Source organism: Aulonocara stuartgranti (genome assembly GCF_965226115.1).
Source record: "Aulonocara stuartgranti genome assembly, chromosome: 3".
NCBI lineage: Eukaryota > Metazoa > Chordata > Actinopteri > Cichliformes > Cichlidae > Aulonocara > Aulonocara stuartgranti.
In genome coordinates, this window is record NC_138941.1 from 54,565,140 (window position 1) to 54,636,976 (window position 71,837).

Sequence of the window (71,837 nt, forward strand, 5' to 3'; positions counted from 1 at the left end):
TTTTACAGTCTTTTTCCAGCTGATGAAGTATCCTATGTTTAGATTTGCCAGTATCTCGCAGTAGGAAAAGTCAATTTCCCAAAATCCAGACAAATTCTGAGTGCTTCAAAACCAAAGCAAACACAACGAGCCTTCATGTGTGGCTATCATAAATATCAAACTTCTAGGGACTTTAACTTGTAAGAGAAAGCAATTAACCAGCAGTGTAAACAGGCACAGTACTCAATCACCTCCCCAGTTTGCAGGTGCAAGTAGAAGAAATGAGAGACGTCCTTCGGGCCAGCAGAAGGAGGGCTGGAGGGCAAAGGCAGAAGAAATGCGACGTTTCCCGGAATAAATGGAAGACATCCTGGTTGCCTAGCAGCAGGGACTACAGAAACGATAACCTCTAAACCAGAGGGAGCATTTGAAAATGAGTCAGGTGTTCATATCTTAATGAAAGTGGTTGACGCCTTTTTACAGCCGTCCAATCAGTTTTTCCAGTGTCATTCAGATAAGAGGTAAGAGCCATTTACAAGAAATGGTAATACAGTCCAATCAGACTCTGGATCATAAAACAAGATGAGTTGAATAGCACCTTCATGGTGTCCCGACATCGATATAGTGTGCGTCCTTCAAGTAGCCGGGCATTGTGTCTCACAACAAAATGGGCATTTAATAGCATTCTAATAGAGCTCATCAGCAGCAGAGACGTGTCTTGTAAAAGTCTTCAGTAGTTTTAATGGCACAGACCAAAGGTGGGATGGTGTTCACAGGATAGACAAATAGTAGAGAAACTGGTTTGTGCAACAAACTCCCATTGTTGCAGACTTGTGCAGCTTCCAGTAGAAATAAAGAAGAAAAAACATACAAAAAAACCCCCAAACAGTACATCCATCCAACCAAGGGAAGCAAAATGACTCCAGAGTAAAAGTAAGGGAACACGACTGCTTCCAGCAAATCAAAATAGTGAACAACTGTTCTAGACACTAAACTAAGTTTGGGGACACTTACTTGGTTGGTTTGAGATGACACAGGTTGTATTCTAAATCATGTAAGAAGGGAAGTGTTGGGTTTTCACTTGATCTAAGGAAACTTATTATTTCCACTAACTTACATATTTGGTTTTCCAGATGGTATAGGATGGGCCACATTTGCTTGTTTTCCTGTCCTCCTCCTCCTCCTTTCCTTTCTTCAGTCAATTTATAGAAAACAATCTGCATTCTTGACTGGACTTTTTGGATTCCACTTGGTGAATAAAGAATGTCTCCATGACCCGATAGGGGATATGTTCTAGACCTGAGAGAACCTGTTTGTTGGTGATATGTTTGGGGTAGATTAGAAAGAATGTATTTTGATGACGAAGATTAAACTGAACATACTTTAAATCACATTCAATTTACTTTTTTCGGTTCTTGGCCAGGGGAGCCAGAGAGACCATATTTAAGGAACTTGTTGGGTTTCCAGACTAATGTTTGCTTTCTAATTAGCAAAGTAAAGTTTGTAAAGTAAAGCAAAGTAAAGATTCAATCACATTTCTGATTAAAGAATGTATAGTATCGTGTTCGATTCAAGCAGATGACGGGTGACTGACAGGACTTGCTGACTTGCACAGGGAGAAATTGGATTAATTCCACATCACAAGAGAGGGAAATTGTTTTATACCTCACAACCAAAATGGGAATATTTGTGGAAGAAAACTGAACCAAATCATTTTGTTTCACAAAGCATGTCAAGTAGATTGAACTAGATTGGTTTTAAATGGTGGGACCTCTTTTCGGTCTTTAGAAGAATGAACATGTCCAAGAGAAAGAGGTGTAGAAACTTCTTCAAGTCCGATATGTTCTGTTCAGTTTCCTGAAGATGAAATTAAATAAAAGCCAAGAGGAAGTGATTGGTTTGGTTTTAAATGGAAATGAGAGAAAGCTAGAATTCAAAGCAGAGTTGTTGGCTTCTAGAAGTTAAAACTCATTTAACTAAGGTGACATGATGTCATGTAACAGGTTCTAGACCAGATTAAAGGGAACCGATCTGGTCTGGGAATTAATGAGACGTTCAGATATAAAGAAACTTTCTGGGTTTCCAGTGGACCAAACAAAGACTGTTCTGTTCTTCCATTCAATAAGGGGGATGTGTTTTAGACCAGAGGTGAGGGAACTTGCTTGGTTTCAAGTATTGGGGATTCTTCTGGTTCCTCTGGTTCCTCTGTTTCCAATGTGTCTCCACTGTTCTGCTCTTCAGCGCTGCTCACAGTGTTGGATTCTATAGGAGCCTCATCCTAGACAAACACACCATATTTTACTATGAAAATGAAAATAAGCATTGAGTATCGATGACCACCAAGTTAATAATTACTGTATTATTGCAGTATTGATGAGATTACATGTCTGAGTGCCCTTACCGTCACCCAGGGGTGCGACAGGACCTCCTCGGCAGTGAAACGGGCATCCACATTCACTTGCAGCATCTGACTTATCAGCATCTGAGGACCAGATCATGCAACAGTTACCAGTCTGCAGTACACCGTACCAATGTGCTGCTTACTAGGTCACACTGCTGTATTTCATGCTATGTGCCTTTGCTTTATATGGTTTCTCTTTTCACTTTGTCCTGCTGAATAGCCTCTAATTTTGAGATGGTTAAAATTCAGTTTTGTGCTTCCTAAACCCACTAAATAAGAGATCAAACCACTGAAACTTCATAAAAACTGGAAAAACATTAACTCAAAAACCATCTTAGCAAAATGCAGGGCTTTAGTCAATGGTGAAGCCACAAGATAATCATGTTTGTTCTTGAGCTGATGTCGGATACCAAACAATGTATTTACTGTTTGCAAACTTCATGAATGGTACCTTTGCTGGAAGACTGATGGTGTCCCAGTCTGGAGACGGAAACTCCAGCTTCCCTCTGAGGATCTGATCAAACAGCTCCTCCTGAATATTATTCTCACTGAGGAAGAGCAAGAATCAGGAAAAGCTGTTTATTAACGTAACCAAAATGATGGTAGGTCACATGATACCAAAGCAATACAAAAGACAAGACTGCGTTAATACAACAAATGAAACAATTAACACATGCACGACTGGATAAACAACAACTTTATGCTAACTCACCTTCTGAAAGGAGGAAATCCACACAGCAGGATGTAGGTGATCACGCCTGCCGCCCAGATGTCCACCTTTAGACCATAACTGCACACATACACAAACAAAACAGTGTAATATAAGAGACGGTCAACTATAAATAAACGTTTATAAGAAAAGGTAAGAAGTTTTTTTCTTTACAAGCAAAAAATAAAAGAAATATATATTGATACATTTCTGACTTAAGTTATACTACATGTTGTAAACAATTTTTTTTTTTATAGCAACAGGATACAAAGCAATTATTCTGGAGGTCAATTTTTTTCAAAGACTTATTACATTAACTGTCACTAAATTTAAATATTTATATTTATTTAACATTCATATATATTTTAATAAAGTGAAATTTTGGTCTTTTCATTTGAATAATTCTTTTAAATTGAAGTTTTTTCATTCATTTAATTCATTCATTATCCATTTAAAATTAAAGCTTTAGAATCAGACAACAATGCATCATATGTAATGTACATATATATAAAACCACCAAATATATTACATTTATTCAGACCACCACCAAATGTAAGGTATATGTCACAGCTGCCCTAAATTCACAGTATTTGTAATTAATTTTTACATTTCTATAATGGTTACTCCACCAGTATGTTCAAACTCTTTAATCAAAGTGATTAATTGCTAAAAATAATGTTGTCACCCTGTGTATTTTCAAATTTACTGTTTTATAAAACAGTTGGAAAAAAAGTAATGCACAACTTTTGAATGAAGATGACAAATTAATGGGTTTTAGAGCTATTTATTTTAGTTTATTTTATTCTGCTAAGCAAAAAACATATTGCATTGTATCAAGAGCCAGCCTTTGACCAAGTCTGTACTGACAATTTTAAATTGGTTATTTATTATTTGGATCTGCTATTTTACATTTTTTATGAATGCAGCTGTAGAAATGAGACAGAAAACAGGTCTTTAAATGTGCTCTTCATGTGCACAGCTTAATTTGCAGTATTTTTCTGCAGACCTAACAATCTAATATTCCTGCTTTCAACCATCTGTCCCAATCGACTTCAGAAAAGGAGATTAGCATAAATTTGGGGTTTTGTGACCTCCCTTACCCGGTCTCAGCGATGATCTCCGGGGCGACGTATGTCGGCGTGCCACAAACAGTGTACAGTGGTCCTTCCACCACTGTCGCCAAACCAAAATCCCCCAGCTTCAATGACTTAGTGCCATCTGGATATTCACAAACCTGCGGGATACAAATACATGAAATCTTCCCAAGGTGTACACAAAGACTGCAATCAGAGGAGGTAAACAGCTCCACAGGCTTATTTTACGAACCTGATAATCATGTTTCCAAATAAATCAGGAAGTCAACAGAAGTAATAATTACTCAGCATAATATATAAGTATAAGATACCTTTATTAGTCCCACGAGTAGGAAAATCATCAACCTATAGTTAAAACAATACAGCTTTTTTAAAAGAATGACCTAAAAGAAGTATTGTAAATAAATTACTTACAAGGTATACACTATATATTACCTTCAATTTATGTTCAAAGTATTCAAAAAAGTAAAAAATTACTCATTAAAACGTGTCATGAACTTACACTGTTCTTAAGTTAAAGTTTGCCTTACTTACGTTAGGTAATCATTTTTAATGGTAAATGGCCTGTATTTATATAGCGCTTTACTAGTCCCTAAGGACCCCAAAGCACTTTACACATCCAGTCATCCACCCATTCACACACACATTCACACACTGGTGATGGCAAGCTACATTGTAGCCACAGCCGCCCTGGGGCGCACTGACAGAGGCTGCCGGACACTGGCGCCACGGGGCCCTCTGACCACCACCAGTAAGCAACGGGTGAAGTGTCTTGCCCAAGGACACAATGACTGAGACTGTCCAAGCCGGGGCTCGAACCGGCAACCTTCCGATTACAAGGTGAACTCCCAACTCTTGAGCCACGATCGCCCCAAAAACACATTAAAATTGTAAATGTAAAATAAACAATGAAGAGGTGCATAGTTTGTAGACTACAGTTTATATGATTTAAAATTCAAGAAACTGTTAAAATAAAAGCTTCACAATTGTTTTTTCATCTTTTCTGAATTTAAAAAACGTAACTGCAAAATAAAATTCAAGTATTGTGAACACAATGTGTGCATGTTCGTACCAGCAGGTTCTCTGGTTTGATGTCTCGGTGTACGATGTTCATTCGGTGCAGGTACTTGATGGCTCCGGCCAGGTTGAACACCATGGCGCTGGCGTCTCGCTCGCTGTACTTTGTAGAGGAAGTGATGGCGTCGAACAGATCTCCACCCTGAACAAACAAAGGCATGAAAATAATACATTTGTTGTGTTTCATAAAAAGAATAAGAGCACTGGAGTGTTAGCAACTTTTGTGGTGATTGAAAAGTTCTTCGGTTTCTTTATTTTTCTACATGAAAAACAGAGGCAGCAACAGAAGCTGAAACCTGAAAAACATTCAGTTCATAGTTTTTGCTTCAATAAGCAGCTGAAAGTTCCCAATGTAATAACACTTTCTGGAGAAAACAGGAAGAAGAGGCGAAACCTTGACGAGCTCCATGACCAGGAACAGCTGAGTGGGCGTTTCGTCCACCTCGATTAACTGGATGATGCTCGGATGTCGAACCCTCCTCAGGACCGCCACTTCATTTTCTATCAGGTGCTCCTGTTTACACACACAGAGGTTTGGTGTCTTCATCATTTCAGAGGACTTTACATAAACTCAGGATTAGTCAGAGATCAGTGAGTCTTACCTTCCCACAGCAACGAGCTTTGTCTATGATCTTCAGAGCATACTCCTGTCCTGTTGACCTGTCAGTCAAACAAAGATAAAATATTACAGATTCACACACCTCCTGAATCCCAGTGTTGAGCTACTGCACTCAGAGGGCCACACTGAGCCTGAGAATAATACACAAAATCTGTCTGTGTTTGTTTCTTTGACCACAAACTTCTCCAAGACCATCAGAAGTTCAGCAGCCAACCTTGGCACACAGGTATATCTTCGGTCCCTTGAGGTTCTTATGTATATCACATCATGTTGCCTAGCAAACATTTAGCATTTCTGGACCTATAACACCTTATACCTTATAAAAGCATTGCAACGTTTTAATAATAACATCTAATTTATATCTACAAAACTTGAATTATGCATGATATGTCGTAACAGCATCATGTTACCTGGCAACTATCTAGCAAAGGGCTAACATGAGGCATTTTTTGCATATAAACTTCCCCTACCCCTTCTAGTTTTTGACTTTTCTCAGTGTGATTAAGTATATCAGTTTACAAACAGCAGGTGCATTCACTGAGTTATGTGATGGTTATTTACCTCTCCACGCACTCCTTCACCACAGCAAAGTTTCCGTCTCCGATCACCTTTCCAACCTTGTACTTCTCGTTGATGGTTGAGGAAGAAACTGTTCGATTGCCGTTCACTGTGAAAAGAAGACTTTTCAAATGTCACTGACTTCCTAAAGTCTGAACACACAACCTCTGAGTTAACCTGAAAGTTTCAGAGTTTGACAACTTCCTTCAAAGCATCACCTCAGAAAATCTGCTTTCAAACCCACAGAGTCACAGATGTGCTGTCATCCTTACCCCCTCCTAAGCCACTGAGCCTTTTCTCTGGGTTTTTATTTGGTCTTTTGACTTTCAAGCACTTGTGCGACCCTCAGAGTGCAAGCCAGGGAGCATGCACTGATGCCAGAGGCTCAATGCTTTCAGCCTGGCACTGGGCACACAGTGAGGTTCTCAGCCACCATGTGTACTTTTATCAAGAAGCTGTTTTTAAATAATTCACTTTGATATTCAGCCTATAGCCTCTCAGGTCTTTCAAACAGCCATCAAACTCACTCAACTTCTGTGTCATGTAGGAGCTTTTTTTTGTAAAGTTGGATCTGTTACCAAGAAGTTCACATTTCACGGTCACTGACTTCAGATATTACACTCACAAACTGCAGACTTGATTAAAAGATAAACACACCTTCACCTTCACCTTCAGCAGTGTCATCTGGCTGTTCAGCCTCTCCGTTTACATCAGTGGAGGAAGCACGACGAGGTGAGATCTGAAGACAAATGTAAGGATGAACCATTAGACATTTTCATTGCAAACAACAATTACAAATAGAAACAATCCATCAATCATCTGATCATTGTGACCTTGAGGCTGCGTCGAGTCCCGGGGCTGGTGGGGGATGGGCTGGACCTGGATGATTTTCCAGAGGTCTCATTAGCTGAAAGCAAGAAGGAAGTGATCTGATTGGTCAAAATAATTGTATACACATACCTGCATGAGTTTGAAGACAGTGATGAAGAAGTATGTGGTGGAAGAAACAGATGGTTAAGTGTGCTAAGAAATTATTCATGTACTTCATTCTTACTTGAGTGCCCATTTTCTGCAATTTAAACCTGGTCCCTTGTGAAAAAATGCCCACAATTCTACTCAGAGAACACTGACAGATGTTCATTATTCCATGTAAACAGGGACAGCCGTTTATCAGTTTAACCAGTTTGTGAAAATATTATGAAACGATCTTGCTTTGTAGCCCTTGATGTAACTAACTGAACCTATTGCAATACTAATCTAAATCCCTTTAAACCAGGGATAGGCCATGTGAGTCTTCCAGTGATATCTCTTTGTGACTATCAACACTAAATAAGACTTTTACCTACCACAGATGCATTAAATCGCTTCACTAAAAAGCAGCAGAAATCAATTACCACACATGCTTTGCCCAATTGTGGGTGCTGACACTGCACCAAGAGCTGGCACACAGTCTGCTGTGCAAATTTCACCGCTAATTTATTTATATTTTGCTGAATATTTTGCACTGAAATATGAATTTACTGTTAATCAGATCTTTGCTTTTTTGTTACGTTTTTTTCCTTTGCTCCTCCATGGCATGTTACACAAAGCGCTATGAGTGGAAAAGTGCTTTTTGAGGACACGCTGTATTGCGAGATGACATATGGCAATAAGTTTTTTTGGCTAACAGCTCTTTAGAATCACTTTGTTGGTGCAAAAATGTTATTTAATTTCTTTTAAAGTGTCTGAGATTTTTCAGAGATTCGAGTAAAGAGGCAGGAACAAGTGATGTGTTTTGCGTTTGTGTTTTGTTGCAGCAAAGTGTCTAAAGATACATTATTTTTACTACGTAAGCTGTTACCATATGTGTAGAAAACACTGGCTGATTATATGAGTTGTTAAAAAAAAAAAAAAAAAAAAAGAATTTCGGTGCAAATTTTAATTTGAGTGAGAAAGCACTATGTGAATAAAGGGTTATAGTTCAGATGCCCAAGGCTGAGAAACAAGGACTTTTAGCAACACTTAGATGATAGAAGAACTGTGTATGTACTTTTTGTGACATCAACCTGACAAAAACTTCTTGTTATATCTTTCTACTGATAGTTATTAGCGGCGGTTTTCTTATTGCTTCATACCTGGACCAGGTGACTTTGTCCTGGGCGGACCTTTGGGTAGAGTCCTAGAGGAGGAGAAGCCGGAGCTGCTGGGGGTCTTGCTTGTTTTCTGAGGGGCAGATGAGCGAGAGACCTTGGTCCTGCACTCTGGAAAGAGAGAAAAGGGTCGTGTAAAACTGAGAGCTACACATTCTCTCAGTGGTTAACAGGATTGTGTTGTGAGCAGGCTTTTGATGTTTTTCATATTTGTATTTGCACATGTAAACATGTAAATACAACTGAATAAACCCTCCCCCAATTTTGTGAGTCTTTGTTTTTCTTTTTACGATTCAAATAATTTGTTGTTTGCTAACAAAAAACAGAAAAACACTCTACAAACAATACAAAGATGGGTGTGCGTCTGTGTTACCATTCACAAAGGCCGGTGTTTTGCTGCTGTGTGTGAGCACAAAGTCGTCCTGAGCGTAGCGAAACTTCTCTGGACCGCAGGCCATAAACACATCGTCATCCCCGAAAAAATCCTGCAAACAGGTCAGCTGCACACACAAAGAGAAGCACACGCTGTGATTCATCAGATTTTAGGAAAAGCTGCAGCGGCATATGTGTGTTCAGAGTGTGTGTGTGTGTGTAGCAACACCAGACATGTGTGCATGTGTGTGTCTGTGAGAGAGCAACAGAGCAGATGACAGATGGGAAATTTTGAATCATGTTTACAGCTGGCAACGCTTCAATGGGCTCTGACACACACACACACACACACACACACACACACAGGCACAATGTGCTGTCTAAGGAACTGTTTTGAGGATTAAATAGAAATTGCACATCAAACTGTCCGAGATTCAGAGAGAGGGAGGAGCAAGAGAACAAAGAGTGGGAGAGGAAAAGATGCAGAAATGAAGGATGAACAAAGGTATAGGAACAGGTATAAAAGATGAGAGGTTTACAGTTAAGGCTCAGTCATCAAAGTGAAATTCATCCCTGTTTCCTCACACAAACGCTGAGACTGCTCACAGGGCTGGTTGGAATATGAATATGAAAAGATCCTCTCACATCCCAGTTTTTGACGCAAGTGATTGCTAGATTTTAATCAACCCACAGAGCCTCTCAGAGTGACTACAAACAAATTTGATTTTAGCTAATTAGCTCTTTAAGTTGTCCCAGTTTATTCATTAGTCACATTAAATCATTAAGTCCCGACTCGGCACTGTGAAGGATTCCTCTGTGGTATAGACAAGTTATTTTCCTCCCACAGTGGAGCTTCCTCCATTTCAGACTCTGGTCCGTGCTCTCAAAATGGCTCGCTATTGACCGACTGCACATATGATTGATTTAGTGAAAAAGGCAAATAGTCAAGTATTGAGAATTAGCTTATACTCATGGTCTCCGGTCATAGCTTCTAATGCTGGTGTGAAGAGGACAAAAATCTAAAACACAAAACCTTGGTGTTTCTTCAGGTTCAACAACGCAAGTGACCAATTACACTGTTGTGTGATGTGGAAGAAAACTGCACATCTCTACTCTATTTGTGTTAGGCTGAGGTCAGGGACGGGGTTAGGGTTCTGGGGTCAGAGTTTCCACATCACAAAACTATGATATCACAACAGTGTCATTGGTCACTTGTAATGTTGAAGCTGGACCAATATTGATTATGATTACCATGAGACATCTACAAAAAGAGGATATCAGACGACACCTGCAATTACCAGGTTACCCTAGCAGCCAGTTTCTGTATCATATCAAGTATGGTGGACCACTCTCGAGCACGTGTCACGCATTTCATTCATTCATTAGTATTCCATGTTACTTTTTCCACTCATGACTTATTTGTATTTATTCTTATCAGTCACCAGTGTACACTGACAATATCCAGATGAAATAACTTAATATGAGCCAAACCAATACATTAGACTAATTTCTTCACTGTTAAGCTGCTTTCCACACTCAGACAGCAACTGATACAAAGTCATTTCAATGCTGTACGGTTGCCATGGGGACCACACTCCCCCTAACGGTTCCGGAACTGGACTGAACATTCTGTGTGTGTCTGTAGCAAGGGGCTGTTCCTAGATAGCTGGTTGCTACGGTAACCACACTGCAATGTCAAAGTATGTGAATGTGTGTATGTGAAACGGGATTTCTGTCCCACTCTTTAAAGAGGCTGTACAAACTGAAGGAACAGGGCAAGGACGCACGCACGCACGCACGCACACACACACACACACACACACGCACGCACGCACGCACGCACGCACGCACACACTCTCTCGCCTTGTTCCTGTGAGACTGACTAAATGAAATGAAGCAGTCTGAGGCAGAAAGAGAATAAAAGCCCTCATTACAATTCATGCCTTTCAAAATAAAAACATTCATTTACACAAAACTATTATTTGTTTTTTTTTTGTTTCTGTCTGTTGATGTTGAAGTCAGCTGCATTTATTTTCAGATATAAAATACAGTATAAATACAGCAGAAAACACCAGCATGTTACTCAAGAGGTTGAAGAATTGTGTAAATAAAAAGTTCCTGCTGCTACAAGTCAGGGTTGGGCATTTCCACTACCTTATATATTTTCTATTTTCTATTACTGACAAAAATCATCCTCATTATTTTATCCTCTTACAGACAGACGACCATTTACACTCACATCTATGAGCAATTTAAAATCACAAATGAACCTAACACCACTAACTGTCTGCCATTGGACTGTTGGAGGAAGCTATGAGAGAGCCCATGTGAATATGAGGTGAACATGTGAACTCGACAGTACCAACCAACGTGCTATGCTGGTGAAGAGTTGGAGGAGGTAGGTGGGGAGAGAGAAGTCCGAGTATGTATTCCTGTTTTGTGCCAGGGCACCAAAACAAATATGAATGATAAACAAAATACTCATTCCAAGTTTTTTTAGGGTTTCATTAAATTGGTAATGCTGATTGGTGAATCCTGTTTGTGGATAGGTTAATTTTCTCTTTAAGTCTTTTATAATCTTTTCGTACTATAACTTTTCAAGTGTGATATCAGATTAATTTTTTTTAGTTCTTCTTATGAACTTTTGAAAAGGGTCAATGTTCATATATAAACTTTGCCCGGGGGAATGCTTTTAAAGTAAAAACAATGAGACTGTTAAGGAGGCAGATGCAATGGATACTTTTATTTTGAAGGAAGCGTCTGCAGAATGTGTTTTTATTTTTCCCAAGGCAATGGTGCAGCTACATCTTAACAAACGGAGACAGTTTTGTGCCTTGTGTGTGTGTTTCTGAGGGTGAACTCAGTAGACTTATGTGTAAGTGTGTGTGTACAAGTCTGAGCTGCATTCACTACAACAAGCTTCTTTCAGTCACACCGGCGCCTCGACATGCTGTCTTTGCTTTTCTTCAGCTCTCCGTTATCAGCGTCACAGTTATCTGTAACTTCAAAGACAGAGCGCGTGCATGTGTGGGGTAAAAATAACCCTGCCGTGTGATGCGTTTAAATCCTTAACCCAATATGAGCTCACAAAAGCATTTTGAGGAGGATCAGCTCCTAGTCAGACTCTGTTCAAATTAACTTCAGCTGACTGCTGCAGTTCCAGGGCTTCAAACACATGTACTTATAAAGAGCAGAGAGTGCAGATTTAAACTTCAAGGAGACTACGCTAACCACCCGTACACTTTACACTGAAAATTGCACCTTAAATGAACTCTTTTATATATGATGAATCCCAAAATGAAACACATTCCTGGAGTAATTTTATAATGAAGTGCTGTAATTTGATTTCCGCAGTCAGCCCTCGTTCACTGGCCCTGTGAACAGGCTGTGAACATTACCCACAGTATGTCTAGTTCAACCCATTTGTTGCTGTCATTTTTTCTAATTAAACCGTAAATTGCTGCCAAAAAATAGAGAACTTCAGAAGAGAAGATATGACACTTAAAGAATGCTGAATAGAAATCAGTGGGAGAATTCTCCACTGCTAGAGACGACAGATGTCCTGCTCCTGAACTGGGAAATGCATGAGCCATGTGTTGTCACTCTAATGCAAGTTCATGGCAGTTCTAAGTAAAGATGATGGTAAGTGGCTTTCGGTATCTATAACCTGCATTAGCATATGATGAGTGCTTTAGTGGTAGGAAGCACAAATGTTGATGGATTCTAGCTTTAATAAGAGTTTTGTGATTGGTGGTTTCAGGATCTCATTCCTGCTTTTTGCAGATGATGCAGTTCTGTTGCCTTCAGCTCCCAAAGGGGAAGTTTTTAAGTGAGTGGGAACCGCAGATAAAAATCAGCACCTTAAAGTCTAAAGCCATGGTTCTCAGACAGAAAAGGGTGTGCCCAGAGGAGTGCCCACTCTGGGTGAAGAACAAGTTGTCGACCCAAGAGTTGGTGAATTCTGTGAGGTTGTCTGTTTATCAGACGATCTAAGCTCCTACATAGCCTAACGTGTAGCCATTAGGTCAGGGTGGATACCGCCAGTGGAAATAAGCTTTCTAGCAGCGTGTCTGGGCTCAGCCTTAGACACAGGGTGAAAAGTGTTTTCATGGAGGCAGCAGGCGACCATATGCTGCAAGTCTGAAATGTAGCAGCCCGAGTTTGAGTCAGAATCCTATCCCTTTGATGTGTGTCTTCACTCTCTCTCCCTGTACTCCCGTCCCCCCAAAAAATCATCTTCAGCTTTATTCTTCTAATTTCCATGAATAACTGGCTCTTATAAGGAAAAAATACAGTGGGCTAAATGAGTATAAATAGATGTCACTTTTGGTACATACACAAGATGAATCTGAAACACCTGCATTGACTCCATCAGACTAACATCGAACTGTAGAAGCACTTAATAGCTTAATAATTGATGGCACAGGATGCAGGAGTGAACTTTTCAGTCTAGAGGCAGGTGTAAATCATTACTTTGTGTTTCACTCATTAAGGATTTCCTCCTGAGCTTCCTCTAGGTGTAAGTGGGACTGAAAAGAAGTGAGCAGGCTCTCTTTAGTTCATGGATTTCTAAGTACGAGTACTTTATATGTCTATGATTATGCAGGACAGATGTGTTCTCCACTGAAGCTGCTAAAAGTCTGAACATACTGTGTAAGCGTCCATGTTTGCTGCTTTATCAATCCATGAAGTAGCTTCATGTTGCAGCTTTTTCAATGTTTGTGTCAAAGAACAAAACAGGAACACCAAAAGTTATCAAACCTGTTTCCCGTCCAGCGTGTAGAGCTTCTTTACTGCTCCAGAGTCCAGCTTGATGGCCTCGGTGATGTCCGCCAGCACCTGTTCGAAGGAGTGCGCCGTCTTCTTGTTCAGGAGAATCCTCACTGCCTTTCGAGGCTTCACGCCGCTGCGGATCACCGTCACCAACTTGGGTTTGATGAAGTCTTTGCTCTCTCTGCCCTCTCGACTTTCGGGGCGATCTTTGGGGACGGTCGTCGACACTCCTGTGGATGCCGTGGAGGCTCCACTTGACCTTGCTGTTCCAGGCCCAGTGCTGGCACCGGGCTTCCAGCTTGGGACGGAGATCTTGGTGTAGTCGACCTTCCGGTAAGGCTCGTTGGAGGCACAAATGTAGCACTCGCCTGAGCAGCAAGGCAGGGTGTGAGGAGGAAAAGTTACATTAAAAACAAATACTGCAAAGGTTTTACAGGAGAAACTTTTGACTAAAATTAACCAAAAACCATTAAAGCTCAATATCGTACACTGAAAAAAAAAGCATTAAATATCTCACATAGTTAACTTAAATATTAGGCTTTTATGAAATGTGTGTTCAAGGACACCAAATGCCACCAAAGACGGACGCTGTTTTAGCACGTTAATTGCAATTTCTATTTCTATTTTGTTGTGTGTTTTAACCGGGGTTAATAAAGCTATTAACTGTATCTTAATTTTCTAATGTATTTTTTATTTTAATTGTACATCAGTTTGCGACTTTGTGCCAATTAAAAGCACTTTACAAATGACCTTTACTTACATACAAAGTGTAGCAGTGGGCAATGGGCCCTGAAGTACACTTTGCAATATCAACAGCAGCATGGAGAAAGGCAGGCACGATTAATCAGCTGCCATGACTGCAGTCCTTAGGCTTTGAATTCACCACATTTAAATTATATTAAAAAATCCTTCTGCTACATTTTGTTCACCCGGAACGCAGCCCTGTTCTTCATCCTGTGCCCACTTTTTTATATCTGCAGTTCATTTCCGTGTGTCTCAGAAGTATTTTGCTGCCTTCTGTCTTTTCCTTACTTGGATTTTTATTGCATGTTCTTGGCAGTTTTTTGCATAGTACTAATCCTTTCAAGTAAAAATTAAGTTATCGGTTCTTTAATAGACCATCATCACAAAGATTGTGACCATAACAAAGCAACAATATTCAAGCAACAACTTCGATAGAAACATTAAGCAAAGTGAACTGGCTCTAAAAGGCAGCCTTGAATACAGGAAGCTATGCTGTGTCATCTGTACCTGCTGGCTGTTGTCATGGACGCAGTTAAAAGGTGAAATAAGTGAGTGATGTACAGGAGGGCGTTCAGGGTCACAGGCTTATTCGAGAGCGCGGTAATACAAGCTTTGTGTGTGACAGTGGATGAAGAGAAGGTGACAGCAGATGTCAGATTCACTCCTCTCACTCTGTCTGATCTGCTGGAAAACTGAACAGCTCGTCACTCGTCAGAGCGTTCAAGCACCCAGGCAGGAAATATGGAAATGATGAGCATGCAGTGTTTCATATCGCAGCGCAGCTCCAATTAATCTGACTGAGTATGATAATAAAATGTAAAGTCAGACTGATAATCCAGTTTAGTTTCCACATAAGCTGTTATTCAAAAACAGCTTGTTTCACTTAGTGGTCATATTAGAATTAGTTATACTACCTTAACAGATGTACTAGCTATGAATAGAGCCTTATTTACATAAAGTGTTCCCTACAAAATAAAGACGTTACATTGCTATAGTTTGCAACCCAAATTAAGTAAAAAGACAGTTTAATCTATTTCTTGCAATTTTTTTGGCTGGTGGGAGGGGCTAAGAGTAGAGCTGCTATTACTACACATCAGACTGAGCTGGATGAGGTGGTGGCATCTCACTACAATGCCTCCGGGATGCTTCCTGGGAGTCTTACTGGCAGGAGGCTTCAGGGCAGACCCAGGACATGCCAGAGAGATTATGTCTCTCATCTCAGCTGGCCTGGGAATGCTGCAGTGTCTCTCCCAAGAAGAGCCGAAGGTGGTGGCTGGTCTCTGCTTACACTGCTGCCTCTGAAACCCAGTCAGTAACCAGCAGGAAATAAGCAGTGGAAACCTAAGAACGCCACCATTCAAACCCTTTTAATTCAAGGGGTTCTTTTTTTGTATTGTGTTTTTTTTTTTTAAACTACAGCTTCAACATGCTGAGATCTCCAAAATCTGCCAGGAGTGGTTAGAAAATGATCATATTATTAGGGGCAAATTATGGCTGACCTATTATTTAAAGACACTTTTAAACACACTATAATTAAAAATTTTCTTCCACATCAATGATCTCATTGTCACATTAAAGGGGAAAAGAACCTGTTATCATTTGACATAGACCAAGGTTTCATTTTCAGATTATCAGTTGGGGGGGGTTGTTAGGCTAACTGATCATTTTAAAATTGACCATGCGTTTGAATGCGAGTCTCTGTGTTAGCCCTGCAACAGCCCGATGCACCCCGCCTCGAATTTCTCACCCCATCCCACAACCCAGAACTGGATAAGCAGAAGAAAATGGACAGATATACATCCATGATGTGGCCATCACTTCACTGCTTGTGCTTATAGTGCCTGCAAAACACATCACACCCTTCATGTCCAGGACTGCATGACAACTCTGAAGGTGTCCTGTAGAGCCTGGCACCAGGACATTAGTAGCAGATCGTTAAATTTGTGAGCTGGAGCCACCATAGATCATAGCTGCTGGTTTTGTTTTTAATGTTTTTCCTCATCAGCATCTGCATGAAAAGGAAATGCCTAAGATTCAAGAAACAAAAAATATTTGACATTTTGCTGATCAGAAACAATTAAACTATTAAAATAGATGTTCCCTTTGGCAATTTTAACTTTTATGGCACAGTTTTTGATGTATGTAAAGAAAGAAAAGGATGAACAATAAAGTTCTACCAATGATGACAAACAGTTTAATTCCTTTATTATCCTCTTACTTAGATTAGCGACTAATGTGCATGTGCCTAAATTTATTTGAGCTTTAAATCTGTCATCAGTTAAATCCATTGGGCTGTTTGTATAAAGAGTTTTTAAATATAAGATAAAATTATAAATTATACTAAGGCTCCAGCAGACTGCAGCTGATCACATGTACAACAGCCTCCAGCCACATATCCTGTTTTACCTTATATGGTTAAAAATGGCTCACCTAACACTCCCCTCTCTCTTCGTCTTTATCTCACTACCTTTCCAACGTGCACACCTTTCACTCTCTTTTAAAATCAGACACACGCTTATCTGTGCCAGCAAGCCTCTAGTAAAATGCCCCTTTTTTCCTCCCTTTGTTTCATCCCCATTACATGTTGACACACACACTCTTTCTCTGCAGGTATTGTGTGTGTGACCTTGTCTCTCCACATGCAGGCTTTCACTTTGCAATTCAAACCAGATGGACAGGATTGCTGCAGGTATTCATTCAAATACCTCAGTGACTAAACACAGAAGCACCGTCTGTGTGTCGATACGACATTAGAGCTGAGACACCGGCACAGTCTCTGTTCAGGAGCTGTTTAATGTAAAGACGCGACAAACGGGAAATTTAATGAAGGGTACTTTTAATATTTCAGCTTTTAAGGTTAAGAAATTATCGCATTGATTAATTAACAAACATTTGCAGCTTATTTGTGGAGTTTGTGACAATTTTTTAAGCATTAGTTTCAAAATAAAAACTTTTCTGAAGCTATTGTCTTTATTATTTTTATTGTGTCCATTAAATTCACTTGACTCAAGGTTTTTTTGTCTATAAAAAGCTACAGATTGCACCTTCGTGGCTTTTTATAGACAAAAAATAGACCTTCACCCAGGAGACTGAGGTTTGAGCCCCCTTTTCCCTATTATTTTTAGACTTTTTTTAAATTTGTTTCATTTTAATTAGGATTTAATAAAACAACGTGCTTTACAAAATCTTATAATTTAAAAGCAATGGAAAAGGATTCAAATAAGATTAAAATCAAGAAGGTTTAAACACTTAAAACCATTTTTGTGTGATTATATTGTTAAAAATAGGGGAAAATTTTAAAAGTTCAAAGAAACTTCCTAGTGATTCATTAATGATGAAGCAAACCAGACTTCCTCAAGCACTGAAATGGTTTAGTTGGGTTTTCTAAAACATGCTTTGGATTAAAAATAATAATAATTTTATTACAACCATAAAACATGATGTATATGAGCTGATTGTTATGGCTGCTGCCAAGCCTAGAAAAACCTGAAAGGTTATGATATTTGAAATCTCTGTCACAGTACTTTTGAAATGCTAAACCAATAATCTTGACATTCAGCAGGACACACTCAGATCAATCATCCCAGTGCATTAGCTGCTTTCCAGCACAGCTAATCAGATAATCCATGTTTCCCCCTCTGTTACAGCTCAAATACTCAGTTAAGTTGTGAGCGATGACTTTTCCACTTCACACTCGCAGCTTTGAGCCGCTGTGGTCTGTTTGTCGTTGTTAAGTGCTTAAGAGCGATGCATCTGTCTTTTAGTAGATCTCCGGCTGAACAGCTTCCTGGCACTAACGCTCATCAGAGGACATTAAACCAGTCACTCATCAATATTGATGATAAGTGATGTTACTCAGCCACTGGTCTGTTTCTCACTAAATGACTTTAGGGCAACAGGATGAGCAGAGTGAGTGGACCTCGGAGTTGCTGTTAAAATATCCAGGAATATTGTTCGTGCGTATAAATTTTAGATGTGGAAGACTTATGAGCATTTATGAGATACATGCTTCTTTAGAAGATAAAGTACACTTGAAGTTTACAAGAGGATATTGGAGACAGGATATAACACATAATGATGGGTCATTAGATGACTGTGCACTGAATATGTGAAGGCATTAGTGGAACTGCTCAGTTTGGTCTTCTAGATATTATCTTTATTACTGTAATTAAGTCACAATAATTTTGAGGGGTTAAAAAGTGCTTGAAAAATTCTGTCAAAAGTGGTAAAAACTTACATAGTTAAAAGGTTTTATACACAAGATGTTTCAAAATTGTTCTGTGTCTATAGCACCATTATAGCATATCAATAACATAGCCCGCACGAAACCCAAAAGGAAGTCCATTTTTACGGCATTTGCACTAAGCTGAAGTTTTGCCATTTCAAGGCATTATTCTTTAGAATAGTCATTTGTCAAACATTGGCAAAAAACTGCAATGTTAATCCCATTGAAGATTTTGAGCTAATTATTCACATAATATATGGGCAGTCCAATCTAAAAATCTAGGTGATGCTAAATGACGAAGCTGGTGGGCTTTCCCTGAACGGTCTGTTGGCAACAGCAAAAAACAAACAAACAAAAAAACCCACAACTGTAATTGTTGGATATTCTGTAATGTCACACGTTGGGCAAAACAATTGATGGATGTATGTGTGCAACAGCCAGTTATCCATCCTGGGCTTAAAATATCCACAGGAAGCAGGTAGACCTATCAAAGGTGTGTGATCCCAATCATCACTGCCGGCAGTTTCAATTAACTGGATATCAGTTTAAAAGAGAAAGGAGTGTGACTAGATGGTGGGAAGGTATCATTTTCAATAAAATGTTAAAAACACAATTTTCCTTTGGTTCAACTTTAATGAGCTATGCGTTTACTGGTGGGTTCAGTTATCCCACATACATACAGTGTCACCATGGACAAAATCTATGGTAGAGATGATGGGATACGTCCCTAAGATACCTAAGTACCTTAAATTGCTCCCACCAAAATTTAACCAACACATATGCACTTATTTATTAATCACAAGCTTTACTTGGAGTCTCCAGCTTAAAATCTTCAATAGGATTAACACTGCTGTAAATCTGCATGTGCATAAAAACTACACAGGGACAACTTCACCAAATTACAGGATATATAGTGTCAGGGGTCGATTCAGTAGTGGACAACATGATACTTTTTATACAGAAACAGCTGTACACCTCAGACAGGTCCTGGGTTATTTCCCCAATGAATATTAAAACCGATATACCCTTGAGTATTACTGTATTGATTATGTACTTATCAGTCTGCTGTTGATGTACACAGAAATAAATAATTCAAGCATGTTTGGATAACAAAAGCCATGAGGGAGCCGAGAGGAAGGAAACATGAGGAAGTTTAAACAAGACAGGCCACTTGATTGATCTGTGGTGAGAGTAATCAACTGAAGTCTGCACAAAATTATGACTCAGTGACAAATGACTACTGTATATTTATTTTAAGGATATGCAACATTTGCAGACAAAACAAAGATTCAATAGTCAGCAAGACCACTGCTAATATAAAGCACCTGACATCAAAAATCTAACAAAGGGAACAAATGTGTAGGTGGTCAACTAGGAATGGAAATGGCTGTAGACCAATTTTGACTAATTTTATGATGACAAATGATCCAGGAGATCAGATGCTTTCGACAAAGACATTATTGATGAGTATTGGCAGAGTAAATAGGGATCAAATTAAAAAATGCCCTAACCACAATCCAGATAATAGTCTTAAAATATTCGTACTAACCACAGTAAGTGTGCACCCATAGCCTACTAAAGCGTGACATTTTCTACCTCAGCTGGGCATTTTTGCTCATTGCCTAAAGGTTTGTGATTGACAAGTTGTTAGAAAATGAAAACCAAGCTGCCAGTCTTACCTTCCACCAGCTCATCCATACTGGTGATCTTCTTGCTGCCATCTATAGTGTAGATCACCCGCACTCCTTGAGGCAGATGCAGGTTATCCGCCAACGAGCGTGTGAGCTCCATTAGCAGAGCGTCGTACGATCTGAACCGGTCACTAGAAACAGCGTACACCAGGCCCTTAAAGTACCGGTCTCCGTTGCGATAAAACCGGACCTTTTTGGCTCGTTTCTCCGAGGTGAGCGCCTGCAGGGTGCGGGTCCGGTAGTAGCTGCAGTTGGCGCTGTGAGCAGGACTAGGGACCAGGCTGCTGCCCCTGGAGCTCGGGCCAGACCCTCCACCACCAGCACTGCTGGTGGAATCATCTCTCTTGGCCCGGGTGGAGCGTCCTCGCCGAACCTTGTCACGTTCGTCAAAATGCTCCAACTCGAGGGTCTTACTCAGAGACATGGCGGATAACAGTCCAGTAACATTCAAGGAAATCCGTGCTAGAAAAGAATCATCCTTCAAACAGCAGGAAAAAGTTTATCCAAGCTATGTAGTCCAGATCTTGCTCACGTATAGATAATGTGATAAGTAATCCCTAAAAAATGTGTTATAACTTGGAGACTTCCTTCCAGTAGATAGATTCTCATAGACCAGCTGTAGTCCTAAGACTTCTAAGATGATCTGTAGTCCAGTTGGCCTGAACGAAGAACCAGCACTGTGGCAATCACACCAGTCATGGTTCATTTAAATCAACTGAAATCTTCATAATCCAGGTGAAATCCCCAAAACTACATCGGCATGAAGCTGGACACTCTGGTGACAGTGGCAGAGAAAAGGACATTAAAGAAACTGATGGACATTATGGACAATGCCAGGCATCCTCTGCACACGGCCATTAACAACCAGAAGAGTCTGTTCAGTGACAGGTTGCTTCTCCCCAAGACAAGAACTAACAGACTTAAAAACTCCTTTGTCCCACACGCCATCAGACTGTTTAACTCCTCTCTGGAGGGGAGAGGGAGGGGAGACAGGAGGACAAAGGAGGGGGGAACAACTAAGCTGTAGTGCCTCTTCACCTCACTGTGCAATACCTTTTGTGCAATACTTTTGTAAATAGTCAACGGTGCAATAGACTCAATACTTGAAATGTGCAATTCACTTGTATTTTTATTTTTATTCCTATTTATTCTATTTATCCCCTTCGTATATTTTATTTATATTGTCTCTGTATTTATATATATATATATATATATATATATATATATATATATATATATATATATATGTGTGTGTGTGTGTGTATTATATATATATATATATATATAATATTCTGTAACTCTGTAACTTCTGTCGGTGCTGTGCTTTTTTGGAAATCGAATTTCCCAGAGGAACCCACCCGAGGGATTAATAAAGTTCTATCTAATCTAATCTAATCTAATCTAGGTCACTTTGATGTAAATCCAGCTTAAGTCAGAACTCAAAAATATCCTTTATCCAATTTAAAAATCCTTAAAAATCATGTATTATGTTCATGCTCTAATCCGTGATGTCCACTGGTCAATAAGTTTGGGGTTGTAACTGTAAGGTTTTTGTTTCACCTTATTTTTAGCAAATTCAATGTGAATGTGAAGGCAAGTCTGATCCTTGAATTACAGATTTTTCCCACCAAGGCTAAACCTCCACTTGATTATCTGTCTGTCCTCACAGTCACCTACCTGCAGTGTCAGGAACGCAGCTGTAACGTCAGTGATCTGGCTTTGAACTCAGTACTTTGAATGAACAGACCTTAGACAACCCATTCAATCGACTCCAGGTTTAGATCTGGGCCAGTGCCTCGAAGTCCCTCTAATCCTGCTTGATTTGGGATTTATGTCTCATTCACAATTTCTCTTCTAGTGTCCTCACCATCCCTCCGTCACTGGGGAAAAAAAGAAGAAATGACAATCACATGGTTTTACTGACAAGACAGAAGTCACCATCATCTCGAGAACAGCCTCCAACTCTATACCAGTGCAGACATAGAGCAGGAATTCATTTTTAAAAAGGTCATTTTGTATAAAACCATGTAATTAAGAGTCGGTATTGCTTGCACATAGTTTGCTTTTATTTAATTATTCAATATTTTATAAACAAAAATAATTTTTAATTTTGATTAAATTAAACCAGTGTTAAAAAAAAACTTTAAAAGTTAGATTTTACAACATTTTTAAATTATTTAGAAAGCACCAAAAACCATGTGAGGAAACAGCTATGACTTTTCCTGTCATGTCTGATACTGAAATTTTTTAGGGCTGAGCTGTCATCTCACAGAGTACCGCGTCAAACCACCCCCAAAAATCCAGTGGGCATCCAAACTGCCCTGAGTCAAACATGACACCTAAAAGCATCATGCAAGTTAACATTTGCACAGTTTTGTCACTCTCTCTTAGCTGACTTGCTTTGGTAGTTAGAAGAGCTCAGAGAGTTTTTAAACAAAAAACATAGAAATATTAGATTAATGAGAGGTCGTCCTTCAACAAACCAATATAAGATTAAATACATAGTAGAACAGAACTCTGGGAAAACACTGGCTCATCTTGGACTCATTCCTGGTTCACATATGTCAGGATGCACAGAGCAGATGCGGAGGGCAGGAAGTCAAACACAGGAGACATTTTAAAAACAAAAGACCTGAAGCTTTTTAAGGCATGAACACTAAATGCTCCACCCCTGAAACACCTGTAATGTCAATCTGTGAAAAAGATAGAACCAAGACTTGATATCGAGGGAAAAAAAGTTGACTAAACCTTTTTTTCCCTCGATATCAAGTCTTGGATGGAATATTGTGGCAACATCTGAGACTCACAGCCTGCTGGGCTTCATTCGATCACAACCATTTAAATTAGCTATCAATCCCAAACCATATTTAAAATGAATACATGTGTTTGTTTTCTTCATGCAATAATAAAATAAATATCCCTTGTCCTGAAAGAGTCACTGGTCCACAACAGTACCTGAAAACGTCAGCATCTGTCGGTCTACAGTGCAGTTTTTGCCATTGTGCCACAAACACTGTTGACTGGGGTAATTCTAGCACTGTGTCCACTATGTTTGCAGGGTCTGTCAGAGGCACGCACCCGTGAAATTTCCAACTGCCCATAAACTTTCTGGCAAAAATGCTGCCACCTTGTGGTGATGGTCTTTATTGCATTTTGCAGTGCGTTTACAAAAAGTACCTTTAAGGAGCTGGCCCGAGCAGAATGGGCTTCTATTGAAGATCATTAAGACCCCGCCCCCCACGATAAATTGCACATGCACATCAGGACTGATAGGCATCATACAGTCAATGTGTTCAAATGTGTGACATAAATTTGGCTGCACAGCCACTGTGGGAGAATTGCATCGATTTCCAGTGTTATTAGATTTAGCTTAAGCCCAATGAGAAATAAAACCCTGCAGATGAAATGCTTATAAAACCCGTGCTCTCTCTCTCTCTCTCTCTATCTGATAACAGAATTGACTTTATCCATCTATCCGCCCTAACACTGCTAAGCTGGCTGACAGCGTCATTCAAACACACACACGTACACTGAAAGGGAGGCACCTACCAATAATGCCGAGGAACCGGTTTGTTGCTATGGAGCGTTTCTCCTCTTTCCCCTCCTCGGTGCTCTGGTTACGGTCTGCTCCGGGGGCTCCCGGCGGGCTGAACCACTCTAACCGAGCTGTTCCGGGTCCGTCCGCTGACCTGGGATACAGGGATGCAGGAGGGAGGCTACACCGGTGGACCGGGATGCACCGAGTCAGGCAGCATGGCCGCTGCTGCAGACAGACACCGGCTGAGGCTCACCCCGCCCTTCCCTTCTCTCCGCGGCTGTACGTGATGACAGCGTCCCTCCTCCTCCTCTTTGTCCATCTCGCTCTACCGTGTCTCTCCTCCCTGCCTTTTGTCTGACTCTCCCTCAAATTAAACTTACTTTTCTGTCGTTATTGTTTTATGACAAGGGGTGTCAAACATACGGCCCAGTGCCATTCGGTGGGCCCCCATAGGGTCCAGTTCGGGCCACCGCATGGCACTGGTAATTGCGCGAGTTGTCATTAAAAATATTGCTCTTTATATACAAGATTCAAGGTTTACATTTTATTTATTTATTTATTTATTTATTTTTTTACAAAAATTTTACATGGATAGATTCAAGGATTAAAAAAATCTACAAAAATCTACATGGATACCGGATCATTTAGAGTACGATTTATAATTATTTGGTGCATGAACTAAGAAAACCATTCATTTAATTGTCTTTAGGAAATTCTAAAATGATGTAAATTGTGTCTAATTTTTATATATATTTTTTAAATTATATTTTACACGTTTAACACAGAATAGCTGCAAACTAGAAAGGGCACCACGAGTACATGTCTGTGCAAATGACTCGAAAGTTCTTTATTTTCATAGTGAATAAAACATGTAGCAGCTTAAAAGCTTAAAAATAGCCACTAAAAATCCCAATTTGAATTTCACTGAAGTCAATCTAAAGATCGAGGGTACTGGCAAAAAGCAGTGTTGGCAAAGAAGCATGATTTCTTTATTTATTTCGAAATGTAGTAAATATGAAAAACGTTACTATTCTTAGACAAATCTAAGATTTCTTTTTTCTGAAAAACGTCTGTAAAAGTGAATGAAAACTTTCACCACAAGGTGGTAGCATTTTAACAGAAAGTACCAGCCACTTAGCAAAGGATTGCTTACAAAAGGCTGTGAGACCCATATGACGTCTATTAAAGTCCGACTTTTCTCTGAGGCTGAAAGCCTGCTCTACTGGATTATGTAACAGAATAATCCCAAGACACTGATTTTTAAAGCACATGTTTCCCATTTGTAAAGAAAGAGACTTCTTACGTTTGCATATATTGTGAGGGAAAACAATATTTACTTTAAAGTGTGCACAGTGCTGCACCGAGCAAACAAAAAATGGGACTATATTGTATGTGCAGGGCATCACTGGACATCGTGTCACTTCAGCCACAGATCCGTGCAGCATAACAGGCTCACAGCTACAAATCAATGCTAATATATTTGATAGCATGCAGACAATAGAAACATTATCTGTCTAGCTTGCTCATAAAAACATACACAACCATTTCTACTTACTACTCTGCCTTAATTTCCTTAAGAGGCCCTGAAAAGGACTGAAGCAGCTGAGAAAAACGTTTTTTTATCACAACATTAATGATGTTCCATAGTTAGTTACACAGAGATCAGATTTTTTAATAGCAGAGGGAACTTAGGTTTTTCATTTAAACAGATTTAGTTACGTTTAAATACACAGATGTAGATGATAATGTAGACCAAGAGGAAAACTATAGATGTTCTTCTTTCTGTATTTGTGTTTTTCTTTCACTTCCTGTACTACTCCATACACAGTACAGCTTACTGTCCTTTTAATGGAGTTTTATAACTCATGTTTGCAACATGAGTCTCAATAATAACTAAATATATAACTCACAAAAAGGTCTGCAACACTTAATTGCAAAGTGATTATTGTAAGAACCACGGCTTATAAATAAGTAATAGTGAATGATTATAATGGTAGAAGTAATAAATAATTCTGCTCAATCTTAATATTTGATGAAGCTGTGGTGGACACAGCTGTGGGAGTCAGTGAAGCAGGCTGGAGCTATAAAACCATTAAGAAAGCCTGAAACTAACTCACCAGGCACGCATTAGGAGGAATAATTAAGAACAGATGGCATCAACAAAAACATGAAGGCAGCATTAAATAAGAATAAAGACCCACACATGAACCCAAAAACTGAAATTTAACAAACTGAGGTTTTGAGTAAACAACAGACCCGTTAGAATGATGGAGCAAAATTTAATCCAGTCAAAGAAGTAGAAATAAAATGAAATATTAACTAAGGATCAACATTAGTTAACACCAGTAAAATTAATAAAACTCTCCAACAACAATAAATGAAATAAATAGAAATGACATGAAATGCAAATTAAGACCAGGAACAACAACTGAAAAGGTTAAACTGTGCTTTTAAAATGAAATGCTGCTAATATTGGAAAACGCCTAACATGAGTCAGTAGGTTATTCCAGCAACTTGAAGCATAAACAGGCAAAAACATGTTGATCAGTGTGGGATCAGAAGACCTGTTCCTGAAAGGTTGAGCTGGTTTCATAGTTCTGAGAGATATCTAAATCCAGTACTTTGCAGGACCTTAACAAAAATAAAAACTTATAAACGAGCCCTAAATGTACCTGTGTTGCCCTCGGCTCAGGTGTTATAGGGTCCCGTTTAATTGTTTCAAACTAAGACACAGGTCCTGAAAATGTCCTTTTTACTTCAAGCAGAGAACATCATAAATTAGCCAAGACATCATACAGTGCTGCCCCATGTTAAGTTATTTGTACTTTGTTTATGTGGACCAATAAGAAACAATGATTTTGGATGACCGTAAAACGCTTTACAATACCACTATTCATTCACTCTTACATTCACACACTGGTGGAGGCAGCTACAGTTGTAGCTACAGCTGCCCTGGGGCAGACTGACAGAAGCGAGGCTGCCATATCGCGCCATCTGCCCCTCTGGCCAACACCAGTAGGCAAGTAGGGTAAAGTGTCTTGCCCAAGGACACAACGACCAGGACAGAGAGCCGAGGGATCGTAAAACTATGTCAGTTTTTTTTTAATGATTACTTAAAGATATGTGTTGATGTAATATTTTTAAATTGCCCAACTTCATTTTCTGTTTTGGTCTGAAAAGTTCAGTTTGACTGTGGTTTTCTGTTGTGTTTATAGGACATGAATTTCCAATCTAGTGTCCACTTTAGGCAAACTATAAGTTTGAAGATATGAGGGAAACTCAGAATTTAACGTGTTCCTAAATACAGTTAGTACTGGCAGAGAAGATGTGGCAAGTTTTCCATGGCTCTAACCCACATATACTCTGCTGCTCAACCCACAAATGTATTGAGGACATATGTATTTATAATGCTAAGTTTATTAGGAGAGGTGGGGAGACAATGTGCACTGTCACAATGACAGGGGAGTTAAAAACAACATTAAATAAAACTTTTAAACAACTGAATCCCAAACCAGTAAATATACCTGACAGTGATTCATACAGTGGGCTGGGGCCCCCTGTTGTGCTGTGAAGCTACTGCAGTTTTGCTTATTTGTATAAAAACTGAATTAAAAATGGTAAAAGCAGCTGATTAGTTTGCGATGTGACTCATTACTCTGATCTCAGTTTACCTGTCTTGTATTGAAGTGTCCCAGTGTCAGCTAGGTCCCACATTAGCCTTTATGTAGGACTAAATGGTATTTGTTTGTTTTTTCTCTGGAGGTTTGGTTGGAGTTTGGTGAATGATATCATGGGATCTGATCTCTAACTTCTGTTCTGTTTCCTTTGATGTAAAAGGCTTTTATTGTGCTGAACAGATAAAGAGCCCCCCCCTTTCTCTGGGTGGGTTGGTGTTGCTGAGAGCAGCTGTGAGGCAGACTGCCCCACCCTTTACTCTCAGGCCAAGTCACCCCCTCATTAACACGGTTAGTGACCTATAGGAAACATGAGCCAATAATAATATGGTTGGATTAATGAAGGAGGTTTTTTATGTTCTCAGATTAAAATGACAGGTGATGTTTGTGTTTCTTTCAAATGGTGCATTTCCTGTATAGATGGCATGTATAAGCAAGTAGACTGCATGCATGCTGAACTGTGAAAAGAAAAAGCTTGTTTGATGAAGTGACTTGGGCTTTGTTGTGACAGGTGTGCTTTGTAGCACCTGTTCTGTGCTCCACAACAGCCCAGCTGTGGACCAGGTTATGTTCAACATAAGAGATAATGCCCAATCAGGCCTCTGGAAATTAGCGGCATAATTCCTGGATGATCCCTCAGACCTCTGTGTGTCGGTAATAGGAGAAACTAGTTTTTTTTAACAGCGTCTGAAGTTATTCCTTAATGAGCATCAGTAAGACAAAACTATTAGAAACTTCTGCTTTACACTGCAAATTTAAAAAAACATTTTATTTTTCAATAAGCAGCCATTTGTGATCTAAAACAGGACACCAGTTTGTACATGTTGAATCACATCTAATAGTCTCACCTCACATTTGAATTCTGATTATTTTTCACTGACAGACCATAACATGCCAACCAGGACCTAACATTCATTTAATAAAATTGCAGACCTGTGATACTTAGACTTCTGTTAACTTACACAGTATTTGTTCCACACAAGCTTCAAGCTAAGTAAAAATAAAGGACAGAAACTAAACGCCTTTGAAACAGCCTCTCTCTCACACACACACACACACACCTGATTTGTAGTGAAAAGGCTGTAAAAGATGCTCAGAGTTGCCACACACATTTGATTTAAAACAGAGAAAGGTAAATTCTAAATAAAAGAAGACAAAAGAACATTAATACAGCCACCAACATCTACATTCTGCATGTCAAATGTGGGCAGCATGGTGGTGTAGTAGCAAGCCTCACAGCAGTCCTGAGTTCGGCTCCACCATCTGGTTAGAAACGTTCTGTTTAAAGTGTGCATGTTCTGGGTCTACTGGTTGTGTTGTCCTCTGTAGATCTTCTTGCTCTTTACTTAAACCAGCTGTAGATGGTTGTACTCATAAATTTATGCACTGTTAGTCAGTTTTTTAAAATGTAATCTCCTACTTTGTAATTGTGAAATCAGGCTCATTTACATTGAATGTATTTTTCTTGGCACTATGTTCAATTATCAAAGTGAGTAAATTGCGAATTCAAAGTTACAGATTAGGAGTTCAGAGGTTTAGACCTGATTTTGAGTTTGAAGTAAATACAAATAAGTTCTACAAAAAATACATGAAACAGAACTGCCCACTTAAAATGCTGACATTGTTTCTGACAAGCAACATAAACAAAATATTAATTTTTAAATTTAGAGAAATACAAAACAGGGAAAGTGTAACCAATTGTCACATTGGAGACGGAACAGTTTTTTGTTTGAAGAATGACTTAGTAGTTGAAAATATTATGTAAATCTACCAAACAGATTCATCAGCAAGAGTGCAAATTGCAGTTACAATGCACAGAAAAACGTATTTCCCCCTTTCTGATTTCTTAGTTTTTGGGTTTTTGTTTTTTTGTGGGGGATATTTGTCACACTTAACTGTTTCAGATCATTAAAAAAATATTAGAAAAAGATAGAGTAAATAAAGAATACCATGTAGCTACAATAGGTGAAACATGACCTAGAACTTCATTAGGACAACATGGAAAAACAATGGGATACTCGTAAAAGCAGTTTAATGTGTGGAACTGATGGACAGAACTTGCAGGTGAAACTTAGGTTAGCTGACAAAATGAAGCAGACGACTGAGAGTGAAGCTCAACAGCAGGATAAAGGGGTTCGTTAAAGGCTGTTTTGTAGCTATGAAGGAGGATGCAGCTGTCATTAGAAACCCTGTAGAAGGACAGCGTGCCAGCTGAACAATCCACATACACACCCACCCGACTGGAGCGCCATCCAGCTGAAGGCACGTCTACTTTCTTGTTACGGTGCAGAATGTAAAAACCATCATCAGAGAAAACCAGACACCAGGATTTGTCATCGTATCCCATCTTAAACTCATTTTTCTTTCCTTCTGTGCCTCTTCTTCTGATTGTAATCCCAACGCATAGAAAGCCAAACACTTCCACCTCCCAGTAGCAGCGCCCATTGAGGCTCTGCTCACACAGCACCTGCTGTTTTTTGGAATCAGGATGTGGATGGTCAACTTCCATCCAGGTCACCTTTCTATTCCCATCAGAGAAAAGCAGGTTTGTGTGTGCTGTGTTGGAGTCCAGAGTGAGTTCACAGGCATCTGGAAATAAGAAAACACTTCATTGCAACAACAAAAAAGAAGCCATGCCACTTTGAACAATGATCTGTTACTAGATCATAATTTCATTGATTTGTTACTTATTGCCACCAAAAATAACTGAAGTGCTTACATTTCTTGAAGCTTGGTTTCATTCTGTGACTTCCACCGTGTTCAACACTGTGGAGAAAAGTATCTCAGATTTAATTATGTTTCTTAATGAAGTTTTAAAAAATTACTTAAAAAAAATTCCATTACCTGAGTTTGCTCAGCTTGTATCGAGGATCATTCTTCAGCTTAGACAGCTGCTTCTCTCCAGAGTCTCCTGGGTGGTTGTAGCTCAGATCCAACTCTATCAGATGAAACGGGTTGAGCTGTAGAGCTGAAGCCAGATATGCACAGCCTGTCGCTGTGACCAGACAACCGGATAACCTGATAAAACAGACACTTTTTCAGTTGAAATAATTCCAGTAGTACATTTTGTTCTTGCTTACCAAACAAAGCAAGTTATGTGCCTAAACTGATGATTGCAACAGCTGACTATGATTGTTAACTTATTATTGACCTTCTGACCACACATAATAATACCAAACAACCCCCGTCAACCAACCCATGTAACATCACTATGTGAAAAGGTAATATGCCAATGTTAATGGGCTAGTTCAGATGTTCCTTTCTTTTTCCACTGGTGGGTTGCCACTCTGGTATCAAACCAAGATGGTGACTCCTGAGTGTCAGAAGTGTACAGTGTTAAAGAAAATGCTTTGTCAATCTAAGTATACTATCTGACTTATTATTGATAAAGACCTCACTGAAATCAGAGCAAGAACTATCATTTTTATTATACAGAGTCACATTTCTAGCAGTTTTCTTTTCAGCTTAAATCTGGCTAAAGGAGGTCCATTACTAGTGTCTTTTGGTGTACTTTATGTGTTACTACCTGAGTATCTCCAGCCTGCAGCACTGACTTGATAGTCCATCACAGAGTAACTTCAACCCTGAATCTTTCAGGTCATTGTCACTGAGGTCTAGATCTCTCAGGGATGAGCAGTAGAACTTGAGAGCAAAAGCCAAATGCTCAGCTGACACCGAGGTCACTTTGCAATCTGCTAACCTGTGGGTGGGTGTTTAAGTGTTAGTATAAAGAGAACAAAGCTGTTTCATTCTGTAGACAAATAAAGAAAAAATTAAAGGTTTTAAAAAGTGTTATGAGACAGAAGTTTTTAAACCTTTATTTTTACATTTTGGCCATTCTCATCTTTTTGTTGTAAAGTATTGAGTAGATAATGTCAGCTGATTTAGCTAGATGATCTTGGCCTTCTTTGAGCAGAATGTTTTATTATTTTATCAAATAATCTTATCTTGTTTTATTCAACTTGGGATAAAAAAAAGTAACAATTAAGACCATAAAGTCATCAGGGAAGTGGTTGCTGTGGTCATAAATTAAATCCATGCCATGACAAAGGTTTAAGGATGACACTTAATCAGCTTGATCAAGAACAGTTCCTTTCTAGCAAACCCTGACCTTACACAATCTGATTGACAGAAAAGTATATTTAACATGTTGTTATTCAACATGAAAGTAAATTATTGCTGCAAACTTACATAGCTTTTCTACTCTTCCTCACAGCTGGTATCAGCCTCCGTCTGCCCTCATCTGATGTGTTGTAACTCTTTAAGTCCAAGACCTCCAGATCATTCTTTGATACCTGCAGCATGTAGGCCAGTGCAGAGCAGTGCAGGGGAGTCAACTCTGTTTTTGAACGATCTGACAGTGCGAGATATTTCTGAATCTCATCTTTGACTTTGTGATCTCTCATCTCGACCATAGTCTGGAAAAGGTTGATGCAGCTGTCTGGAGAGAGGTTCTTCCTTCTGATAGACTTTAGGTAAGTCAAGATTTTCTTGTCAGTATCTTGACTTTGATCTGGTGAAGGCAGCAGACCATGAAGGACTCTCCGGTTGGGTTCAACTAGGAGGCCAAGAAGGAATCTCAGGAAGAAGTCCAGGTGGCCATTTTTCTTCTTCTCCAGCACTTTGTCAACTGTCACCTTTACAAGATCAAGTAACGTATGGTCTTTGTCCTCCAAAATGAGGAAGTTTTTAAGTTCTGTAGTATTATTGTTAATAAAACAGTCATAGACAAAGAGAGCTGCAAAGAACTCCTGTACGGTCAGATGCACAAAGCAAAAGACCCTTTTGTTGGAAAAGAGTTGTTCTTCCAAATGGACTGTGGTGCAAAATCCAGAGTAGATGGATGCTTCTTTAATGTCAATGCCAAAGTCTTCCAGGTCTTCCTCATAGAAGATGAGGTTGTTCTTCAGCAGCTGCTCAAATGCAAGCTTGCCGAGTTTCAGAAGAAATTCTTTGTGTGTCTTCAGAAGCTTTTCTTTGTTTGTCTCAACCTTCTTGTCATATTTTCTGCTTCTACGCTTTGTTTGTGCAAACAGGAAGTGTGACATCATCTCTGTAAGAGTTTGAGGAATTGCAGTTTCAACATCTCCTCCAAAGACTTCCTGGAATAACACTGCAGAAATCCAGCAGAAGATCGGGATCTGACACATGCTGTCGAGACTCTGTGAAGACTGAATATGTTTAATGATCCTTTCAGCAAGATCTGGATCATGACTAAATCTCCTCCTGAAGTATTCAGCTTTTTGAGGATCATTGAAACCTCTTATCTCTGTCACCATATCAACATGTTCTGCAGGGATCTGATTGGCTGCTGCTGGACGGGAAGTAATCCAGAGGTTTGCATCAGGAAGAAGGTTACCCTGGATGATGTTTGCTAGGAGATCCCTCACAGGTGCTGCTTCCTTGACAGATGTTATAGTCTTAATGCCTTCAAAGTCCAGATGAAACCTGCTTTCATCCAGACCGTCTAGGATCAGAACAATCTTGGTTTTGGTATAATCCACTGAATCTTTGAGTTCTGACAGTGTGGGGTGAAATAAAGTTAGGAGCTCATGTAGGCTTTTTTCACCTGAAATCAAATTCAGCTCTCTGAAAGCAAGACTGAAAACAAAGTCAAGATCTTGGTTTTGCTTCTCTTCGGCCCAGTCAAGAATGAATTTCTGCACAGCCAGAGACTTCCCAATGCCTGCAACGCCCTTCGTCACAACTGTTCTGTGGGGTTTGGTTTGGACAGAAAACGATTTGAATATGTGACTGAGGTTCACTGAACAGTCATTGGATGATTGCGTTTTCCATTTACTTTTGAATTGATGCTCTTCATTTAGTCTTCCACTCTCTCCAGTGGTGATGTACAACATTGTGTAGATGTTCTGGAGTAGATTTTCTTGGTCACCATTACCTTCAAATGTCAGAGCAAATTTCTTTTTCACTGCCTTTTTCAAATTTTCCTTTACTTTGACAAGGAGGATGTTCCCTGGAATCAAACAGAGCAATGTTTTCAGATTTGTAAACAGGAATTTATTACATTTTGTTTAATAAATAAAAGCTGCGTTGGGCAAAATTGTTAAAATTTGGCATCTACCTTTGGCATCCTAAATTTAGATGAAAACTGGAGTCTTAAAGTGTTTTCACACCTATGTTGTTTAGTTCATATAAGTACAACTCTGCTCATTTTCCCTTTGGTAAAGTTTGTTTGTGTGGGTGTGAACAGATAATCACACTTGAGGAGAAGGTCTTGGTTCGGTTCCAAAGTCCAGATTGGTGCAGTTTGTTTAAAGTGTGAAAAGTGATCCAGCTTCGATTCAACCTAACTACCAGCTGTATTTTCCAAGTGTGAGCTAAACACCTTCCTGTAACTACTTATTCTTTGCATTCTGGACATTGACAGCATTTTAATCCTTGGTGATTTTAATATTCGTGTTTTTTTGTCACCAAAAACAACTTTTGGATCTTATTAATTCCTTTAATCTCATTCTGATCAGTAAAGACTCCCACCCATGAGCGCGGACAAACCTTGGACCTAGTTTTATTCTGCGGTCTGCAGCTATAGGATATTCAAATTTGTAACCTTAACCTTTCGGATTATGCCTGTCTTATTCAAAATTTCTGTCCCATACTCCTTAGTTAAGCCTCCTCTTCCTGTCCGCCAATACCGCATCATTACACCAGTTACTGCGGAGCAATTCTCTGCTGCTTATCAGAATTCTGGTCTCCCTATCATGGACAATTGCTCCTTTAAGCAAAATGTTGATCATTTGCTTACCATGTTTAATGTCACCTGTACAAATGTCCTAGATATGGCTGCTCCTTTTAGAAAAACTAAACGCTCTAGACCTAAAACTGATCCCTGGCTAAACAAGGACACCCGGGCCATTAGAAGGACCTGTAGAAAGACCGAAAGAAAATGGAAAAAGACAAACTTCAGATTTCCTTTGCTATGTTAAGAGATGCTCTGTCTCTTTATCAAGATGCTGTGCATAAAGCAAAAACTACCTATCCAATTGTACCTATCGGATATTATCAGCAAACACAGCTACAGCCCTTGTATCTTATTCAATACTAATCACTCTGTTATCAACCCTCCATCCACCTCTCAATTACTAGGGTCCCTTGGTACCTGTGAAAACTTTTTACGTTTTTTTGTTGATAAGGTGGATACTATTAGGTCTTATTTCATTCCTCCGCCCTATGATCCCTCTGTTCCCTTGTTTTCCTCAGTTGTGTTTGATCACTTCGAGCCGATTTCTCTGAACTCTCTGGCTGAACTAGTCTCCTGTCTTAAGGACTCTATGTGTTACCTTGACACTATCTCCTCTAGTCTTTTTAAAGAAGTCTTTGACACTATTGGCCCTCATGTTTTAACTGTTATCAACACCTCTCTTTTTACGGGAGGAGTTCCACTTGATCTTAGACATACTATTGTCCACCCACTTCTTAAAAAAGACTAACCTTGATGCAACTGTTATTTCAAATTTTAGACCAATCCCTAAACTTTCTTTTCTGTCTAAAATTTTAGAAAAATTTGCTTTTATTCAGCTCCAGGCCTTTCTGGAGACTAATGCCATCTTAGAATCATTTCAGTCTGGTTTTAAAGCACCACATACCACTGAAATTGTGCTTTTAACAGTTCTTAATGGTCTTTTATGACTACCGATTCTGGTAATCACATCATTTTAGTGCTTTTAGATTTTGAGTGCGGCATTTGATACAGTGGATCATGGGATTCTGCTATCGAGATTGGAAAACTGTGTGGGCATTAAGGGTACTGCACTTAAATGGTTCAGATCCTACTTAACTGATTGGAGTTTTAAAGTTTTACTTGACTGACTTGATGACATTAAATCATGGTTCTTTTTGAATATTTTGCATATAAATGATTAAAAAACTGAGATTATACTATTCGGACCCTCTGACCTCTGTTTTTCCCTTAATGTTGACCTTGGTCCACTGGAAAAGTTCAGAATGCCGTTTGCTAAAAATTTAGGAGTGTTTCTCGATAGCTCTTTCTCATTTGAGAAACAAATAAATTCTGTTATTAAAACCAGCTTTTTCCAGTTGAGAGCCATTGCAAAAAACAAGACCATGTTGTCATCTGCCGATTTCGAGAGAGTGATTCATGCATTTGTTTCATCTAGGCTTGACTATTGCAATAGTCTCTATTTTGGTATTAACCAGGTCCTACTCTCTCGTTTGCAGCTAGTTCAGAATGCGGCGGCCCTACTCCTAACAGTCACTCGCCATTTTGAACATATCACTCTAATCCTGGCACGTTTAAACTGGTTACCAGTACGTCTTAGAATCAAAATCAAGATTTTGTTGTTTGTTTTTAAATCTCTGAATGGATTAGCTCCATCTTATCTCTTGGACCTTTTAACTAATACTTTTAACTTTTTAACTTTAAATAATACTCCAAGCAGAGTTCTTAAGTCGGCAGATAAGTTGCTTCTGGATATCCCCAGAACCAGACAGAAAGACAGATATGACTGAGCTTTTGCGGTTGCTGCCCCCAAGCTCTGGAACAGTCTGCCCCTTAACATTAGGTCTTCACCAACGCTTGACATCTTTAAAACCCGCTTGAAAACGCACTTTTATTCTCTAGCCTTCAATTGTGACTAGTCTTCCATTGTATTTTCTATGAATGTTCACCATTTTCATTATGTACAGCACTTTGGTTCAACCCGTGTTGTTTTTAAATGTGCTCATGAATGCATTTGATTTGATTGAAATTTGAAGTTTTATAACTTGTCAACTAAGTCAGGCCAGAGTAAAAGAACTATAGATGCAAAAACAACCTTAGGTCAGAAGTAAAATGGTAAATGGCCTGTATTTATATAGCGCTTTACTAGTCCCTAAGGACTAGACCCCGCTTTACACATCCAGTCATCCACCAATTCACACACATTCACACACTGGTGATGGCAAGCTACTTCTCTCTATGTCAAAAGAACATGTCACACAACAAGAAAAGGTTATCAGTATAAATGCAGTTTAGCTGGTGTAAGATTGCTGCAATCACTTTTATTTCCAAGGAGAAATGGTGCACACATATCAAAGATCCCAGTGACAGTAGCATTTACCTGTGGAAGCTTACCTGTGCTTTCAACATTCTTAAGGCGGCATTTCTCAATACAACCCAGGCAGAGATTTTCTGCATGTGAGCCAGATTGATCCCAGTTTGAGCTCACACACTGTTTGCATAACCAGTGTCCACACTTGAAGTGGACTGGATCCCTCAAAACCTTCTTACACATTAGACAGCTGTTTGGATCCACATTGGGATAACTGTAGGAAAAACAATACAAAGCCTTCATTTATATTCATGAGCAGTTTATATGATAACATAAGCAAAACAATTTTCTCAGAGGCCAAATTCTTAAATAACATTTTCAAAAAGCTTCTTCACTCTGTTAAGTTGAGGTTGTGCCCTGTTGACATCTTGTCCTCACCTGTGCTGATGTTTTGCCAAATATCACTGCTAAATATAATCATGAACAAAAACTTTAGGTCAGGTAAAATTCAAGGACTATGCAGCACAGGTTAGGTTTGCAAAGTTGCATCTGAATAAACCACAAGAGTTCTGGAAAAACATCCTTTGAACAAATGAGACCAAAGTAAAGACATTTGTCCATGATGCACAGCAACACGTTTGGTGGAAACGTCTGTTTACCAAAGTATTCTAGAAACAAATGTGAGGCCATTTGTCTGACAGTTAAATATTGGCAGAAATTGTTTAATGAAACAGAACCTGTCATGTTATTAATTATACACGTGTCCACTGTATGATTCCCATCCCTGGTGCTTCCCAACTTCTGGACATACATATTTGAAAATTACAAACTTTAGCTTTTCCCTTACTGTGCAAAGAATACTGTGACAGAGGGGTGTGCTTTTCATGTGATCCGTTACAAGTCTAGTCTGGTTGGTCTCACAACTACTCTCCCAGATCTGGTTCTGGGTGTAGATGGAAGTTCTGAAGAAACTGTCACTGGAATGTCTGTGGAGCACTGCTCCCCGGATCCTGCCAATTCTGGCTCCCCACTGTCACTCTCTGTTTGGTCTGGAGGGCGTTTCATGGGAACAAGATGCCGAGGGTTCCGCCTAATTGTCCCACGAGGTCCCTCCACGAGATATGATTGTGGTGTGGTGTGGCTGTCAATAACGGTGCCACTGGCTCTCTGGTCTGTGAACTTCTTGCCATGGAGTGAGCCTGTCGAGGCTACGTGCGCGATGATGAAGGTTGTATGACCGCCTTGAGGTGACTTTTGTCGTGATTTGGCACTATATAAATAAAATTGAATTGAAATTGAATGACTGTGCCTCTTTAGTCCTACTCTCCTTCTCTCTCCGGGCGACAACCACACTATCAGGATGTGCAGGGTCAAGCAGAGATAGCAGTATTGGCACTGTGGTGCAAAGCTGTCTCCCCATCAAGAGTTGGGCTGGACTAGCCATTCTGTAGTGGGATGGCTATGTAAGCGAGTAGAGTCAATTGTGGATCAGCAGCTTTCTGTAATAGGTTCATGACAGTCTTAACTGCCCGTTCGGCTTTGCCGTTGCTTTGGGGATATTTCAGGCTGCTCGTGATGTGACGAAAGCCATACACTTTTGCAAAATGTCCACAGCAGACTCAGCAGCAGCTTATGGTTTGTTTCCATTTGAAAGTGTATGCCAATAAGAAAGCTGCGGAACCTCCCACAAGCCCAGGTCAGACCTAAAGCCTCCTTTTTAACCTGAGCGTATCTCTGTTCTGTTGCAGTGAGGGAACGTGATGCATAGGCAACGGGTCTCCACTCCTCATCCCATCTTTGAAGCTGCACACCCCCTAAGCCATACGATGATGCATCCGCTGACACATTGCAGTCACGGCTTTGGTCATACGTGGCTAACACTGGCGGTGAGGTAAATGCATGTTTCAGGTCCCAAAACACTCCATGTGTCAATGTCCCACCTCCAGCTGTTTTTCTTAGACAGTGAGTCTCTTAAAAGTTTTTGTCTCTCCCTGTAAACTGTGGAAGAAACTTTCCATGGTGGTTAACCATTTCGATTGGGTGCCCTGCATACGTGCCTGTAATGTCCTTTTTTCCCCACATGCATGGCATTTTACTTCATGTGCAGGACAATCTTGCTTTGAATGTGATGGAGCGCCGCCACATTTTTGACACGTTGCCCCTTTCTTGCTGTCTTCTCAGAACCCACGTGTTTTAGCTTGACGACTATCATTCTGGAGAGGTTTGATTCTAGCAGGCTTACGACTAATTTTGTGCACTCTATCTATGGACTTAGCATTGATAGCCTCAGCTCTAGAGTCACCTCGTAAGGAGGATTGTTGTTGCTTTACCTCTTCACTTTGCCTCGTCATCTTGATAGCTTTCTGCAGGGTCAAATCTGGGTCAAGCTGCATGCGTGCTGACAGCCGTTTGTCCATGAGACCGACAACGAGCCTGTCGCGTATCAGTTCATCATGTAGCCCTCCACAGTTGCAGTGCTCTGCTAGTGCATACAGTGCAGTCACAAAAGCATCCACCATCTCATTTTCTCCCTGTCAGCGCATGTTGAACTTGGAAAATTCGTAGATCACATTTTTTTTCACAATGAAAAAAGCCTGGAATCCATCACGTACCCCCACGTACGTTGTCCTTTGCTCAGCTGTTAAACTCAGACCGCTGTTGTGCCAAAGTAGATATCCCTGACAGAATTTGTTTCCCCTGCGTCGGGAGCACACGGGAAGTACTGATGCTTTACTTTTGTGAAAAAGTTAACAATTACTATCGTTACATTACCATTCAGTTTGAGGGTTACAACAGAGAATTGTATATATTTATTGTTCTCACGTGGTGACGGGATTATTTTAACACAAGAACATTTTGCCTGATAATTGTTTTTATCCTCCTGTAACTTTACTGTATAAAGAGCTAAATCCTCCAAAGTTTCTGGAGTAATACCTCATAATAAGAAGTGTTTGTGTACTACAAATCAGGAATATGGGATACTGTTTGTCCATGATTTACACAGGAGGGACAAATTGTGGCAGGATCATCCTGATATTATTTGTATCCCACTATAACTTTCCCGTATAAAGAGGTAACATCTCAAAAATTTCAGGAGTAGTTAGTCATTATAAGAAGTGTTTGTAAAGTAAAAATCAACACTCTGGGATACTGTTTGTCCTTGATTTGGACAGCCCAGCGTTTGCTCCCGACGCAGAGGAAACAAATTACAAACTACTTTGGCATGACACCAGCGTTCTCTGTGCACTTTCATCCGCCATATTCTCCCTCTCATTTTCCACAAGCTCCACAAGATACAGGTTCATTCGGTCGAGGTTGCATGGATCAGTACAGGACTTCTGACACCATGCCGTGCTATTAATTATATGCGGGTCCACTGTATGATCCATAACCAACTCTTTATTCTTCCGTTCTTCTCTGTTCCACATAACATTCCATTTTTGTTCAAACCCACCGGTCTCGCCCTCTAGCTGCCATCAGGCCTAACTACACTGACTGGCTCTATTAACATCTACTGTGCAATGCAATTACACCACAGAACTATGATCTCAAACACAAAAGCAAATCTGCAACAGAAAGGCTGAAAGGAAATAATTAAGGTGTTGCAATGGTCAGTTGTCAAACTCGAGACCTAAACCTGATTGAAATCCTGTACTAACGTAAAGAGAGCTGTGGATAAATGAGTACTCACAAACCTCAATGAAATCAAGAAATGCAGTAATGATCAGATATTTTGTGTGGTAAAACTGATGTCATTTCTGATGTCATACCACAAGGCAACAGTATCTATTTTGTAGGGACTGAAGGCATGATCTCTATGGTAGGAAGGTGAAAAAAGATATAGCCTGGTGTGCTTTACATTCTACTTGCCTAAAGTAAAGGAAAATTAATAAAGGTATGTTGCAGGGGCTTAAATGACTCATTCTGCAGAAGTACAGACACAAACAGTGCCAGGAGCAAAATTCCAAGCTTAAGTGCATTGTAGAAAACGATATGTTTGAAGCTGATAGAAAATGTCAACAGTAAGTGGCACACCTTCCAGCTGTATATCTGAAACCAAGCAGGATGTAAGAAAGGTAATGTTATTGCTCACAATAGCAGGGCCTCAGATTATTGAAGTGTTCAACACATTCATATGCAGCAAACCAGATTAGGATGAAGGGAAGTTTGATAAAGTTATCTCGAAGTTTGATGCCCATTGTCCTCCTAAATATACTAAAACATCTAAGATATAAATTTTTCACTTACAAATTCAATACCAATGTGTGTCTTTTGAAACCTTTCTGATAAACCTGAAGCTCATGTACAACTTTGCTACACTAAGTGACTCTACACTATTGACATTGGGGACAAACATTCAGAAAAAAGCTTCTGAGGGAAATCAACATGGCATTGAAAAGATTATTAAAGCATGTGAGTTTTCACATCAGTATGTCAAGACATTCAGCGAAATGGCCACAAATGCCGTCAGTGACATCTCTACTGCGGGAGCAGGTCCCAGCCAAAGAGGGAGATGCACACATGCAGTCTGAAAAAAGGATCTTTGACTGACTTGTCACAAAGAAACTAGAAATTGGTGCATTAATATGAACACTGAAAGAGATATCCTGGTAAAAAAAAAAAAAAAGAGTTACAAAAAAACAACTCAATCACTTCTAATCCTACCCTTCAGTATTTTTAAGAAACTGAGAGAAGATTTAGTAGAAATGAGAATTACCTGAGCTGCTGGTGAGTGGATTCATCGCTCTGCACAGAAACTGAACTTTCAGATGTGAACTCCGTTGCACTCTGTAAACTATAAAGATATATATATTTAGTGTAAAAACTTTATAAGCATTCACTGAGCAGTCAACGCTTTGCTCAACTATTGAAACTTTTTATGGAAATGCACTTTTTATCTATACACTGTGGTTTATTGTAACAGAAAGAGATCAGTAAGATATTTTATATTAGTAAGAACAATTTACTGTTTCCATTTTGATTCCTCATCTCTAAAGACGAGAGGTTGAATCCTGGATCGATCACTCTTAATGGAGACACATCTGGGACCCGTGGACCCGGCAACACTTTTCTGTGAACTAAGACGAAAGTTTATTTAACACTTTATTGATGTCGAGAGAAGTCACCTACACAAAAAATTTACACATTTAATGCAAAAACTGCAGGGGAAATCCTGAGACCACTCAACTGCACTAAAAAAAATTTTTTTTCACAAATCAAATATGCCGTCAGCAAAACACACAGGATACACATCACACATACAGTAAACGACACCCTAAACAAGTAAAACATCAGAATTTCCATTAAATGTATTTAAACATTTTACAACCCTGTTTACTAAATTGATAACACAACATATAAAATGTAAATATAAACAGAATCCAGTGACATACATTGGAATAATTGGAAATAGCACAAAGACGACACATCAAACATTGAAACTAGGAAAATGTATTTATTTATTGAACAAAGTAGGCTAGTTTTTAAATTGAATGCCAGCAGCGCATTTCAATAAGCTGAAACAGGGGTGTGTTTACTGCTGTAATACATCGTCTTTCTCTAAGAGACTGATGACACTAAGTGTTGGAAAACATTATTCTTTAAATTCCCCGGCACAATCTTTGGTAAATGGTAAATGGCCTGCATTTATATAGCGCTTTACTAGTCCCTAAGGACCCCAAAGCGCTTTACATATCCAGTCATCCACCCATTCACACACACATTCACACACACATTCACACACACATTCACACACTGGTGATGGTGAAGTCCCGAACCCCAACTTTACTTCTGAAGAATGTCTTGCAAATCATTTGATTTTGCATTTATTTACATTTTACACTCTTTCCCTCTGCTTTGGAAACATGGCTACATGTGATGATTTATGAATAGTTGAGTAATACCTGGCTGACGGCTCACAAGGTTCAGAAGCTGTTGTTGAAAGCTTCCTCTTCTTCTCCTCAGACATATCTGAACATGCACCTGCTGCAGAAAAATGCATCCTTGAAATACTAATTTAATAACACAATCCTTCCTCATTGGGTTTTGAGTCATTATGAGACATTATAAGTCCAAGTTCACTGAGAAACTATCATGTTTGTATTGAAATAAGGGGTTCAACATAATCAGTGGCCTATAGTATGAAGCAGGAGTTTAGCTTATCCAGGACTTCAGGATGAACCCTGGGTTAACCCTGCGACCCAGCTCACTTGATGTGTATCATCCAAAGCAGGTCAAGTTTCAGATTAGAGACTAACAGGTACTAAATCACCACCTACTGAACAATCAGTTCTCCAGAAAACGGTAAAAAGTAAGAAATGAATCACCTTCACAGTAGGGCTGGGCGATATGACCCAAAATTCATATCTCGATATTTTTTAGCTGGATGGCGATATAAGATATATATCTCGGTTTTTTTTTTTAAAGCCATAAGTTAAGAACAAAAAGAGAGTTCTTAGTCACACTGTGTCCCAGATGTCACACGGGCACTTTTATTTACATACAGCGTAGATGTACATGAAGAAATTACTCATAAATAAATTATCAGCATTTATTAAATAATCATGGTCCATAAATAAAAGAAAACAATGTTGTTTTTGTGCATAACAAAAAGCTCACAATTGTGCAGTCAAAATGTAAACTAATAGACGCTGAGCATAATAACAAAGAGACAGATTTCACAGCTGCACCACGTCTCTGAACAGGTGCCATTTGTGGTCCTTATACACACACAGTACGGTAATATTACGTTGAAGCACAGTACGTATCACTCCGCGAGGCTCCTCCCCGGTAGCCGTAATCCTCCGACAATCCATCAAGCGGTGCAGCTCCGTAGCTTAGCAAAGTCATATTAAAACATTTTTGGACAGATTGCTGAGCGCCGTGTACCACATAAAATCGGTTCGCGGTCAGTAAGCACAACCAGAATTCATACATAAGGCGCACTGTCGAGTTTTGAGAAAATGAAAGGATTTTAGGCCGTGCAGCTCCTCCGGGCTGCATGTCGTTAGCGAGGTTAGCTCGTTAGCGTGGTTAGCTCGCTAACACGTTGACGCCGTCCAGCCCCACGCACGGGGGACGATCCGCGGTAACTCGCTAACGGAGATTTTCCGCTTTCATCTTGTCATTGCCTGCAGGTGAAGCTATGGGGGAGGGGGAGTTGTGTTCAGTGAAGTAGAGGCGAGGCCGAGTAACGTTGCGTAGAGACAAAAGTGGACGAAAGAGAGGCAAACCTGCGGCCCCACAAGTATAATTATAACGTAACATAGACTATATCGATATAAACGATATTGTCACATCTTATATCTCGTATGAAAATATATCGATATTTTTAAAAAACTCGATATATCGCCCAGCCCTACTTCACAGTACAGAAATCCAAGGTTATTCCTGAATACCTGCATAAGTCAAAATCCAGCTTTGTTGTATAGGCCTCTATACATAGGTTACAGGATCCTCCCATCACTTCAGTTTTTACTGTTAAACCCTTAAACTGAACCAAGTCTGCAGCTGAGAGAATAAAAGCTTAAACTGTCTGGAGCAAGTTATATCAAACATGACGTGAACAATAGATGACCTGACAAAGAATGAACACAGTCTAAATACACACAAGGGTGATTAGGGGACGTGGAAACACATGGGGAAACAGCGGACACAAGTCTGACATAACTACACAGGGGCTGTGTCCCAATTAAGAGACTGCACGCTTGAAGTACGTATTTTGAGTGCGATTACGTCACCGCCACGCGACGACGGCTGTCCCAATTCGAAGTGTACTCCAAATGCGCCATCGATTTCCCCAAATATCAAGCGTGGTCCGGTGCACACTTCGTGGTCCCATATATCCTACAATTCATAGTGTGGCGGTGGGTGTGGATACTTTTGCCGCAAAAATACAGCAGAAGGGAGCGGCCGAAGAGTGAACTGTCAAAATTAAGTACTGAATATGATGTCAGTCATTTATGTGCGAATGTTTAATAAAGAACATTAAAACATTACTGTTGGCCACATGTCGGCAAAGTTGTGTGACATTAGTGATGTTTGTACTTTAAGGGTTAACTTGGTTTTAGAGCCTCTATTTCTAAATGATTTTATATATATATATATATATATATATATATATATATATATATATATATATATATATATATATATATATATATGACAAAAATGAGCTAAGACAAAAACATTTTTTCTCCTTCATTTATGTCACACAATGCTGTATGTAATGTTTCTCGCGGTTAGTATCATGGTTGCTAGGCAACCTGAACAGCACGACGAACGCTAGACCGTCCCATTTCACAAGCCTCTCACTTCCGCACATCTTGTACGCACCTTTGCACAATAGGAGGAGGCGGGGTCGCGTCGTCCATCTTTTCTACAGTCAATGTACCATATGTAGTACGCATAATTGGGATACAGCCAAAGGAAGCAAAGCTGACATAGGACACAGACCTTCGAAATAAAACAGGAAAGATGAGAGCAGACCAGACAATATAAACTTGACAACATAAGACACGCAGCATGAAAACAGGGAGAGGGAAACTTAAATACAGTGGTAGAAAACACCAAGAGAAACTAATAAACAAACGAACTTAGGTACCCTAAAGAACTTAAACATAACATCCAAATAAACTAAAGCTCAAAAGGCAGGGTCAAAATATACGTTTTTAAGTTATAAAAAAAATCATCTGAACAAATAATGAACCCCTCTCACAAAATAAGCTTAGCAACAGTAAAAACTAGGAAAACACATTACTGTAGCTTTGCAGAGGAAATGTGAATGAAAATTGTGTTTGAGTCGATGCAAATCACAGAACGAAAGCTACAGTTTACTGTAAGTACTAACATGACCTTAAACCGACTAAAACACACCCGCATCCGGGCATACAGACCGTTATAACGGTCGTCTCACTGTGCTACCACATCTGTATTTGCACAGAAAAGATGTGCAATATAATGTATTGTAATACATTAAAACATAGGTTCCAAAGTTGACAGTGCTTACCTTCACAAATCACAGTAAACACTGAACCAGGTCGGAGCCCGCGCGAAAGAGAAATCTGAACTACGGTGTCCTGCAGAGGACTAGTGGTCAAAATTGCTTAGATCTACCATACATGTGCAGCTCAACGGCGACATCTTGTGACATATTCCAGTCACTGCCTTACATATATATATATAATTATTAACTGAGTCGGTGTAAACCTGGTCAGTCATAGAAACTGGTCACTGTGCAGACATCACCTTAGAAACCAGCCACAACTGTGGCTGAATTCATTAATTATTCAGGTAAGCCGGTTTTGGGAAACAAAACCGTGGAGACAAAGGACACGAGTTTGTTCCTCTAACGACTACAATGCAATCCAAACTGCAGCTGTTTTAAGGAAGCACACTAAAAAGAGGGAAAATGCGCAAAATGAGCAAAATATTCTTGCTTTAATCAAATAACAGATATTTTAATCAAACCCAGCGGACATGCTAGCTGCCCACGTGATACACGGATCTTACTTACTTTTGTTTGAAGGACAAAAAGCCTCGTCCCGGTCCCTCCTGCCTTCGTTCTTCTTGTTTAATTAAACAATATATAAAGTCAGTGTTTCGTTTCCTTGTGTCCACAGATGATGTCCACGATCCCCTCGTGCTTCACTATTTGCAAGCAGGCAAGTAACGTGTTCACGAACGAAACGGCTACGTTCACACTGCAGGTCTTAATGCTCAATTCCGATTTTTTTTGATCAAATACGATTTTTTTGTGTCTGCTTGTTCACACTAGAAATAAAATGTGACAGCAAACACGTTCTAGTCTGTGAACCCTCAAAGTGGCCCGCATGCGCAAAAGAAGACGTCACACACAATGCGCTCTGTTTAGACCCAGAGCAAACAGTATTGTTTGACTGATGGTTCTTAATATAAAGACTTCAGACTTTACGTTTCCCAATTTTGCTTTAAATTCTAAAGTTATTTTGTTATTTACATATGGCCTAATAATGATCCTTATTGCTGTTTTAGGGGAGCGGTGCTTCAAAGGATAGTTGCAGATTTCTCTCAGAATCTGCAGATTATACAGTACAAATAAAATGTTCACGTTTCTCCAACGTCGTCTTCCCAACAGTTTCTCTGAATGGACAGGAAGCGTTCACAATGTCTTCTCCGGCGCTGATAATCGGCGTCTGTCTTGTGTCAGTGACGTAAAAGACGGATTTAATGTGACGTGACCGTTCAAACAGCAGTCGCTTTCTAAAACATCGGATATGTATCGGATTCAGTACCACATACGAAAGTGACCTTGGTCGGATTTGTGTCGTTCACACTGTCATACCATGATCGGATATGGGTCGCATAGGGTCAGAAAAGTCGGATTTGATGTGCTTTCGCCTGCAGTGTGAACGTAGCCAAAGAGTGAATAGTAGACTCTCACTAAATTATATATTTTTCATCTCTGTTCACAATTTTCTGGATTTCTTTTTTATAAGACTAAGACTGAACTTTATTTTTCCATGTTTGGCAATGTTCACATTCTTTTTAACTTGTTGCTTTTTTGAAGAAGTGATGCAGACTAATGAATCAGTCTAGTGACAAAAGTTACAAACAGTTGTTTGAAATGAAAGCTGTTTGTTCAAAACAGAAATTACTGAAGGATTTATTGTGAATGGGTTTATTATCTAAATAAATTTGCTGATAGGCTTTCTGTCATAGTTTTGTTTAGAAGGATTCCTGCCATGTGGGGAATGATGTAAAAAGTTTGAGAATAACTGGATTATTGCAATATCAAGTTGTGCCTTGTTCTCAGACGGACAGCAAGTGGAGAGTGATAGATGAGATGAGGAGATGGAAGGAGGAAGAGAGGCAAAGAGTGATTCACAGGCAGAGCCGAGTTTATTTCTCACTTTTGTTGCCTTATGGTTCCAAGCACTGTCACCAATCTTTGCATTTTATTATTATCTCATAACAGTTGTTCAATAAGCTCCCATCTCTCCTGTGGACTTTCTAATGTCTACAGTCTCAGATCAGCACAGCCCTGCCCTCCAGCACTATCAGCAGCAGGAGCAGCAGCAACATTGTACCCATCAGGTAACATATAGGCTACGTTTGCTTTGCATTGTCCCTACCTGATGACATTAATATAGTATGATATGATCCCATATTGGATTCGTGGACAATTTACAGTATATAGGTACACTTCTCAATCAACACAACAAATACTAGAACTACTGATAGCTGAATAAAAGGGGAAAAAAGTCATATCTCACAGAATCCCACAGAAAATAAAAAGCAATATCACAACTGAATGAGAAACATGCCTGATTAGCTACATCAGAATTTTTTAAAATAGCCAGTGCTGGTGCTTAGCTTAGGAACAGATGGTGCAGCTGCTGTGATGATTTATTATAGGGGTAGCCACAATCCAAAGCTCAGTCATTCCAAAGTAATTTGTCAGTGAGACAGGATGACATCTGTGAAGGGCAGGGTCTTTTTTCTTTAAAACAAACTAAGTATTTTTTTTTAAATTGTGAAACAAAATATTTGATTAACAAAAAATACAAAAAGACAATAAAGTTTATGGTGCCTAAACCTAGTGGGTTTAAGTGAAAGTAAAAAGCAAGTAAAGAAGGGAATTTCAATAGAAAACAATTCCCACAGGAAACAAACCAGGATGTGTTTGGCAGTTAACTGGTGGTGTTATGTTTCAGTAGCATGGGTGCAAAACACAGTTATGCTGCTCTTTGATCACACAGTGAATGAGGCTTGTAGAAAAGGGACAGAACTTGACACTGAGAACAATGTGAATAGTCTGTCAGTAGATGATCTACACCACTGCCGCCTGCCAGATTGTCTATATTATGTATTTGTATGAATTCTAGCTGTGCCAGCTGGTTTAGAATTTTACAGTTTACGAGCATCCTGTGTCGAATCTGTACAAACACAGTGACCATTAGAAATAAGTGAGCATCTGAAGGTACCCATTTATTTTATATTTATTTTTTGACTGGAGACATGATGTCATTTATTTAAAAAAAAAACTAAGAGTTCTTTTGTTTTTTAAAGCAATACTACTGCTAAGGAATATCTTTCTCATATGATAAATGAAATGAACTGAATTCTGGTGAGAACATCAAAAATACTTTAGGATTAAGACGTAGTGCATTGTAATGATGTGTATATTTGAACAAATACACCTAAATATTGTTTGAACATATTTAGATAAATTCCTGTGTTTTCAGAGCTTTAAATTTTCCAAATTTCATCAAAACTCAGTTAATACAGTTGCTTTGAGTGTACCTCCCTTACTCCTGGGTACTACTTTATCTGCTAAACAGCTGCTACCTGACTGTAGCTGTTTCTTTGGGGTTTTTTTTTTAATAAACAGACATCACTGATTTATGTGATACCAACCCACTGTGTGCCAGTCAAATCCGCATTTAACCAGGTAGGTCACAGCCTCTTGAAGAAACCTGAGGTGCTGAAAAGATATTGCAAAAGTTAACAGAACAGCAGCACTTGATGGTACAGATTACTTTAATATTCCAGTCTATTTTTTAAAAAGCACATTTAAAACTAAATGTACATATAGAAAATATTAAAAGCAGTTTTTCATCAGTCTAACATCAAAGGAAGGGGAACAAACTTGCCGCCAATCAAAAAAGAAACACACACACACACACACACACACACTGCTAAGGTATCTTTTATTCTCTGCTTTATTGTATACTTTACATTCAAATCGACATAAAAGAACCAGACTAATACTTAAGATAAAAGCTTATCTTAAGTACATAAGGACTAGTACATAAGGAATGTTAATTCCTTATGTACTAGTGCAACTTTGCTGCTTGCTCCACTTTTACTTCATCCCGAGAGAGCAGCTTAAGCTATCAAATCAACACTGACATAATGCTTTTAAAGTAGAGAGACTCGACCATATTTACCTCGTTAATGTATCACAAAACTTTAATGTAAGGACTCATTTTTTCCTACAACACACTTGTTTCAAAACTTTGAGTATAATTTTGATATAAAATATTGTGAGCTGGAAACCAAGAGACAAACACTTTTTCCCTCAGGGTGGTTATATTTCAAACTAACAACACTCCCATTAGCTGTAAATAAATATAGTATACACTTCATGTAAAACACTTTTTAGCACTGATACTGTAAGCATGTTGGTCTGCTAAAGAAAGTATGTAATACAAACGCATTCATTCAAAAGATAATATGTTTAAAATGAGATCTACACCAACAGGTAACAGCCAGTGTGTAGACTTAACCTGGGCTGCGGTAAACTGCAGGTAAACTAGCAAATTAACAATGTGGCTTATGTGTAAGTACAAGAAAGAAGATCTGCTATCAACCACCTGCCTGCTTCCTGGCTGTTCGGCTACTATTCTGTTGTTTACCACACTGTCAAACTCAATGCTAACATTATTTTCCCAGTCCTGTGTGACAAATATGTGGTTTTAGAAATCATGTTTCATTATGATGAGTCATATAAATAACTCACATTACATATAATATTTTATATGTAGCATAAAAACTGTTAGGCCACTTAGTGAAGACAGGAGCTCCACGCCCTTTTCCACAACTTAGGCACTATTCCAGAGTCAGGAGAGCTTATTTTTGACATTTTATGACAGTATTGACAGTATCCATATAGATGTGTTGGCTAAAAGTGTAGCTATTTTGTAATCAAGCAGTTGAGGGTGTAAAATAAAAGTGAAATGAAAATTATCTATGGATGTTCATTTTCCTTAAATGAACCAAATTTTTATTTATTTAACTTAATCTGTCAAGAAATCACGCACTTCTTAAAAAACCTGAAAACATTTTTCATCACTTTAAAAACTGTATGTGTCACTAAAATAACCATATATACATATTCATACTTAAGGTTATGTTTATAAAACAAAGTTACTAACAGAATAGTGAGCACATGTTTTCTTGTCTCATCCTCTCTGCAGGATCAACTGATCACTTCAAGAGGGCAACTTTTTTGACCTTGTGTTTGTCTGTTAAAGATAATGAACTGGTTCCTATACAGCACATTTCTGCTCTATTGGAGCACTCAAAGCACTTGTCTTCTTCACCCATTCACAAAAGCACTATTTCTCTGCTCTTTCTACCTAACATTCACACTCCAACAGGTGCGGAGTGTCAGAGAGGGCGGAGTTAGTATCTTATCCCAGGATAGTTGGCATGCAGGCTGAAGCAGACTAAGGTTGAACCGCCATCCTTGTAATTACTAGGTAACCTGCGCTACCACCTGAGCTACAGCCTTCTCCACAGTGCTCAGGCTTCAACTGATGTCTAGCCTTCCTGAAGTTGTTTAGCAGGCATTCATTTTCTAATCTAGTGAAACTTCTTTCTACGGTAGCTGACAAAACAATACAGAGGAACGGGTGTGAAGTTCAACAGCAGGGTAGAGGGGATCATTGAAGGTTGTTTTGAAGGTGTGGAGGTGAATGAGGCTACCAGAAAAAACTCTGTAAAAGGACAAAGTGCCAGCTTCCCAATCCAGATACACCCCAACCCGACTGCAGCGCAAACACTGAGATGATACACAGACCTTCTCTTTGTTGTGCTGAACAAAACAACCATCATCAGAGCAAATCAGACACCAAGACTTGTTGTTTTGTCCCAGCTTGCAGTCATCCACATCTCCTTTCCTGCCAATGCTTCTGTATGTTAACCCAACACATAAGGGCTCTGACACCTCCATCTCCAGGTAGCAGCGTCCTTTTAGTCCCTGCTCACACAGCACTTGCTGACAGCAATCAAACCTCTCTGTATGATCAGGATAAGCCTGCTCCTCCTCCACCCAGGTCACTTTTCTTTTGTCTTCAGAGAGCAGCAGGTTCTTGTGAGCTGTGTTGAAGTCCAAAGTGAGCGCACAGGCATCTGGAGGTAAGAAAACACTTATATAGTCAGTAAAGACTTTAATAGTATACCATTTGTCCACCACTGGCAGTATGAAGTACAGAGCTGTTGGGCAGTAATTAAAAAAAAAAATCCATCAAAAGAAAGTTGTTCCTGAGTTAAAAGTCAACATTCTTCTCAAAATAACATTTCTGAATACACGAGTGATGTTTATTTTTCCTCTTAAAGGCAGAACCATGACAGGAATGTTTAAAATTGATCTTAAAAAGAAACAATGTATTTCTACGATTCTTAATATTTTATTGCTGTCCTTCAATATCCAGTATTTTTACATGTACCATTAGATCTAATAATCCTACAACTGTTTACAACTTGCATAGTTCCCATTTCTGTATAGCTGTATATCTCAGATTCTGTAAAGTTATTTATTTCATATTCTGTATAGTTTTTCATATTTATATCCTGTTCATAGCCTGTACACAGCTTGTACTCACTACAGCCTGTACATACTTATAGTTATAGAATATTCACAACATACTTCATACCGTGTACATTATAAAATACCATAATAGACCCATTTCTGTAATATACTCACATATCTATATTATTGCCAATATATATTGTAATATATCTATATCACTAAAGCACTTCTGGATGGATGCAAACTGCATTTCGTTGCCCTGTACCTGTGCATGTGCAATGACAATAAAATTGAATTCTATTCTATTCTATTCTATTCTATTCTATTCTATTCTAATAAGTCTAAATCCTCTCTTACAGAAAACACTATGTAAAGAGGACCCACTGAAACTGATGGTGACTGTGGTGGTGTGTGGTAGAGACTGAGGGAGGCTCCTCGCTGGAAGCTCAGGTGAAACACAGAAAGCTGCTTTAAAACAAAAGTTCTGCCACATTAACCTGAAATGATCATGTTGTAATTAAGTCCTGTAGCATCTTAATGCCTTTAGAATTCAGGCATTGCAACATTCAACAGATTCCTGTAGATACTCACATTTCTTCAATCCTGGGTGTATCCGGTGACTTCCACCATGTTCAAAACTGTGGAGGAAATTGAGTTTAAGAAATAGAAATGGAACTATTAATTAGTAATGTATGCATCTATTCTGTTCACCACCCAACATCCAATATTGGTCTCTTGCTGGCTAAGAAAACAGAGTAATGATAAAGCTGAGTGCATGCTGGAGTCTGATCTTCACCAGGTAACAGAGGTGATGATTATTCAGGATTGCAGCATTTTAGCTTTAATTTCTATCCATACAGGTTGATGTATTAAATTTACTGTAGTCCAAGCTTTGCTTTGTGTTGTCGACTTTGTGCCTGTACTCATTAAAAGGAAGACAGTGTAGGGATTTGTTTGGTAGTAATGTAATAAGAGGTGTAACAAATTACCTTCTTCAGTGGGTGATTAAGTAAAATACTCCATTACGTTTAAGAAAAGTATGTTACTTTTTTGACTAACAACCAGGGTACTTGACTTGTTAGGAAACAGAAAATTACTCTGTATCACTCTACGAGTATTACAGCACGAAACTCCAGTAAAAAGGTGGCGGTGCTCTAATCTTTAGGTGGTGAAAAAGCAAAAACTAAAGTTTAAAACACTTTAGATTAAGATCAGACTTTCTTCTCCTCATTGTGATGCATCTTCTTGTAAATGGTACATATAGAAATAATAATAATAATAATATAGTGATGTGTTCTGTTTGTTTGTTAACTAGCTGTTATTATTATTATTACTATTTTTAGTTTGTTCAAGGGCTACAAGAGGGAAATAAACTTATTCTCAATCGTTAACAGGAAATAGAAAGCATTTTGCGATGAAGACTAACAGAACATTTTGAGCTGGCTCTCATCCATTAAAAAACTTGTCAAACAGCTTCCTGGGGTGTTTCCGTGCTTGCTTTGAGCTTGGGGACCATTTTCCAAACAGTGCATGATAAAGGAAAACATTACTTGACTTGGCTGAGCCGGTATTGTGGATCATTCCTCAGCTCAGAGAGCTTCTTCTCTCCATATTCTCCTGGATAGTTGTAACTCAGGTCCAACTCTTTCAGATGTGAGGGGTTTAACTTCAGAGCTTTGACCAAATAATCACAGCCTTGTTCTGTCACCAGACACCCAGATAACCTGAGAAAAGAATAGTTTGATACATATAAATGCAGCTTTTAGAAGATTTAGAAATCCATCAGCAGGACTACATCTGTTGCATCGCTGAAAGAATAAATGACTGCAGGAATGAGTATTTACAGGGCAGATGCTATGAAGAACAGGACCTGTGCTAAAATAACTTCTGCCAGGTGATATCTGTTTCACTTTGTAGGAGGTTGGATGGGTTGTCTATGTTTATATTATGATACATAAACATGTAATGTACCTCAGAGTTTCCAGTCTGCAGCACTGACTCAACAGTCCTTTAGAGAGCAGCTCCACTCCTGAATCTTTCAGGTCATTGTTGCTCAGGTCCAGATCTCGTAGAGGTGAGAAGGGGTATTTGAGAGCAGCGACCAGATGATCAACCCACTCTTCACTTACTTTACAGTCTGCTAGTCTATGGAGGGTGATGGGTGTTTATTAATTTTTATAGAAACAGATAGATGTAAAGAAAAGGCATGTTTAAAGATACTTAATGGCCAACCATGTGATTGCCATTTGTAATACAGAGGACTTGTTCCCTCTCCTTCCTCTTTTGCATTCTGGCTAATAGTCCAGTTCGCTGAGATTATTTAAGGGTGAAGAGTTTATCTCACAAACAAGAGTGAAAAAAACTTACAAGGCCTTTTTGCTGCTCCTCACTGCTGGTATCAGCCTCCGTCTGCCCTCATCTGATGTGTTGTAACTCTTCAAGTCCAAGACCTCCAGATCATTCTTTGATGCCTGCAGCATGTAGGCCAGTGCAGAGCAATGCAGGGGAGTCAACTCTGTTTTTGAATGATCTGACAGTGCGAGATATTTCTGAATCTCATCTTTGACTTTGTGATCTCTCATCTCGACCATAGTCTGGAAAAGGTTGATGCAGCTGTCTGGAGAGAGGTTCTTCCTTCGCATAGATTTGATGTGAGTCAACATTTTCTTGTCAGTATCTTGGCTTCGATCTGTTGGAGTCAGCAGACCATGAAGGACTCTGTGATTGGGTTCAACCATGAGGCCAAGGAGGAATCTCAGGAAGAAGTCCAGGTGGCCATTTTTCTTCTCCAGCACTTTGTCTACTGTTATTTTAAGAAGTTCAATTAAAGTATGCTCCTTGCCCTTTACATCAAAGAAGATGCTGAGATCTTTAGTATCATTGTTAATGAAACAGTCATAGATGTAGAGAGCTGCAAAGAACTCCTGCACAGTCAGATGCACAAAGAAGAAGACATTTTTCTGGAAAATTATTTTTTCTTCCCGAAGAACTGTGGTGCAAAATCCAGAGTCAATGGATGCTGCTTTAACATCAATGCCACAGGCCTCCAGATCTTCCTCATAGAAGATAAGATTTTTCTTCAGCAGCTGCTCAAATGCAAGCTTGCCGAGTTTCAGAAGAAATTTCCTCTGTGTTTTCAGAAGCTTCACTTTGTTTGTCTCAACGTCCTTGTCATATTTTCTACTTCTGTGTTTTGTTTGGACACAGAGAAAGTGTGCCATCATTTCTGTAAGAGTTTGAGGAATTTCAGTTTTCTCGTCTCCTCCAAAGACTTCCTGGAATAACACTGCAGAAATCCAGCAGAAGATCGGGATCTGACACATGCTGTCGAGACTCTGTGAAGACTGAATATGTTTAATGATCCTTTCAGCAAGATCTGGATCATGACTAAACCTCCTCCTGAAGTATTCAGCTTTTTGTGAGTCATTGAACCCTCTTATCTCTGTCACCATGTCAACATGCTCAGCAGGGATCTGATTGGCTGCTGCTGGACGGGAAGTAATCCAGAGCTTTGCATCAGGAAGAAGGTTACCCTGGATGATGTTTGCTAGGAGATCCCTCACAGGTGCTGCTTCCTTGACAGATGTTATAGACTTAATGCCTTCAAAGTCCAGCTGAAACCTGCTTTCATCCAGACCGTCCAGGATCAGGACAGTCTTGGTTTTGGTATAGTCCACTGAATCTTTGAGATCAGACAGTGTGGGGTGAAATAAAGTCAGGAGCTCATGTAGGCTTTTTTCACCTGAAATCAAATTCAGCTCTCTGAAAGCAAGACTGAAAACAAAGTCTACATCCTGGTTTGCCTTCTCTTCGGCCCAGTCAAGAATCAACTTCTGCACAGAAAATGATTTTCCAATTCCTGCGACGCCCTTCGTCACAACTGTTCTGTGAGGTTTGTCTTGATCAGGCAACGGTCTGAAGATGTCACTCAGACTGACTGATGAACACGTTTCCAGTTTACTTGTGCCATATCTGAACTCATGCTCTGTACGAGGCCCTTCACTCTCCCCAGTGGTGATGTAGAGCTCTGTATAGATGTTGTTCAAAGGACTTGGCTTGTCACCATTACCTTCAGACACCAAAAAAAATTTCTTTTGCATCGCTTCTTTCCATGTCTTCTTTGCCTCAAACAGTTTGATGTCATCTGTAACAATGAAATGCAAGATGAACAAGTCCAAAATTACATTGTTAATACCAAATGATTTCATTTTTTTAAATGGTAAAAATGCAAAATCACCAAATGACAAAGAGAACAAATCTTGAAATTAAAGTTTTCATTGGTTTAATTGTTTAAATTTTGGGTAAGATGAAAAAAAAATTAAAATCCAGAAAATTCACCAATTAAAAAGAACCCTACACACCTAAAAAACTGTGTATAAAAGAGATGTTTTATTAACAAGAAAATCCCAAGTATTCAAACATTCAAAATACCGCTCAAACTCACTTTACATCTAATAAGAGTTTAAAACTTTTCTCATAGTAGTTATACAAATTCTTAATACTTACCATTGTCATCTTCAGTATCTTTCAAGCTTTTCAATGTTATTCTGGATTTCTTTCCACACTGTGGACAGGAGTCCTCTGCTGGTGAATCAGACTGATCTGAACTTACACACTGTTTGCAGGACTCATGTCCACACATGAACTGGACTGGATCCTTTAAAACCTCCTTACACACTGGACAGCTGGATTAGATGGGAGATGAAGAAAACATTTCGTTATTATTGTGCATCACACACAGTGATATCACTGTATCTGAGGCAGCATTTGATCTACAAACAAAGAAATTATTCTCCTGTATTCAGAAACCTGTTGGTCTGGAGATTTCTATCTATATTGCTATGGAAAATAAACAGCCTTAAAACATCACCTTCATACACCATCAACGTTCACTCAGTCTGCATCTGCATCCGTTTAGAGTTCACAAATATCAACCGTAATATTCCTCAGCAGAAACTAATGTTGCCCCTTTAGCAGGATTAATCTAGACCCTGTTGAAAAGACCTCCAGGTTCTTCAAGTATTTTGTCACACGATGCAGAATTCATAATCTAATTTGTGACTGTTGGAAAACATTGATCTATATTCTGCATGAAAGCTCACTGTTGTTACTAGATCAAGGTTTTTCTTTGAAAAAGCTATCTATTGTGTGCCAATATCTATTGAGGCCACATAACTGTTTCTCAATTAATCTGTTCTATGACATTATTCCAAAAAGCCTGCCTTTGTGTTCACGAGCAAACTAGATTTAGTGTAATGTTTCTGTATGAAAGCAAAGGGTTTTCCTGGTAAAATCCCATGCAGCTAAAACGTGCTGAACAGCTGCACTTAACAACACGGACAGTTGAAGAGCACATTGTCTCATCAAATTTGGGGCCCTTGAAGATTTATTTTTTCATCAGATACACTATTGTTAGGCTAAATTTAATGAAGCATTAAGCATTACTCCACCAAAGTGACTGTGAGTGCTCTGAAATCTAATCCAGTTTTGTATTATGCTTCTTAAGGTGAAATGATTATAACTTTTTCAAGGAATCAAAATCTGAATCGTAGCATGAGCAAATCACTCAGGACTCACTCACCCCCTCCCTCCTGGCTCACAGCTTCTTCTTCTTGGTTGGCAACTAATGTTAAGGCGCATTACCGCCCCCTGGCTCACAGCTCAGTGGACATTTACATGAGAAAATATATATTTGACACATTTGAAGAAAATACTAATAAAATAAAATAAAAATAAATAAAATAAATGTTCCCTTTAGAATTTTTTTCCTTGTTTTTCCTCCATGAAAAGAGAAACAAATTAGGTTTGAGTGAAAATGTACATTTTTTGCACTCTCTGGGCAACTAAGTGACTCAAATGACGCAAAAATTCGATTCAATTTGGTGAGTGACTCATTCAAACTCGATTCAGTAAAAAGAATCAAATTTACCATCACTATGATGCTCATACACAACTTTGTGATCTGTAGTGAGAGTAGGGAGTAGGGAAGAAGTGGGAAAGAACCAGGAGAGGTGGAGGTACGCTAATCCTCTGACTATTAGTGCTAAAAGTCTACTCCTCAGTATTATACTTTGGATGGGAACATGTTCAGTGCGGTGCTGAGAGGTGTGTCGGAGGTGTAACGTATTTACTTGCATTCCTTTGTGAGTTAAAACTGTGTGCGTGGTTACCACGTGAGTATTGTAGGTTTAACTTTATCTGTGTTATTTGCTAAGTAGCTAGTCCCATTGCTATCGCTAAGATGCGGCTTTGGGCTACTACAGGCAGCCTTGGTTTTAGCCCATATTCCATTTCATATATGACTTACTATTGTAGCTGTGAGTGGATGTAACTATCTTTATGGTTATTGCCTGAGTAGTTGTAACCTGTAGAGGTCCTGTTTGCTAACAGATATATATATATATCTATATATAGATAGATAGATAGATAGATAGATAGATGTATACACACACACGGGCAGAAAATTCATTTATGGTCTTAGGGTGCCCTCTAGTGGCCAAGTTGTTATATTACAGATGGTATAACATTACGCTGAAAACCCACAGTATTGTATAAGCAGTGTTTTACATAGTGGTTAATACACAAATTAATTTTTCTGTTTACAGATGACCACACACACACACACACACACTCAAACCCCATTTACCTGCATGTAAATATATTGTAATTCAATCACATCCCTACCAATCCTGTTCATCCTGTTTATGCCATCTGCCTTCTCCTTCATTAAACTTATTTGAACTACATCAATGTGGAGTACCATTCCTTCTGACCGAGGACGACTCAGTTGAAGCGTGATCGGCAATCAGTGCAATCATATATTACAATTAGCATACCTGGAGAGAAGAGGAATGAGACGAGGAATGAAAGTCAGTAGAAACAAGATAGAACAGGTGAGAAAGAGAGGAAGACATGTGGGAGGGTAAACATGCAGAGATAGTGAAAGTGAAAGTTTAAATACCTGGGGTCAACCATCCAAAGCAATCGGCAGTGCACAGGAGATCTGAAGCATAAAGTGCAGGCACGGTGGAGCAGGTGGAGATGAGTGTCATGGGTAATTTGTGAAAGAAGGGTAGCAGTTAAAGGGAAGGTTTACAAGATCAGAATCAGAGACTATATATCACCAAGGTGCAATCACGAAAATAGCAGATGGCAGTAAGAACTGTAACAATGTATGGTTTAGAGTCGGTGACTGAAAAAGAAACAGGAGGCTGAGTTGAAAATGGTCATATTTTCATAGGGAGTAAGCAGAATGGACAATATCAGACATGCATACATCAGAGGGACAGCTCAGGTTTGGAGACAAAGTTAGAGGTAAGGCTGAGATTGTTTGGACATGTGCAGAGAGAGGATGGTGGATTTACTTGACAAAGGACTCTAACAGAGAGCTGCCAGGCAGGAGGAAAAGAGGAAGACCTCATGACCATGGATGTGGTGAAGAATGACACGCAGAGGATTGTTGTAAAAAAAAGGAGCATGCTGGGAGCTTTATGTGACTCCTAAAGAAGATGAACACAGCCTATATAGGTGCTGTTTTTAAGAGGATCAAATGTTTACTTATTCAGATGGGTTTGAAAACTCAATGTGAAAACATGTCTTTGTGGAGTGTACACTTTGTTTCCATGCATGCTATGATTTGGGTAACTGGGTAAATATTGGGATCAAATTGAAAATTGAACTGAATAAAATTGCCATGCAAAAATACAGAAAAATCAACATGCCACATGTGAAACTGCAGGTCAGTCAAATCAGTCTGTCACTTAATCTTTAATGTGCTACATTTATTCCTTTGGGGGAGAAAAACTTTACCTTTGTGTCTTTCCAAAATTAGCTGGCTGGTACATGGATCCTTCACTCTTCATGGAGACAACACTGGGAGCTCTGGACTCAGTTCCACTAAAAACGGAGATATTTGTATTTATTCCACAAACAAGAAACCACCTGTGTTTCTATTGTATTTGTTTACAGGAAAAGTGAAAGAAGAATAACTCTAACAAATTAATGGAAAACATTTTAAAGTACAAAATAAGGATTACCCCTGATGTTGCTTGTCACCAAAATTAGCTGGCTGGTACATGGATCCATCACTCTTCATAGACACAGAGCTGGGACCGGGAGAGTCATCTCTATTCTTCTGTGAACTGTTCAGAACAGGATATGAATCTTTTTTTTTCTTTAAAAAAATAGCAGTGAACCTTGATCCATGATGGACCTCTGAGCTAAATGCTAATAGGATGGCAGAAAAGGAATGTGAAGGCAGGTGACAAATGAAAGGAAAAACAACAATATGTTGGTGCGCTGGTTACAAGAAGTGCATCAAGTGTCTTGTGAACTTTACGTGAGGGTGAACTCCATTCAGATTTCCCTCTCACCTGATCAAGAAGCCCCAAACTTTTCCACAGCTGCTCAACTGTTTGAGATCAGGCAAACATGTTAGACCAGAGTAACATCATTTTCATCCTCATCAGGTTATTCAGTGAGACCTCGTGTCATGTTCTATCACTCAGAACAACTCCTTAATAATTTATAGACTCTTCCCTCTAAGGGGGTCCAAATCCTGCCAGCATAACATAGCCACTTTTTCCTTTAATATGTCACCTATCTGTAAGTATTAAACAAAGAGAGCTCTGTGTAGATGATAAACTGTAACCACACTGCACTAAAAACCGTTTTCCAATGTAGAGTTTCTTTATTTTTGATCGGAGATACCTGACTAGCAGCCCACTGCGGGAGCTGATTGGCTGTTTGGAGAGTGGGGGGGCGGAGTCAGCTTGTTTTCTCTTTCTTGTCTCAGACATTTCTGCAGCTGAAACACAACTAACAGGGAAAAAAAACAGAGAATAGTTTGTAAATGATAAAAATCCAGCTGTACAGACTTTATGCACTTTATTGGCAATTCCACTGTAAAAGAGCCTTCCTCCTGAACCTGAACCGAGCTGCAGTGACAGCTGGTAGCCTGTAGGTGGCAGCTGTAGCTTTATTTATTTATTTACCCTCCTAGACACTAAATGCACTTTTTAAATATTCAATAAAGTTACTCTTTGTTTACAGACCTAATATTTTTGGTAATCACTGCACTGTCAGGTAAGATTTAAGATTGGTGCGACAGTGCAGGGCCTCTTTAACGGTCTTTTGTTTACACGGATGATCAATGACAGCGTGAAGGTGAAGCAGGTATTAAAAAAACAAGTTAGAGTATCTATTTCAATCATACTATGAGGCAAGTCAAATCGAAAATAGAAGTAAAAGAATAACAATGCGAATTTGACTCGGTTTTATAACGTAACTGGAGTGTTTACAGGGTTAAACGTGGACATATGGATAAACACACGCAGCACCCTCGATCGCTCCTAAATAGTGAATTATAAAAATAATCGATGGCAGAGTTTGAGTTCGTTCATACTGAGTCGCCGTAAACTGTGAAATCTGCTGCTGCGATGATCCTTCTTATGTGCGCAGTTACTCCAGTAAAACAAGATGTCGGCTGATTAAAAAAACACACGCATCGCTCTGCCCGACAAAAGTCGACATAAAGCAGGAAGATAGGCGGTGACTTACTTTCACGCTATAAGAGTTTTCTTCTTTCTTATAACTCAATCAAGTATTCGTAAGGTTCTCAAGGTTCTCCTGACAATGAGACTCGCTCCTGCACTACAGCATGGCACAGACGGGAGATACCCTCTGTGTGTGTGTGTGTGTGTGCGTGTGCGTGTGAGTGTGTGTGTGTGTGCGTGTGAGTGTGCGTGTGTGTGTGTGAGAGAGAGAGTAGGGTTTTGTTGTTGTTGCATTTGTTTGAGTTTCACTTTCGTTTCTCTTTTATGCACCTTTTTTTGTCTATCAGGGCTACAACGAAAAACTGGTGCAGACAGCTGCATTTTGAAAGAGTGGAGTTGAACAAAATGAAAAGTCTGGTAATGGACAGATGCAGGTTTATCCATAATGAGGATGGTTAAAACAGGCAATAAAGAGGATGTTTGTTGCATCACAGACATGATAGGATGTTTCACTAACTCATAAAAACACGGCATGTTGTGGAGGGCATAGCAGTTTGTCTTGAAACAACTTTAATCTCGAAATTTTGTCTTTATTCTCTTTTTTCTTCTTTTGGGGCCTTAATACTCGGCCACACTGTAAACATTTTTTTTAATTTAACAGTATTTTTACAGGAATATGTATGTATAAGATACTCTAAAATGTTTTTAAATTATTTTACTGCACAAAGCAAAGGACTGACTGCTTTACTTTGTCTGTACTGTAAATTATTTTTACAGCAGTGATCCAAAGTAGTGTATAGTGGAGTAGTGCATTGTCATACACTGGTCATAGCTTACATTTGTTATTGAGACCATCAAATGTTTAAATAGTTTTTGGCCTCATTCTCTTCTGAAAATTATTTTTTTAATGCCGTATTCCCACATGATCCTATAAAATGTTTATAATTATAATTTTATATTAAGAAACAGAAACTAGCAGGAGTTGTGCAAGTGCAAGTGGCAAGGGAGGAGTTATTTAAGCATATTTTATATTTTCAAAAGCATCTTTTTTTTCCCCTTCAAGCTTTTATCCGACTCATCATTAGTGAGGTGTTCACTGGAGCCTTTTGTGGCTGGACAGGGTTGGGAGCTCGATAAGCTAACATGACTGAATTAACTGAAGTAAACTGAAACTAATGACAAATCAAAAGTGCATCTATGTTCTTTGCCTAATGAGTTTAGATGCTTTCTGCAAAAATGTAATTTGTCAAATAACTTTCATTCATTTCTGAATAAATTCACTAGATGCAGACCACTGTGTGTTTTACATTTTCTTCTGTTCTTCATAATTCAGTTCTTGCTTTAACTTCGACCTCTTTTTCTGTTTTCAGTGAAAACTGGACCAACACGTTTCTTAAGCACCATAAGCCATAGCAACCTTTAGCAGTTCATTAATGTCACCAACTTGCTCGATACCTGCTATAGACTCTGCACACATGGAAGGCTTACCGCTGTTGAGGTTATTACTCGAGAAATAAATAAACATATTACACAGAACACCTTTCTTAGAAGTAATGCAGTAGTTTACTAAAAGTTAATTTGTTACATTATTCATTATGTTACTTTCATGTTACTCTGAAATATGACCTGAAACAAATTCTCTCATAATTACTTTTTAACAATATAAACCTAAAGGCTTCAGCCCCACATCCATCGCTGGTCCTTACAGAGTACAGAAAACATCCTCAGTGTTTCTGTGTTGACTGAATGCTTAACCTCAACAGCTAATAATGAACTCAGATGTTGGAAGTTTAACAGTGTACGATCTCTGATTATTAATAATTTTAATTTTGTTGATAATGAGAACGCACTGCTCATTAAGTTTTAAAATTACATTTTAAAAGTCAAATGAACAAAATGTGTGTCAAAACAAGCATTTAGCTCGATTTCAACTTCTCTGGTCTCTGCAGTAACCTCTTTGTGGTGTATTTTTTTCCACTTTAACAGTCAAATATTAACCACAGGCACTAAAACGGTTTCCTTTACATCTGCTTCCTCTCTATTTTATGGCCTCACAGAGAGTAGTAGTAACATGTGGTGTAGCTTACTGATGGCCACTTTAACATGAATTCAAATTGAAATTTCGTCAAGTCATAATAGCTAAACCCAGAGATTTAAATTCTTTTGGTACTTGCAATCAAGGCCTGTGAGCACCAGTCAATTTACATGAAAGTAAATGAAGTGTAAAATATAACTGTGCACAGTTTGTAGATTTTCTGTGAGTTCCTTATTTTTTTCATTTCTTAGCAGTCATATAATGCTTATTTTATTTGTCACTTATTTGTGTATTTACTGTGTAAATGTTTGTAATAGATAAGTCAGGGCAAGTTTGTTGACGGTGTAAGCCTCATTTATTCTCCAGGTTTCAGTACTGTTGTTTACTGTGGCTTGATTTTCTGTAGAAAGTGCAATGAAGAAAACTTCTGTTATGAAACAGCACATTCCTCATTTCAAAAGCGCAAATTAAAAAAATTATACAATTCATTTTTTTAAATTTATTTTTTAGAAAATAACATAATTAAATACAGAAATAAGACTGAGACTTTGCAGAGCTCTGCACAGAATCCAACATGAGCTCGGTTAGCACCAAAGAAAAAGCCCTTGATATGGGCCCCCTGTTATGCTTCTATGTTTCTGTTTAAACTTGCCCTGTTTTCATTTCCTTTCCTTTCTTTTCACTTCATTTCAACATGTCTGAACACAAACGTTTTTTCTTTATTTCTAATTTCTCTTTTCTGTCATTCTTGCACACCCTTAAATCATTGCCGCACAGCAGAATGGCTGATTTCAGGTGGACATGGTTTTACAGTCAACTTTGTGCAGAATATTAACAAAACTATTAAATTTAGGAAAAACCCGAGTGTGAAAAGAGGAAGTAAAAATAAAACCGTGTAGTGGAAGGAAGCTGTGGGGCCCAGTGCAAGAGGACCTGAAATGTGAAGTAAAACCAAGGTGATTTTTTAAGGTGAAATGCACAGAAAATTCTCAAAGTTATTGATAATTTTTTTAAATTCTTCACAGAGAAATTCCTTGTGATGAAAGTTTTTAGAGTCTGACCTGGGTCAGATTATTCTGGTTACACTGGCCCACAGTTGGGCCCCCACCCAGGAAGCAAGAAAGAAACCTTTTTTTAAAGGCACCAGGATTATATTTCCTTAAATATTCAGTTTTAAAACCAATTGGATGACAGAATTTAGCAGTCTGTTACTAAACTGTCCAGACTGTCTGCCAGACTCAGCTGAGTTTCATTTTCAGTTTTGAGATGTGATGGTTGCTTTTATTTTCCAGTGAGGTGGAAAAGGTTTGAGAAGCAGCATTTCAGAGGAAGTTAACCTTAAACACACTTTTATTCTAAAAGAACGAAACAGTTTAAACAATGTCAGAGGAGGTCTTAATTTTTATGGCAATGACTCACTGACAAAAAAACTTAATTTGAATAAAATATTTTGTGTGAACACTGGCTTCCTAAACTGCACATTTACAGCTGGCAAGTTCACAAATGTTGCACGAAATTTGCCAAAGTACGAAACAGTAATTATAGCTACAGGTAAAACTAGTTTTTGGCTAATGAAAAGATCTAAAAAGTGTCTGCAGCAGTATGTTTTTATATGATGTTTTTATATTTAATTTTTACAGTGAAAAAAGATCATCTGTTATTAAATATTAATAGCATTTACCATTATGTCCTCTCTCCTGTCCCTGCCAGTGTACTGACCTGTACAACACGGCCTGTGGCTGTAATCTGGGGGAGTAAAACGTGACTAAATGATACAACAACTGCCATATGTGTGCACACGCATGGAAGGACACAGCATCCCATTAAGCTGCACAAATTTTGTTGTAATTAGAGCTTTTGAGGTGAGTATTCGGGTTGCAGGACTTATTCTGGCACAGCTCCATACTGAAATATATTGAGGGTTGACCGCGTGCTGAACTGAAATACACTGCATGTGTCAACGTGCTCTGTGTGACTCTAACAAAGTATTTGTGGGAAATATTTTTTAAGCATTTTTTTTTTAGTTAACTGAACAGCAACATGACAAAGACACAAAACACACCCCTAACATGCACCAACAAGAATAAACTGCCTTCAAGTTTTAAGATCAGCTTCTAAAAGTTGTAAAAGTGTACTTACGTCTTCAACAAGAGGCCTTCAGCTTGAGCTTTGTGGCTTTTCAAAGCGCGGTAATTTCTGCTTATCTCACATGATCACATTAACTGACATTTCCTTCTTCGTGTTCAGTTTTTTTTACTGTCTAAACTTTTCAGAGATCCTGCCACACAGTGGACAAAGGATTAATGGGTAATGTCACTGCTGAGACTCATGGCTAATCAAAAATCTTGGATTACAAAGATGATGTAATCTTGGTAGTTTGTAAAAAGTCTTCATATTGAAAAAACACACTAGGAATATCATAAAGATTTATTGACCTTTGATTTTTTTTTTAAACATTAAAACCAGTTTGTTACTTTTTGTTCAAACGCCAGTTTGGTTCCTACTGACGATGCAAATCTCCTTAAAATAGTTCAAATGAAAAGATCTCGGTGCTTATTTAATCTTGTTCTTTTTCAAATCTAAGAATCTGAGGACTTTTAAACATTTGGGGGCGATCGTGGCTCAAGAGTTAGGAGTTCGCCTTGTAATCGGAAGGTTGCCGGTTCGAGCCCCGGCTTGGACAGTCTCGGTCGTTGTGTCAAGACACTTCACCCGTTGCCTACTGGTGGTGGTCAGAGGGCCCGGTGGCGCCAGTGTCCGGCAGCCTCGCCTCTGTCAGTGCGCCCCAGGGTGGCTGTGGTTACAATGTAGCTTGCCATCACCAGTGTGTGTGAATGTGTGTGTGAATGGGTGGATGACTGGATATGTAAAGCGCTTTGGGGTCCTTAGGGACTAGTAAAGCGCTATATAAATACAGGCCATTTACCATTTACCATTTAAAGTTCCTGGCCCCTTCATTAGGCACACCTTGCTGGTACATCCATGATGTGAATCTGCCATTCCAGTAAATACTCTACTGGATTTAAATCTGGTGACAGTAGAAGCTGTTTGGGTACAGCGAGCTCATTGTCATGGTCAAGAAAGCACTTTGAGATAATTTGAGCTTTGTGACATGGTTTTTTTATCCTCCTGGAAGTAATCGTCAGAAGATGGCAGTGCTGTGGTCATAAAGGGATGCACATGGACGCAAAGTGTGTGGAAATATCCCCCACACCATTACTATAGCCTGAGACAGTTAAACAAAGCAGGATGGATCCATGCATTCATCTTCTTTACACCAAATTCTGACCATCTCAAAGTTGTAGCAGAAACCTCTACTGTGCAGTTTTGGTGACGCCTCAGTTTCTTGATCTTATCTGAGAGAAGCAGCACACATGGTTTCCTGCTGCTGTAGCACATTTGATTAAAGGTTCAACATTAAGTGGTTATTTGAGTTACTACCGCCTTCCGTTAAGCTCGAAGCAGTCTGCCCATTCTCCTTTGACCTCTGACATCAACAAAGGTGTTTTCTCTGCTGCACATGGGATAGTTTGTCCTTTTTCAGACCCTAGATTCCCATTAAAATCACTTCAGTCATCTATCTTCCTCATTCTGATGCTCACTTTGAACTTCAGCAGAATAAATGCACTGATTATCTGCCTTGTGATTGGCTGATTAAATGTTTGATTTAGGAAGCAGTTGAACAGGGGTCCGAACAAAGTGAACAGCAAGCACAGACGCCAGAATCGTGTCTACATGGCCAGCAGGATGCTCAGGGGGAGCCCGGCTTCATAATGCCTACATGTCTATGGAGCCAGGGGTCTACACACAAATTACAAATTATCTGAACTCGCTGAATCTTTGGCTGATTTTACAGAACTTTAGTTTATCACAAATATTAAAGTGTAGGCTATGGTTACGTTTCATATTTTAATGTGGACTTTAATACCAAAATGTTTATTTTTGTTGATAATTAGAGCTGCAGTTAGAAAGTGGAAGCTATGGACATTTGATGAAGAAGTGATTGATCTAAATGATAAATGACACATGAACTGGATTCATATTAACCACTGAAAGAAGCTTAAACCTGAGCTGGAGTGAAACTCTGTTTATGTGTGCATGTGTGAAGCACGTGCTCATATGGGTGGTTAGTGTAAACAGTGAAGTTCACAGAGAGGTGAGGTCATTAGAATAGAATACAACAGAATTCAACTTTATTGTCATTGCACATGTCACAGGTACAGGGCAACGAAATGCAGTTTGCATCCATCCAGAAGTGCTTTAGCCATGATATAGATATATTACAAATATATATTAGCAATAATATAGATATGAAATGGGTCTGTTATGGTATGTTATAATGTACATGGTATGAAGTATGTTATGAATATGTTATGACTATAAGTATGTACAGGCTATGAACAGGATATAAATATGAAAAACTATACAGAAATATGAGATATACAGCTATACAGAAATGTGAACTATGCAAGTTATAAACAGTTGTAGAATTAAAATTATCGTATTTTACAGAATGATTATTTATACAGAATTATACAGTAGTGCAGTTAAGATAAGCAAGATATGTGGATAATTTCTACATTACTTCTCTGACTATCAAAGGGTTTGTGTCGGTGCTTCCTCATTCAGCTCGAGTCAGTGTGGAGAGAAAGTACACAGAGAGGTAAACTGGTTCACACACTGAGGAGATTTAAGCCAACTACACACTTCATATTTAACCAGGTCTTCCCATTAACACCTGACCTGTCCAGAGGTTCAGTCAATGAGCTTGTCAATAGCTTCAATGCTAAAATGTTAAATGTTATGGACACTATTGCTCCCATTAAGGTGAAGGTTATCTCTGGAAGGAAAAAGTCTCCATGGGGAAACTCCATGGAGACTCCTCCTGTGTCAGTGGCAGCTGAACTTCATTCGACCATGGCCTGCAATGACTTTGCCAAATTCTTCACAGAAAAAATCCAAAAGATTAGACAAGCAATTGGTACATCAACAGCAGATCCAGGATATGTACTGTGTCCACCAAAAAACTGTTTAAACACCATCGAACAATTTCACCCTATTAACAACAAAGACCTGAGGGACATCTTAGGTCAAATGAACTCCTCCTCTTGCTGTTTAGATGTCCTGCCAACAAGTTTTTTCAAAAAGGTCTCAAAGACTTTGGAATCAGACCTGTTACAGATCATCAACTTTTCTTTAATGTCAGGTGTGTTTTTAGAACAACTAAAAACTGTAATTAAACCTATACTGAAAAAGGACAATCTTGACATGACACAAATGAACAACTACAGGCCGATCTCAAATCTCCCATTTTTAAGTAAGATCATTGAAAAAGCAGTTTCTCAACAGCTCAATTACTTCTTAAAACAGAATAATTGCTACGATGCCTTCCAGTCAGGTTTTAGACAGAACCACAGCACTGAAACCGCTCTGACCAAAGTGTTCAATGACATATGTCTGAATACAGACAATGGAAAAATGTCAGTCTTAGTTTTACTGGATCTCAGTGCAGCATTTGATACAGTTGACCACAACATATTACTCAAACGACTGGAGAACTGGACAGGTCTTTCAGGAACTGTACTAAACTGGTTCAAACATACTTAGAAAACAGGAAATACTTTGTATCAATAGGTAACTTCACATCTGAGCAGACAAGTATCACATGTGGAGTTCCCCAAGGTTCCATCTTGGGACCCCTTCTGTTTAACATTTACATGCTCCCACTGGCACAGATTATAAACAACAACAAAATAAACTATCATAGCTATGCAGATGACACACAAATATATATCACAATGTCACCAGGAGACCGAGGCCCTGTGCAGGCTCTTGGTAAATGCATTGAGGAAATTAATGACTGGTTGTGCCACAATTTTCTCCAGCTAAACAAAAACAAAACTGAGGTAATAGTCTTTGACGCCAAAGAAAAACGATTACAGGTCACCAGAGAACTTCAATCTATACACCTAAAAACCACAAACCAGGCGAGAAATTTGGGTGTAGTGATGGATGCAGACCTAAACTTAGAAAAACATATTAAGACGATAACAAAATCAGCTACTATCACCTCAAGAATATTTCAAAGATAAAAGATCTGATGTCTCAACAGGACCTGGAAAAACTAGTCCATGCATTCATCTTTAGTAGGCTTGATTACTGTAACAGCATCTTTACAGGTCTACCTAAAAAATCAGTCAGACAACTACAGCTCATTCAGAACTCTGCTGCTCGAGTCCTCACTAAGACCAAAAAAGTGGACCACATCAGTCCAGCTCTGAGGTCTTTACACTGGCTGCCTGTCCGTCAGAGGATAGACTTTAAAGTTCTGACGCTGATCTATAAAGCTCTGAATGGTTTAGGACCAAAATACATCAGTGACCTTCTGACCCAGTATGAACCTTCCAGATCCCTCAGGTCATCTGAATCCGGTCTTTTATCAGTTCCCAGAGTCAGAACCAGACACGGAGAAGCTGCATTCAGCTTTTATGCTCCTTATATCTGGAACAAACTCCCAGAAAGCCTCAGATCAGCTGAAACACTCAGTTTATTTAAATCCAGGTTGAAAACTCACCTATTCTCAGCTGCATTTGAATAAAACACCAAATCCACACTTTTAAGCTTAAATTTCAAAACTTACATTTTTAAATCAATTTTAAATCATGATTTTTATCTGTTTTTGTTCTTTAATGTCTCTGTAAAGCACTTTGAATCACCTTGTTGTTGAATTGTGCTATATAAATAAACTTGCCTTCATATTCTGTCAGTGAGTCATATGAAGTTGGGATTTACAGTATTTTAGTTATTTCACTGTATCACTCACCTTATTGATTTGCTTTCTGAGGCTGAGGCAAGGTTTTAAAATACCTTCTTGATAATTAGAATATTATTTAAAACATTCTATAAACTCACTTAAATACAGGAAAATAAGATTCCTGTGGCTAAGTATACATCTGATGTGTACAAGTGTGTGTCCAATCTGCTCTCTTGTGAGTAGGGCTGGGTATCGATTTAGGACTGTTACTGTGTTTATATCTTTTTGTAAAATCCGTTCACCTGCTCTCATTTGCTGTTTTGTGGTTGTTGAAACAGTTATGTGAGCTTTAACCTGAGACTGGCATTTTTGGTAAAATACATTTATATTAAAAAATTGATTCAGAATTTAACAAATAAATATCACATTATTCAAACTAAAATCATTTTGAATCAGGAAAATAATTTTTTTTAAACCTAAGCCTACTTGTGACTGTGTCTTTGTAAAAACTGGTAAGTGAGAACTATGTTTACATGAACATGGCTGCAGAGTCTTACTCTGCATAAAAGCAGGTTTTTCATTAAAACAATAAATGATTATGAATAAAGTGAAATCTGAGTAAATCTTGCTCACAGCCAGAAGCCATTGTTAGATTGATGCTGTTTGATTCTCAGGTAAAGTAATGATTTCCTGCAGGCTGAACATTATACGTGCTAGAAGCTCTTTGTTCATGTCAATAGAAAATTGTATTTAGTAGTCAGTATAATCTTTTAGTGATATAAGTTTGCATATGGTAGAATACTGCATGTAGTTATTTGCATTAGGAAATGTTTAACCATGTATACTTAGAGGCATATAATCAATTGTGTGTGATCTTTAGCAGGCTGCAAGCTTGGTGTGCACTCCAGGAATGCACCCCCACGTCCTGGGATCATGAGAGCTTGTACCTTGTCTTATTGTTTTACGGCAGGATTAACGTAGCTATGTCTGTTTTAGTTTAAGTGCCTTCTTTACATGTGGATGAACTGTTGGATTTTCCAGACCAGCAGGTTAAGGGAAGTCGTTCATGGGGTCACACTCTGAACACACACACACACACACACACACACACACACACACACACACACACACACACACACACATTGGAACTATAAAATAAAGACCGGGGCAGTCTCTGAGTGTGAGTCTCTGAGCCCTCACTCTCGTGCGAGAGCTCAGAGCTGCCCTTGCTAAGCAACAAGTAAAACTGTCTGTGTTTCTCTTCTCTGAGTCTTTACTGAAGAAGTGTTTTATAATATTTTCCCTAACAGTTCATGTGCTCAGGCAGTATTTAATAATGGAAAAGGGTAATTTGAGTAATTTGAGTTCCTGCGGATTGTAAAACAAGATCAAAGGTTTAGTTTTTGTGTCCTGGAGGAAAAATTAGAGATTTTTTTTACTAAACAAAATGCCAGAAAAAAGAATCCAGCTGGAATCACACCGGAATCATCAGTGACTTCACTTTATTTATTTTCAGGTTTAGTAAGAGCGAATCTTTCCATTTTAATTATTTTTTATCATTGTGGTGTGGCCCTTTTAAAATGATGACGTGTGTTAGCTAGTTCTCATAATCATGTAGAGCTTATGTTTGATTATTGTGTCTTTGCAGCAGTTAGCTGAATTACATGG

At 39.0% G+C, this 71,837-nt stretch overlaps 3 protein-coding genes across 10 annotated transcripts; all 3 read right to left on the minus strand.

Moving 5' to 3' along the window:
- Positions 1-1,713: 1,713 nt before the first annotated feature.
- LOC309699184 (serine/threonine-protein kinase DCLK2-like) lies at positions 1,714-21,125 on the minus strand. Of its 2 annotated transcripts, none has more exons than XM_082522085.1 (15): positions 20,360-21,125; positions 13,700-14,079; positions 8,940-9,066; positions 8,552-8,677; positions 7,271-7,344; positions 7,101-7,176; positions 6,441-6,546; positions 5,863-5,920; positions 5,655-5,774; positions 5,256-5,402; positions 4,190-4,323; positions 3,093-3,170; positions 2,832-2,928; positions 2,381-2,461; positions 1,714-2,257 (listed from the first exon to the last, which is right to left on the minus strand). In XM_082522085.1, exons 1-15 carry the CDS (start codon positions 20,793-20,795, stop codon positions 2,117-2,119), a joined length of 2,181 nt encoding a protein of 726 aa, XP_082378211.1. In that variant the 5' UTR covers positions 20,796-21,125; the 3' UTR covers positions 1,714-2,116. The 2 variants fall into 2 exon arrangements, with proteins under 2 accessions (XP_082378211.1, XP_082378210.1); XM_082522084.1 differs by having other exon boundaries at positions 7,095-7,176.
- Positions 21,126-28,337: 7,212 nt separating this feature from the next.
- On the minus strand, positions 28,338-46,451 carry LOC309699128 (NLR family CARD domain-containing protein 3-like). 7 transcript variants are annotated; one of them, XM_082521993.1, is made up of 11 exons: positions 46,106-46,451; positions 44,926-45,045; positions 42,495-42,576; positions 41,559-41,669; positions 41,309-41,386; positions 36,675-36,865; positions 31,775-33,557; positions 31,110-31,283; positions 30,428-30,601; positions 30,303-30,349; positions 28,338-30,172 (listed from the first exon to the last, which is right to left on the minus strand). In XM_082521993.1, the coding sequence occupies exons 3-11, from the start codon at positions 42,557-42,559 to the stop codon at positions 29,655-29,657; spliced, it is 3,141 nt and encodes a 1,046-aa protein (XP_082378119.1). In that variant the 5' UTR covers positions 42,560-42,576; positions 44,926-45,045; positions 46,106-46,451; the 3' UTR covers positions 28,338-29,654. The 7 variants fall into 7 exon arrangements, with proteins under 7 accessions (XP_082378119.1, XP_082378120.1, XP_082378123.1 ...); XM_082521994.1 differs by lacking the exon at positions 46,106-46,451 and adding an exon at positions 45,599-45,663 and having other exon boundaries at positions 42,495-42,573; XM_082521997.1 differs by lacking the exon at positions 46,106-46,451 and adding an exon at positions 45,599-45,663 and having other exon boundaries at positions 31,775-33,482.
- Positions 46,452-49,074: 2,623 nt separating this feature from the next.
- Positions 49,075-61,308, minus strand: LOC309699071 (NLR family CARD domain-containing protein 3-like). Its single transcript, XM_082521926.1, has 11 exons — positions 61,290-61,308; positions 60,596-60,703; positions 59,923-60,027; positions 59,696-59,782; positions 58,848-58,889; positions 56,393-56,571; positions 54,254-56,030; positions 53,858-54,031; positions 53,437-53,610; positions 52,478-52,524; positions 49,075-51,486 (listed from the first exon to the last, which is right to left on the minus strand). Exons 2-11 carry the CDS (start codon positions 60,682-60,684, stop codon positions 50,954-50,956), a joined length of 3,207 nt encoding a protein of 1,068 aa, XP_082378052.1. The 5' UTR covers positions 60,685-60,703; positions 61,290-61,308; the 3' UTR covers positions 49,075-50,953.
- Positions 61,309-71,837: the final 10,529 nt, after the last annotated feature.

What these genes read in the sequence shown, in the direction of transcription:
- LOC309699184 (XM_082522084.1), bottom strand. Translation starts at nt 20,795, where the DNA reads ATGTCTCTGAGTAAGACCCTCGAGTTGGAGCATTTTGACGAACGTGAC. An exon ending in ACACGCTGGACGGGAAACAG is followed by an intron (nt 9,067 to 13,699) that starts GTTTGATAACTT and finishes TTGTGTGTGCAG; the next exon opens with CTGACCTGTTTGCAGGATTT. An exon ending in TGGTCATGGAGCTCGTCAAG is followed by an intron (nt 5,403 to 5,654) that starts GTTTCGCCTCTT and finishes TTGTTTGTTCAG; the next exon opens with GGTGGAGATCTGTTCGACGC.
- LOC309699071 (XM_082521926.1), bottom strand. Translation starts at nt 60,684, where the DNA reads ATGTCTGAGACAAGAAAGAGAAAACAAGCTGACTCCGCCCCCCCACTC. An exon ending in GGTGACAAGCAACATCAGGG is followed by an intron (nt 59,783 to 59,922) that starts GTAATCCTTATT and finishes CTCCGTTTTTAG; the next exon opens with TGGAACTGAGTCCAGAGCTC. An exon ending in AATTTTGGAAAGACACAAAG is followed by an intron (nt 58,890 to 59,695) that starts GTAAAGTTTTTC and finishes TTTATGCTTCAG; the next exon opens with ATCTCCTGTGCACTGCCGAT.
- LOC309699128 (XM_082521996.1), bottom strand. Translation starts at nt 42,559, where the DNA reads ATGTCTGAGGAGAAGAAGAGGAAGCTTTCAACAACAGCTTCTGAACCT. An exon ending in TAAGAATGTTGAAAGCACAG is followed by an intron (nt 33,558 to 36,674) that starts GTAAGCTTCCAC and finishes GTTTGATTCCAG; the next exon opens with GGAACATCCTCCTTGTCAAA. An exon ending in TGCAGGCTGGAGATACTCAG is followed by an intron (nt 30,602 to 31,109) that starts GTAGTAACACAT and finishes CTGTTTTATCAG; the next exon opens with GTTATCCGGTTGTCTGGTCA.